This window comes from Ischnura elegans, chromosome 11, assembly GCF_921293095.1.
Source record: "Ischnura elegans chromosome 11, ioIscEleg1.1, whole genome shotgun sequence".
In the NCBI taxonomy this organism is placed as follows: Eukaryota; Metazoa; Arthropoda; class Insecta; order Odonata; family Coenagrionidae; genus Ischnura; species Ischnura elegans.
In genome coordinates, this window is record NC_060256.1 from 58,536,487 (window position 1) to 58,604,664 (window position 68,178).

The window sequence follows — 68,178 nt, forward strand, 5'->3', positions numbered from 1 at the left end:
CCATTTTAGCATACTACTTCGACTTCCTTTTCTAGCTAACAACCTTATATACGGTTGATTCCTCCCCCGATCATAACCAATGTGGACAACAACATGGTATAGAGATAGAGAACTTCATTCAGCAAATGGCTACAAGTAAATTTAACACAAAATGTAATTGCAAGAGATGAAATTATCAGATTCCCATCACTCTTGTCTCACAATCTAAAGCATCAACCCCTTCACATGAAATTACCTACAAAATTCTTCTGGGTCTTCATGCTTCCTCACAATGCTCACCAGGTATACCTGTATATGAACGACTTACCCATAGATATTGTACTGAGCAGCAGAGAGGCAAGGAGTTTGAAGGGATGGAATGGGCCCAGATGGCTAGGATAAAATGAAAAGAACGGATATTAAATTTATTTTTTATTTTCGACATAACTGCGGAACAAATTCAGAAATTCATCCCCCCTCCGCTTCTGATCCTCAACCGCCTCCTCCACAGAGGCTACCAGCCTCTCCAATGCATCCTCCCTTGTGCTGGATGACCTCCTCCTCCTCTTAGGTGGTTGAGGGTTGTCGCTGGATGAGGTGGTGGACGCTGAGGAGCTCAAGGAGCACCCATCGCCTCCATCCTGCAGGTTCCGTGGGGAATGCGACTGGCTCGAAATAAACAGGCAGGGTGGAGAAACTGCATCCCGATCTGAAAGTGCCCAGTGCATCACCCCATACAAAGGCCACGTGTCTGCACACTCTCCTCCTCCTTCCCTCCCACTCCCTGTGGCAGGGTCCTTCCTTATGTCCTTCCTTATGTCCTGCAATAATAGTTAAAATGAAATTACTAGAGAGGATATAAAGAGTAACCAAGCATCCATCTTCCATTCCATTATTCAACTTCCTTCCATATTATCCATTCTTACTTTGAAGAAAGACAGGAAAAAATCAAAGGGGAGAAAGCAAAGGAAAATGTTCTGCAGTAAGATATGAGCATAAAATGCAAGGCACGAAAATCTACGCTGCAACATGTTGATTCTACCAGTGCTGATGCTAGTTTGTCCAATCCTGAACAGCCTGCAACAGCAGACCTCATGAGTGGCACAGTAACTGACACCAACCATGACCCAAACAATCTCTTAAACATCAATGATAACGTGATTACTGTAAATGAAGAAGAACTTTTTCTGGGGGAGACACAAAAGAAACAAGAAACCAAATATGGCCAAGAATTACTCATTTCAGGAATGACTATGAATGGGCCATCAGGTTGGTCTTGGCCAGAGAAAAAGGATGATATTTGGTATGAAATATAAATTTGAAGCTAAGAGTGTCAAAATTTATATATCCTTACATTTGATAGTCTGTGTTAATTAAATATATATGACAGTAACCTAAGTGTAAAGTGAATTACATTGTGTTATAAATAGCTTTCCAGGAAAATAACTAGAGGGTCAGCAACTAAAACATCAGGAATCCGGTTTAAGAGAGAGTGAACAGAATTTTGAGGGTCAGGAATAGGAGCATTTCAAGCCAATTACGAAGAAAATCAAAATGATACATTTTTAAATTTACACGATCAACAAAAACGATGTCTTAAAGAAAAGGTTTCAAAACAGTTACAAATCAAAAAAGAAATTAAATATGCATTTAAATTGTTCCTGAAAAGATATAATTTCATGGCTGAAACCTTAAAGGGTCATGCATTGGTATGTTTTCCTTACTGATTACCAAAATTTCAAGATTCAACAACAAACAACATGTACCAAATCATTTCATCAAAATCATTTAAAACATGGAAAATTATACCCTTAAGAGTTGATTAACTTTACAGGCTAATAAATTCAGGATATTGGATAAGCAGTTACTGTCGTTGCTGGAAAGAACATGCCACATAAAAGTTTTTCGATCAGTTAAATCGAGATTCACTTGAAAGCCCACACTCACCTTGTACTTCCTACACAAGTTGTCCCACTTCTTTCTGCATTGCGAAACTCCCACCTTCCCCTCCAACTCTAACTCTTTAATGATGACACTTGAGGAAAGAAAGGAAAAATGTATCAGATAAAGTACTGAGAAGTGATTTATGATAATTTTAAATTATACCTCAAGAACGGCACTCATATTCATCATTTCAAAAGAGGGGAGCAACTAATTGACCATAGTGAGAGTTCATTAAAATTCCACACATTAAATTCGACACAGATTACAATAGAGGTTTCACTTTTATTAAGGCCAAGTTACACGGTAAATTAACCGGTACTAGTTAATGTACTTTGCAAGCATGATTTTGGCAGAACGGAGCGGAACCTGCACGGATCATATTAAAAGAGGTTATCTGTTCTGTTCACGCATTTAACGACTCATTTTACGGGTAGTTTTAAGGTTAATTTTCTCGTTCATTCATTCATACATTAACTAGTAGGTATTAATTTGCCGTGTAACAAAGCCTTTCCACTATTTCATGCTTCCTCTCGAAGTTGTAGTCTCACTTCTTGAAGTAAAAGGGTTTACGGTAGCATTACATACGTTCGTGCATTACGCGTCTAAGGATTTTCGCCCTCCTGTTCATGGAGACCATCCTCAGGAGGTCATGAAATGCCTCCTCGGAGACGCGGATATGCTTCCGCATATCCCACTGACCCCCCAGCAGAACCCGGATCACTTGCTGCTCCCGGTTTAGAAGGCAATATTGCATCGGCTCCTGGCAAGAAATTTCATAATTTAGTCTTTCCATGTATAGAAGATTGAAATTAGATAAATGCATGAAGTGATAACAAGTGTTTTAATGAATCTTCCAACTGAAATACCAACCAATTCCTCATCAGCAAACAGTTCCCTTACGGCCAACAGCACCCGCTGCAGGAGAAGTAGTAGCCTCTGCTCCTGCTGCAGCCACTCTTGCAATGCCAGGAAAAGCACTTCCTCATCCATTTCTAAAACGCGACCCGTTTATTCCCCGCGATAAGTGAAATGAGAAGTCTGTACCTAAATATGTAACGAATCAAGCCTTATGGGCAAAAATTTAAGTAGATGCTAGTTAAAATTATGGAAATACTAAATGCTAAAAACTTACCAATGTACGTGAAATATAATAATATTAATTGAATCGACTAAATCTAAATGGTTAGGCCTAAAACGAATTAATAATAAACTTTAAGTGGCTAAACCTCAGAATACACCCTGACCTTAAAATACGCAATGGAAACCTACTTGCTAAAATAAATGGGAAATTGAACCTAATTGAACAGTGAACCTAATTTATAAATCGATTGCAATACTAAATTACGAATGGAATATATGCTAAACTACAAAATATGCTACACTTGTACTACCTCCTAATGTTACAAGAACAACAGAAACTAACTTGCTAAAATAAATGGGAAATTGAACCTAATTTATAAATCGATTGCAATACTAAATTGAAAGGAATATATGCTAAACTACAAAATATGCTACACTTGTACTACCTCCTAATGTTACAAGAACTAAATTACACTGACGCAACGAATTTAAAAAATACCCTCTACTACTATATGTAACCTAAAATGTTGCCTAATATACTAATGGAATGAGAAAATGCTTTTCTCCAACACCCAATAACTCAAATTAACTTTGCGAAGCGACACGATTGCACGTAAACGTTGACAATGTGGAATGCGGTGGGTTTTGTTCATCATTTGTTCAAATCATTCCGATTATCTCTTGTTTTGCATTGGCCTAGTGCCCAGTAGATGGCAGCACCTGCGTAAGGATGTCCCAATTCATGCTCCCTTGTGGTTGGCTGCCCAGAATCTGGCTGGCTAAATACATGATGCATAATGGCTAACGAGTTGGGACACGGCTGAGAGCGTAGGAAGGATTCGTTCGCGACCCTGGAGAGGAGACAATTGATGAACGTTTCAAGAGGGTGGTGGGATGGAAGAGGTTTGGGCTGGTGAGAGGAAGGGGAGCGGAATTTCTCCACCCCCACCTCCGCTGCGACCAGCAGCAGCCCCCTTGCGCCCCACCCGGCTTTCCGTTCCCAAGCCAACTGACCCTAATAACCAGGACTCATTGCAATCTACCGACCAGCAGGTGGTAAACCTTTCTTCCTCTGAGCTCAGCCCCGCCGAAATTTCTGTCCTCAACCGCGGGCTTTCTTTCTCTCCAACGTCTAGGATCAACCCTACCACTCTTCTCACGGACATTTTGAAATTTTGCCGTAATCTCCGTTGGAAGGTTTTTTGGAATTACCACACAAGGCATCAGGCGCCGGAGAGTATTCACAATGCTCTCCTAAAATTCCGCTCCCCTTCCTCTCAGCAGCCCAAACTGCTCCCATCCCACCACCCTCTTGAATCTTTCATCAATTGTCTCCTCTCCAGGGTCGCGAACGAATCCTTCCTACGCTCTCTTAACCCACCACCAAACCTCACCCCGTCGGAGTCCACTGCTATCAAGAAACTCCGAAAAAAACCAAATATAGTCATTACCTCGGCTGACAAAGGTTCCACGGTCGTTGTACTTGACACCAACGACTACACCGCAGAGTGCAATAGATTATTAGGAGATTCCTCCTCCTACTCCCCTCTCTCATCAGATCCCAACTCTGAGTTCACCGGAGAATTGAACGAACTTCTAAAAACAAAAGGTCCCCCCGAAGGTTTAAGCCCATCTGACATTTCCCTTCTCTTACCAGCTCACCCCACTTCGCCATCTTTCTACATCCTTCCAAAAATTCATAAAGCTAATAACCCAGGCCGCCCCATAGTTTCCTCTCGAAACTCTCCAACGGAGCGCATCTCGGCCTTCGTTGATTTCTATCTCCAACCCTTCGTTCAGTCCCTTCCATCATACATCAAAGATTCTCATGACTTCCTTTCTAAACTCAATTCCATTTCCCTCCCCCCCAATCAGCCCATTATCATGGCCACTTTTGATGTAACCTCACTTTACACTTCAATCCCTCATTCTGAGGGACTCGCTGCTCTCCGCCACTATCTTTCATTACGACCCACTCCTCAAAACCCTAGCACTGAATTTCTTCTTGATCTTTCCCATTTCATTCTCACCCACAATGCCTTCTCTTTTAATAACAACCACTATCTGCAAATCTCCGGCTGTGCTATGGGAAGTAGGTTTAGCCCTTCCTATGCAAATCTCTTCCTCGGCCTGTTCGAAGAAAATTTCCTATCAAATTACCCTCTAAAACCTCTCCTTTGGCTCAGATACATTGACGACATATTTATTCTCTGGTCGCATGACATCAATTCCCTTAACACCTTTGTCTCTTCACTTAACTCTTCCGCCTCAGTTTATTTCACTTCTTCCATCTCTATCACCAACATCACTTTCCTAGATGTGGACATTCTTCTTTCCGAAAATAACAAATTCAAGACATCTGTCCACATCAAAGCCATCTGTCCACACAGTCGAAGGCCTTGCTAAAGTCAAAGAGTACCAAAATAGTAACTTCCTTATTATCTTTGCCGACACGGATATCTTCTGTTACTCTTATGAGAGCAGTTTGAGTACTGTGGGTGCTGCGAAAACCAGATTGATATTTATCGATAAGATTCCTTTCTGCTAAAAATTCTATTGTTGAGTTGTACACAAACCTTTCTAGTGGCTTAGATAAAGTACACAACAAATATATTGGGCGAAAGTGAGAGAGTTCAGCGGGATTGTGGTTTTTTTTGATAGGTTTGATTACAGCCGTTTTCCAGCTGACGGGAAAGGATGAATAGTTTAGGGAACAATTGTAAATATCTAATATCACTGGGAAAACTACTGGCAGAATATTTTTTAGCGTTTTGTTGTCTAACCTATCTACTCCGGCTGAATTTGATTTGATGCAACAAAAATAATTCAACATGAGTTCAAGAGTAAAATAAGGAAAATAAAAGAGGTTATCACCGAACTCCTGATTATCTCTTGGGTTAGTATAGTTGGAAAAAATGGGGCGTGGACCTGGCCCTGACAGGCTGGAAGGGCTGGTGTTGAGTGAGTTAAGAAAATATGCGTTAAACTCCTCAGCAGAAAAATTCAGTTTTCCATTTTCTTTTCGAGTCTTAACTAGCCCTAGCCGTCGAATCTCATTCCAGATTGGCCCTGAATCCCATTTTCTGGAAAAGCATTGATTTAAATACTCGCTCTTCTTTTTTTTCATAAGACCTAGGGTCGCATTTCTCAGGCTCTTATACTGATGGTAAAGTTCTTCTGTTTTATTTATTTTAAATTTACGCCTCGCTATGTGCCTTCTTTTCATCAAGTCCTTGATATCAGGAGTCACCCACGGAATAAGAATTCTCTTTGGCAGTGTCTTTCTTAAAGGGGCATGCTTTTCTAATAGTTAATGCACATTCGATATGAATATGCTTAATTTGCAATCAACTGTGTGTACAGACAAAAAATTGGCCCAAGAAAGACCATCAAAATCCTCTTGAAACTTCGTCAAATCGAAATTTCTGAAATCACGTGAGAATATAGCATTGGTTTTACTTTTAGGAATATTAAATCTAAATTTAACATGTATCAACTCATGATTTGAAAGAAATGGAATAGAGTATTGACCATAATCAGTAAATTTAGATAAGTCATCGACAATAAATAAATCTAATAAAGTGCTTGTGGAAGGGAGGTGATGGGTAGGTTGTAGCGGTACAATCGACATATTGCAACGGTAACAAATGTCATTAATACATTTGCTATCGTGCGTGGCTTTAAGCAAGTCAGAGTTGAAGTCACCGCACACAATTACATTTTTATAATGAGGTAGTACACTATACAACGTTGACTCAAAATCGTCATTAAGATAACCAACTTTAGGAGGTCTATAGACAACTGCCACTACAGCTTTTCCAAATTTACAAGATAATTCCACAAACAGGAATTCAGGTTTAAAATTTTCACTGCAGCTAGATAGCATTCCATGGGGCATGAGAGGGCCCGAGCCCCCCAAAAAAATTCGTTATGTGGGGGAGGAGAAGAAGTGGCAGGCTTTTCGATTTTCCCCGGGTTTTGAGTTATCGAGGGTCGAGTTTTCAGGGTTCTAATGTTGATCATATGACTTCTAAAATGCATAAAAAATCTTAAAATCTCACTATTTATAAAATTTCCAGGGGAAAATCACCAGTGTAGGCTACCTATTATTTTATTATAATTCGGCAGCCCTGGCTCTTCATGTATGAGCGAAGGATTTTTTTCAAGCATGAAAGAACATTATCAAGAGTAAACTGAGAAGTCGTCTTATTGATGAGAACGTGGAATCATGTCAAAATTAAAATCAACAACATACAAACCTGACGTACTCAAATTTTCTAAGGAGATGAAACTACATTGTTCGCTTTAATAAATATTTATTAAGCATGAAATTTAGTTTTATTTAGTGCACTACTTATTTATTGTAATATAGTTTTAGTAAACAAGCAGATTAGGCTCTCAATTTTGAAAAAATTAGGTAAGGTTCTAATTGGCTCATTGACTAATAAGTTGGCAGACCGCTGGCCTAACTTTTCCTTCACTCATAACTGTAGGTCCGGTGGAAGTGAAGTGCACATTCTGCCATAGGACTCTGAGAAATGGGGTACAATGTAGTGAATGCTGCGCATGGTACCATTTTAATTGTACCGAAAGCAAGCTGGAGGATTGTGTAAGGGATGATTGGAGGTGTAGCAGATGTGAAATTCAGAAAAGTCGGAGAGTTATGGAGGAGAAAGCGGAAGCTCTTGAGCAGTTGCAGGCGGAGCTAGAAAAAGCCCAAAGTAGAATAATTGATTTGACTGCTGAAAACGTTGGACTAAAAGCAGAAATCGCAGAAATGAAGGTGCGGCTGGATGAGCGCCTCGAAGGCGACGCCCGCACTGACCGAGGGTTCGGAGGAAGGAAATCCGAAGAATCCAGGACTACGAGGGAGAAATTTGACGGTGATAATGCAGACAAGAGTGCGCTGAGAGGGGAGACACGGAGGAGCATCCTTAGGCAGGAGAAGAAGAATAATCGAGGAAGAGGGAGGATGGAATGGCGAAGCAGAAGACAGGAGATAGAAGAGTGACCGCAGGTGGAAGATGGTGGGGAGGGATCGACTTCGGTGGAGACAGTGCCGCCCCGCGTGAAAATAATCGGAGATTCCATCATACGGTTTGCTGGTGGCTTTCAGGCAAAGGGTGGGGTGGGTGTGCAGTGTTTCCCAGGGATAAGAACGGAACAGCTGGACAGAAAAATAAGTGACATGACAAGTAATGATGATGAAAGTGAAAGTTTAGTGATAATCCATGTGGGGAAAAATGACTTAAGAAGTGCAAAGTCTGACGACCATTTAATTGGTTTTATTTGGGATTTAGCAACATCGGCCAAAAATAAGTTTAAAAAGGCCTAAGGGATGGAAGAGGCAGGTTTAAGAAGGGATATGTACTATAGGAGAATCGACCGTATCAATGAGAGCATCGAGTGGGTCTGCTCGCAAAAAGGGATGACCTTTGTTGACCCTAATTGTTGGATAGGTGACAGGCATTTAGGCCGTGATGGAGTGCATTTAAACAGAAAAGGATCGCAGATTATGGCCAACTTGTTTAAAAACATTGCACATAAGCTCTGTGATCAGGGAAACTTGTAACGCGTGCGGAAGGTGGAACTCCCGAGCTTGACAGATGTGAAGGGAGTGAATCACGGGAAGTGGCCGAGCTTGGTGAAAATAAAGGTAAGGGCTTAAAAGTTTTTCTGGTTAATTGTCGTAGTATTATAAATAAAGTTAGGGAATTTGAGACGCTGATTGATGCATGTAATCCCGACATTGTGATCGGCACGGAGTCCTGGCTTGGTGATCATATTACGACAAACGAGATTTTTCCACAAAATTTTAGCGTTTACAGGAGGGATAGGGATGGACGAGGAGGAGGTATATTTATTTGTGTTCGTAAAAAAGTAATAAGCTCTCTCGAGTGGGTTAGAAACGATTGCGAGATGATGTGTGTCCGGGTAAAAAATAAGAAAGGAGGGAAATATTTTAAAGTAATTTCGGTGTACAGAAGCCCAAACGAAAGAATGGGATCACTCGACATTTTAGCAGATGTTTGTTCAGAAAACCCAGAGGGGCACATTCTCATAGCAGGAGACTTAAACCTTCCCGGTATTCGGTGGTCCGGTGAAGAGGTCACAGTAGGGGGTGGGTGGGCACAGGAAGTAGCCAACCGTCTCATAAATGAAGAGGGTTTTGTACAGGTCGTAAATAAACCCACTCGCGGAGAAAACACCCTTGACGTCATGCTGTTAAGGCCAGACAATTGGGTGAGGAGAGTCGATGTCCTTCCGGGAATTAGCGACCATTTAGCCGTGTGTGCATATCTCAAATGGGAAGAAGCCCAGAGTGAGGCGGCACAAAAGAAAAAGACAATATGGCAATATAGTCGTGGGGACAGTATTGGATTCCAGTCTTTTTTGAGGAGTAGGTACCCTGAGTGGGTGAGCGGTGGTCAAAACGTAGAAGAAATCTGGGGGGATTTTAAGAAGATAATGGAGGAAGGATTAAACCTATTTGTTCCAAGAAAAGTCATCAAAGCAAGTACTGATCCCGAATATTACAACAAAACTATCAGATCACTAAAGAGAAAAGTTAGGATTAGTCATAGGAAACGGAACGAAAGTTCGGATTCGCTAAAAAAGTACAAAATGCTAATACGCACATTAAATAGTGAAAAGAAAATTGCCAAAGAATGTTTTTTGCAAAACACAATTTCTAAAGATAATGGCAACATGTTTTTTAAATACATGAGGAAGCGGAGAGATAATAAGGGAACAATAGAATTTTTAAAAAACGACAAAGGAACCATAATCACAGATGACAAAGAGAAGGCCAATGCCCTCAATAATTGGTACGCTAGTGTTTTCTCAAGGATGGAAACCAGAACGGACAAAATTACTGATGTAACCCAAACAAAAGGGCAACAGGAAGACAAAGATTTGGATATTTCGAGACTGATTAAAACTTCGAGGTCAGAAATTTTCGGCAACATTAGAAAAATGAGAAAAAATAAGTCAGTGGGTACCGACGGAGTTTCTATCGATTTATTGAAATTGGGTGGCTTGGCCGTTTCAAATTACATATACCATTTATTCAATGTTACAATGAACAACAATGCCTTACCAAGTGACTGGAAGAAGGCCAGAATAATACCAATATTCAAAGGTGGAGATAAAGATCTAGTGGAAAATTATAGACCGGTAAGCCTAACTTCTGTAGTATGCAAATTGTTAGAAAAGATCATAGCAAATTACCTTTGGAATTTATGGGAATGCGAGAATTGGTTGTATAACCGCCAACATGGATATAGAAAAGGCCACTCACCTGAAACCCAACTGTTAGGGTTTTGCCATGAAATTGCCGACTTAATAGATGCGGGAAAAGAATTAGACGCGGTAATAGTAGATTTTTCTAAGGCCTTTGATAAAGTTGATCACGAACGGCTTATGCTTAAGATGAGGCAGTTGCCAATGGAAATAGATGGAAGAGTCATCTTGTGGATCGATGAATTCCTCAAGGGCAGGACGCAAAGAGTTAAGGTAGGGGATGAATGCTCAGAGACAGCGAGGGTAACGTCCGGTGTTCCTCAAGGAAGCGTCTTAGGACCTTTATTGTTTTTAGTATACCTAAATGACCTCCCGGAAAAAATAAATTCTAATATAAGGCTTTTTGCGGATGACTGTATTATTTATAGGAAAATAGAAAATAAAATTGATCAGGAAAGTCTTCAGGATGAATTAAACAAATTAATGGATTGGGTATCTAGTAACGGGATGGAAATAAATCCAAATAAATGCAAATATGTTAACTTCAGCAAAAGAAGGAAATGCGTAAATAGAAATTACGAATTTTCGGGTAGTTTAATTCCAAAATCTAACAGCTTTAAATATTTAGGAGTCCATTTATCAAAGAATTTGGGATGGGGTTTAAACGTCGAGCACACGACCAAAAAATCTTTTAAAGTATTGCACTGGGTGATGAGAAACCTCAGAGGAAGCACCAGAGCCACGAAAGAAATGGCTTATACAACTCTAGTACGACCCACTTTAGAGTACGCATCTCTTGTTTGGGACCCTCATTTCAAAGGAGAGGTCAAGAAATTGGAGAAGGTGCAGAGAAAAGCTGCTAGGTATGTTTTGGGAAAGCATAAAAAAACGGAAAGTGTTTAAGAAATGCTCGGAGTTCTAAGGTGGGAGAGTTTACAAGAGAGGAGGAAAATAAGCAGGCTATGTGGCATGTTTAAAATTATGAGTGGGGAAAAAGCATGGAAAGAATTTGGGAAGGACATATCAAAACCCAGCTTTGTTGGTAAAAACGATCACCAGTTCAAGATAAAGTGCCGATCACAAAGGACAAATGCGAAGCAGTTCTCCTTCTTAAATAGGACCATAAGGGACTGGAACGACCTACCAGCAGAACTATTTGAGTCCTTCCCGAAAAATTTACATAGTTTTAAAAAGCGGCTGAAGAAGTAGGGACCAAGGGCTTTGTATAATGTTTTCTATTGTTCTTTCAAATGTTTTCTATTGTTTTTTCAATTTTTCTATTGTTTTTTTCAGTGTTTTCTATTGTTTTTTTTCATCATATGTACATGTTACCACCAGGCTAAATGCCTACTTGTAACAATTTTAATTATAATAATAATATAATAATAATAATAAACTGGGCATTTCTCCAGCTGAATTTCAGAAGCAGACAAGCAAACGACTTCTGAAACAAAACAAATACGGATAAAGGAGGATAAAGCTTCTCATTACATCGATTGATGGTACCTCAGGGTAGTGTCATTGGCCCACTCCTATTCCTTCTTTATATAAACGACATTGGCGAAGTAGTGCAGAGTAAGTTACGATTATTTGCAGACGACGCTGTAGTTTACAGAGAAATTCGTTCCAGCAAAGATATAGATGAACTAACGAATGACCTTGCTGCTATCCAAGCTTGGTGCGATGCTTGGCAGTTAGAATTAAATTTGGAAAAATGCGTCGTAATGAATTTCTGGAAGAAGAATAACTCCCTACAGCGTAACTATGTCATTCGGGGCGCGCAGTTAAAGGCAGTTGAATCTGTGAAATATCTAGGGGTTAGACTCAATAATGATCTATCGTGGAATAAACATATTCGAGAAATAACCGGTCAAGCTAATCGTAAAATGGGTTTTGTTAAAAGAATATTAGGAAAGTGCGACGACAAAGTGAGAGAAATTAGCTACTTTTCCCTCGTTAGACCACATTTGGAATACGCTGCCAGTGTTTGGGACCCTCATGAAAAAGGCTTAATAACAGAGTTAGAACGCGTGCAAAGAAGAGCTGCCAGGTATGTGAAAGGTCGTTACGATAGTCTTGTTAGTGTAACTGACCTCTTAGATAAACTCGGATGGGAATCTCTGTCGGACCGTAGATTGAAAAATAGACTAAACCTTTTAGATAAATTCAAGAGCAGTGTCTTTTCTGACGAAGTTAACCATATCTTGCGGACGCCAACGTACTACGGAAGATCAGATCATATAAATAAAATAAGAGAGATAGATTGCAGAACAGACAGATTCCGAATGTCATTTTTTCCACGATCAATAAGAGATTATAACGGCAGCAATGGAGCGCGTAAGTAGATTGCATGACTTGTGGTGTGGCCTACTAACCTATGTAAAACTTACTGCATGTTTCTGAATTTCTATTCTATATTCTATTTCTAACAGCATATAGTAGTATAGTTTGTTATTATACGGGACGTTTCTTGGACGGTGTGGTGTGCATGTGGGAGTCCAAATGCATGCTGCATGCTGGTGATTGATCACCCCCTGCCAAACACCCTAGAGGTGGCTCGCAGGGTAATTTGTAGATGTAGATGTAGATGTACCGCAGGAGAGAACGGTCAGAGTCCTCCAGAATGCTCTCTCAACACTACTCTCTCTGAAAACGGTGTACTGAAGCGCCAATATTTAAATATAAGCAAACGGGCATTACTTACTCAAAAATGTTTGTCAGACGCTTCGGTGAGGTGATCCACCATTCTCAATTACACAAACAGTCTCATTGACGTAAAAAATAGTACAAAGAATATTCATCTTATGAACATTTGGTGCACTCAAAAGACTTGTAATAATGCACTCCGCATTTTTATTTCCATGCAACAATAAATCTTTTTATTACAAATATTTTAAATTGTTAAATTTCACAAATTCAAGCCTGAAACCACTATTTTAATAAGCATGTAACAATTATCCGATTATGGTGATGTCAGAAATAACTTTCTCTGAGGGCAGATTTAAAGAAGCTTTTGACAATGAATGGGAGAAGGCAAATGAAGGGACGAGTCTTTGAAAGAAAATAAGTTATTGGAATGCACAAAAATGTAAATGTTCTCAGTAGAACAAAATAATTGTACTGGGCGCTATTTCACTCATTGCTATTTAAGGATAATCTCTTACTAAACTAAAAATCAGGCCAGTTCAACGTCAGAATACGGATTACAACGTTGATGCGATTATTGATATTTAGTAAAATACGGAAAAGTATAACATCCTTGATTCCACAATGTGCAACAAGTGCGACGACTATAATTCCACAGCGACCATCCCCCGTGTATTTTCAAAGGGGAAGTTGAATGCATTTTTTTTTTAATTTCACGGGCGGACAGAAAATTATTTTCTGAATTCAACAAATAAAACCACACGTAAATCTTAGTTTTCCCTCGCGAGATATTCGATAACAAATTTAACGAATTTTAAAGCGTTCCGCAAACGGAAATAACTGTAAAAGTTACTCTCCATATATTTTTACATTCTTGGACACGTTTAAACGTGTCATCATGTGTCTTGGCAGTCGCATTTGCTGATGTTCATCTATGAAATAAACCAGTGGTTCTATTCAGTACGTCACACTCTTTCCTGCGTGTCGGGTTATAATCTTCCAAGTTCTTTCTTCATTTTTCTAGCGTGTTAGCGTGTTATTTTGCGAGCGATAAAGTGTTTTCTCGCAATCATTCAGCGATGCTGCAAAAATAATCCCAATTCATTTTGTAACACCTATGGAGATGGGTTTAAAAAAACAATTCTGAAGTGATTTATCTGAATTTTACATCAGCAATTCACCCAGTGAAGCATTCTTATACTAATCCTATCGCTAAAGCTAAAGGTAGTAGCACCCTCGATGATTCTAATGCCTTAGTGAACGAAGCTACTCCGGTAGTGGAAGCAGGTCCTAGCCATCGAGATGAATATTACAGCCCTGATGTAGAAGAACCCAAGACTAGTCAAAAAGGGCACCTCATCCCATAACACGAGGACCTAAGTGATCTAATACAAGATTTAGACTTACCGAAGGGTAAAGCACAACTTCTTGGCTCGCATTTGCAGCAGTGGAATCTTTTGGCCGATAGGGTGAATGTTTCTTACTACAAAGGCAGACAGTCAACCCTTACTCAATTTGTTTCAACGGATGATGAAAATGATGATCTGGTTTTCTGCACTGATATTGAAGGACTGATGAGGGAATTGGCGATTAAGAATGATCCAAACCAATGGAGGCTATTCATCAACTCGTCGAAGACAAATTTAATGGTTGTTTTACCGAACAACAGCCACGATTTACCTTCGGTTCCTTCTGGATATGCCACTGTTTTAAAGGAAACCCATATTCCAGATGTTTGTGGCAGCTCTTTATACCACCTCCTAAACCCCCTCCTAAACCCCCTCCTATACTACTCGTATACTCCCCCTTCCCCTCTTATATTTTATGTTATATTAATCCTTTACAAAACACTGTGAACAGTGAACAGTGTATTCATCCCTTAAAAACTTTTCCATTAGCTACCATATCATATGTCATAAAAAACGACGAAAAATGGTTAGTTTTTTTTTAATATCACCCCCTAAATCTTTTCAACCCCAGTGAGGTTTGTCTCTCTCTGGACCCTGATAGCCTAAAAACGTCATTTTTTTAATTAGAAGCAGATAACATTAATAAAAGTCCATTGAAAAGCGATAAGTTTAGATAAGGGGTGGTTTTCCCCAATTTAGGGGTTGCGTAAAAATGGAGGGTGATAGAAAAAACGGACGTCATTTTCGGATTTAGCGACCCAAAATTAGCCAGAAACGCCCTAAATTGTAGCCGGGCATTTTTTAAACTATTTTTTTGCAGAACAGTGTTATTAAAAATATCTGGGTTGGCCCTTTATATGACGAGGGAAATGTCCAACAACCGGATTACAGAATTCAATGAAACTTTGTAATTCTAAAGAATACAGTCGATCAGGCGCTGTCCTAGAATCATCCATGGGTTAAATGGTCTTTTGCGCTGATAATATGATAAATTGATCGAAACCATTGCTGTTGTGCATGAGATTAGCATGCACACAAACGAAACCTCTTGAGCAATTTTTAATTAATTGCATGAAAGCATTTTAAAAGGAATATTGACCAAGAAATGGTCTATGGTAGCATTGCCTTCTGGATGATTTTTATGATTATTCAAACGCTTACTAAATGAAATTCATAATATTGTATACTAAATTTTTAATCAAGCGGATAATTCTTACCCTTAAGTGGGCGCACCTCACTTTGTGACGTAAGTGGGCGCGTTGGGGTCTTTTAATACCCCATGCGGAATTGTTTATAACTTCGCCAAATTTGTTTATTTTAAACTGCTATATTTTACGATAGATGCTGAATGTTGGATAATTCGACTTAAGTACCTTTAATTATTTCCTATTAGTTGAGCTAATTAATATGATCTCTTTTCTTCTATTTGCTTATTTCACTATGTGCGGGTACATAACTCATGTATTTTATCATTTACAAACGTTTTAAACGGTACATAACATTTTAATGCAATATATTTTTCTCTAAAGACATTATTTAATAATTTTTGCTGAAAGAAATAATTTTATTGTTATTATATAGCAAATGTTTATGTCGAATTATGTTCACTTTTTTAGCTCTGAATATCATACTTTAACATCTAGGGAGTAGTTCATTATCGACTAAAGATGTATTCAAATCAAAATATCAATTGTTCAGAATTATGTTATATGTAAACAATTTTTTTCTTATTTATTTAATTATTAGAACATATTTTTTCAAATCACAATTTGAAGGGCTTTATATAATTATATACTGCACATAAAACTTTATACTCTGTACTAATATGGAGGGTCACAGCAATAATTTCAAAAACAATGAAAATTTTTAAGTAAGTCATTTATTATTTTCAAATGATCAAAACAATGAGGGCATACAGTTTTCATACGTTTTAAACAAATAGTTTTTGAACAGCGGCTGCAAAATTGGTTTGTTTTTTTTGTCCATATTTCTAGGGAAAAAGGTGCACCTAGCTCTTAATTTCACATCAAACTCACTGTGCCCCGAAGATGTTGACCCTGAAAGTTTCAAAACTTTCTCACGAAGAGATCTAGGTACAGAATTGCATGCTGCTCTTTTCTTAATCTGTGCATGAACGAGTTCTCCACCAACCTCTCTCAGAAATAACCTCTCTATAATAAATCTATCCGTTCGGAAAAACATCTCTCTTAATTTATCGCTTCTGTCGGACCTGAAAACATCGTGGGGTTCTAAGATGACGTTTTCCATGTCGCTCCTAAAGATATATAGCGCGCAGCCTCCAAGGGTGTGGTCCAAAGAACACCACCAATGTTTCGGAGCGCCACGAACGAGATCCCAAGCGGTCCGTTATTCGCGACGGAGCGCTACAGGTTCGCTGTGACGTCACGGAAAACGTCATATACCCGCTTCCCGCCTCGCTCCATACGCTCCTGTGAAAACTTGGGTCACCGGAGGAGCGAGTTATTTAATGGCGGAAATTCGAAGGGAGTGCACTTAAATAATGGAGAGATTGCTTATGTTGCAGTTGTAGGACGCTGAGACTGGACGCCTTTATCAATAAAGGTGACTTCGAAGTAGCGGAGTAGGCGTACATTTAGGTAGGATGTAAATTTAACGGTGATTTAAATAAATATTTAGCAAGCACTATCTCTCCGTAGACATTCTCGTATCTCCCCCGAAATGAACTCAAATGTCTCCGGAAGCAGCCTTTACATTCAAAATGTAACAAGTATTTCGTACACGTTGGTCACTTTCTAGCCCTCCATAGGTGCTGATAGGTCTAACAGTGTAAGTGCAAGTGTTGTGAGTGATTATTGTGTACGGGGAATCTGGTTGCAGCATGTAGAAAAAAAAACAGTAGTGAACGGGTCAATTTGCATGATTCGAATGAAATTCCATAGCCATCGATGAATTAAAGATTTTGGTTGAGGAAAAATCCGCGTTAAGAGGTGGTGGGATTATTCAAACCAGAAAAGAAACAAGTTATCTGATATTTGCAAAGTAATCGTCAAAAAGTCATCACGAATACGGATTGCAATCAGAAATACCTACATCAATTTAACCTACGTAATCACTGCAATGCGGCAGTAAAATCATTTTTCCTGAAGGCATGAGGATAGAATCCAGTCGACAACATTTATGTGTTATTATTAAGTAACCCGATTTCCCGGTCAATGGTTCTTTTAGCTCGATCCTCCGAGAAATCAACAATCGCATGCCTTTCCAATTGACTATAACAAGAGTGATAAAATGAAATAAGTAATTTCAGGGAAAACGACTGATCATTTATCGAGTTCTTCATTTTTCGTATGAAAAACGTATCCCTAGACTTACTCTGTCGGCAAAATATCTCTCAAATTTGATCGAGACTGTCGGACCTAGAGACGTAGCGGAGTTTCAAGAGGCCCTTCTCTTTGTCGCTCTGAAAGTTTGGCTCAAGAAAATATTTACCTATATTTTTTCGCTGGTAGACCTTTTTATCACATGAAATCGATGATCTTTAGACATATTTATAGGGGCTAATATGACGACAGCAATCGTACCGAAGTTAGTTACAAAAATCGCCAAAAATCTATATGAATTAATTGTCGACTTCGAATGTAAAGCTACAATATCGGAATACGTATTGGATTCGTTATCACGGTAAGTTTTAAACGTGCAAATGACGAAAATGACGGAGTGTGGAGTGGCATATGCTATTCCATATCCTTTAATGTGGCAAACAACGCAATCGCCTGCTGCAATATTTCGGGGAAATACGGGACAAAAAAAACTTCAGCTTTTCTGAACGATGAAGGAATTTACGCCTTGATGACAAGTCCCATGTGATCTGGGATCTGAGCTAATGCTGGTTCTAGAACGCACCAGATAAACCAATGAAAATATTGACATTCTAGTGAGAGAGTTCTAGTGAGATCTCCGATCACACATCGGTTTCGACGCCATTTTTAGGAGGATACTCGCTCGTACGAACCCGTTGAGTTGCAACGCACCCTTAACCTCACCAGGAATATTCAGTGACGAAATGACTATGCGTGCGTAGTTTAAGGAATGTGAACTCTCGTTTAATACCGAGAGATATACGCCGCAGGAAGAATAGTAGGTGTCCAGTGAGGCAGGGGCGCAGCTAGGAATTAAGGCCAGGGGCGGTTTTAGGGTAACTAATACTTACGGGTGTGGGGGTATTGCATACCTACCAGGGTAAGCAGGAGTTGCGGGGTCCCTCCTCCAGAAAAATTTTAAGATTAAATGTTTCAAAATGGCGAGTTTTACGGCTTTCTAAGGGATATTCCTAACACCATTCTATAAGTAATACCTACTGATCCAAATAAGTAAAATGGATTAAACTTAAAAATTTCTCTGACAATGAGCTCTGGGGGGTTTTACCCCCCAAAACCCCCCACTCGCTTCGCCACTGCAGTCAAGCATCAGATGTGTGGTCGCACATCAGTTCCGACGCAGTTATCGAGAAAAACAGTTCTCGTCGAAGTAATCGAAGATGCAGACGCTCATAGTTTTCATAGGTAAGTACGCAGTCATGTATTCACATTATCCATCCACGAACCCCACCCCACGGTCTTTTGCTATATTTATGTGCATTTGGACGCTAAGAACTTTCATTCAAGGTTAGCTTAGTGTCCTCTCATCCTCGACTCGATTTAAAAATATTTTAATGTATCGTATTTCATTTTTATGTGTTCCTAATTTTCCCCGGGCTCATTCTGTTTGAAATTCCCTCATCAGGTTAAATATTCGATAGGTACATGTGTTCACTAAAGAGATTTGTAGCTATCCGACCTTTCCTAATTCTTACTCTAAGACGGGAAGGCAGAATACTTGGATACTAGAAGAATGGAGAAAGTAAAGTGTACTTAAAGGGGGAGGAACGACGAAGTGCTGGAAATGATGGGATAGGCGCGTACTCAAGATCAAAAATAAGAGGGGGGGGGAAGCCATGGTCGTTCAAGTTGTAACATTTTAACATCAAGAATGTGTATGAAACCAACATTTTAAGAAAATTATAACAGCGCTTTATTATTTTATGAAAATATTGGCTCGAAAAAAAATATTTTAGTTACTTGTATTACACTAATATCATTTTTCGGTGGTTTAAAGAAAATTTGTTGAAAACTTTCGTTTCAATCCAGTCCAAGCTGGGTACGCCCATAATAGGAGAGAGAGAGCTTCGAGATGAGATACGGAGTAGACAGAGGGTATGAATGAGGGAAGAACTTAGCGAAGTTTGGATGTTGAAATCAAAGTTGTTGGTTAGAATGTTAGGCAAATGAGGGAGAGGAAGGGTTAGAATGGGTTTTTAAAAGATAAAATGCAAAGGAGAGGCCTTATTGTGAATGGAAGAGGGAAGTGCTTGAAGGAAGGGAAGGCTCCCAGAATGCTTTTTAAGTGCTACAAGCAAACCTACCTTAATCGATTGAATACTTTAATAATAATCCACCAATAACAAAACGATGAACAGATAATAAGTATTTGAGTTCGTCTCTACCGACCAAATACAACAGTGCTTCAACCACGAAAACTTCCAATATGTCATTAAAACCTTCCACTACATAGCCCTCAACGACGGGCCTCATGAAGTCACTAATGAACTCAAAAATGTCGGGTGTGGAGAAAATTACTTCATCCATTATTAAACTGAGATATATATCAGTATACGCTTCACAAATTGCTGAAAAACGCCCGTTTCGTTCATTGCCTGGCTGAAGCACTAGTAAACCAACCGGTTGATAACCTCTGTCCATTTCTCACATTGGCCACCAGATGTCAGCTACTTTGATTCCTCTAGCCAAATCTGATAGACCGAATACGCCGCACATGTCCAGTGCAGTCGTGAACAGTGAACTGGATGGTATTAAAATAAGTTACATGCTTTATAATTATTTTTGAAAAGGAGATGGAAATGAAACACATGCAAGCATTTGTCACAATCCTTTATTTTCGGATAAAATTTACTTGATTCAGATTAGTGTGGCTAAGTTTGCCACATTCAAATTGGACTGTATCCGTCTTTTGAGATCCTTTGCCCATTCTTTTCTTGGTTATAAAGTTCAAAAAAACCTTCGAATGGAGGCTATGAGCGTTATATGTCGTGTATGAACATAGTTATTCGTGAAAATGGAGAGAAATGAAATGAAACTGAGAAACGATCACAATATAGGTTTGAGGTATTAATTAAATTAAAATGCGAAATCACATTCCTTTATTAGCGTTTTCCAATTTCTAAATGTATAATGTTCTTCCTTCTCATTCTTGATAGCTTATCTATATGCGTATTTGTTTTTTTCTTGTATATACCAAGTTATAGGATTTATGGTAATTTTGTGCAAAAACTGAAATATAGGGGAATATTTACGAAATAATGCATCGGAAAAAAGATACTTTGTGACGATTATATGTAATAGTGGGCAATATTTTGAATCAGCAGCATTGTGTGTATCTTTGATGCAATGAAACTATGAAGAAATTGAATTATATTACAACTAAAAACTGTTTTATATCAACTATTCCGTTTGTACGAATTTCACAGTGAAAAAGTGATTGTTCCAGAAATGCTAAGGAAATTATTAAAGGAATTGAGAATCTCCATTAGAGTTCAACATGGAATTCGACTCACAACGCCTCTTTCAACCCCGCTCCAATAATGTATTTTATCTAACCGTATCTTAAATATTCTCGTGTAATATGCAATTGAATTGCATCCTTGTCATAAAAATGTATTGCTTTCTACCGAAGCAGAGCAAAATTTGTTTCTATCGATGTTTTTCCAAAAACGCAATTCCATAGGCCTTGGCGGATTATAACCATTTCGCAATTGTTAAAAGTGGTAGCCATGCAATGGTGATGAAATTCACCTGTTTTTTTGTACTTCCATTTCCGTTACTTTCATTTCCATTACTTCCATTTCCGGTACCTTCATTTCCGTCCCTTACATTTTCGTTATTTCCATTTCCGTTCATACCATTTCCGTCACTTCCATTTCCACTACTCTCATATACGCTACTTTCATCCCCGATACTTCCATTTCCGTTCATTCCAATTCCGTTGCTTCCAATTCCGTTACTTCCATTTTCGTTACTTCCATTTCCGTTACTTCCATTTACGTAACTTCCATTCTCGTTACTTCCATTCCCGTTCGTTCCATTTCCGTTCATACCATTTCCGTCACTTCCATTTCCACTACTCTCATATACGCTACTTTCATCCCCGATACTTCCATTTCCGTTCATTCCAATTCCGTTGCTTCCAATTCCGTTACTTCCATTTTCGTTACTTCCATTTCCGTTACTTCCATTTACGTAACTTCCATTCTCGTTACTTCCATTCCCGTTCGTTCCATTTCCTTGGTACGATGAACACAATTCCTTTTTGTATTCCAAATATTCCTGAGTTAATTCTTCCGCTTTATCATTACCCATGTAGTTGAAAATATCTTTGAGGCATAACGAATCCCCAATTAGCATCCTGCATAAAAAAAGTAGGAGTCCTGTTAATCCAGTTACAGTGTATACAATAAGTGAATTTAATTTTTTTTTAATGCCAAAACATCATTTCCTAATCTAGAATTATGGGTCTATGATGAATAGCCATAGTGATATGAGATGTTACTGAATGAGAAACATATTATTTGCATAATGTATGCTCGGAGTTATCCTTTGTTTTTTTTAGATCAGAAATAATTGAAGCAAGTAGTAAGGTAGTTGTTTATGTATCGGTCGACATGTCATACAAGCGTGACCATTCGCGAGCCTTCTTGATTTGATCATCATTCCTCCCACTTTTACTCCAGCATCCAACTCATCCCAACCTTCTCTTACCATCTCCTCGGAGTACACGTTAAAAAGGCTCCGCGGGGTTTCCGCCGCCGCAGCGGTAGAGGACGCGCGGCTGGATTTTCATGCATTTATGTGGCATTAAATAATATAAGCGTTACTTACGCGCAGTAAAGAGACTTGAAGGAATCCGGTGACCCCCCTCTGGCGTGAGCCAATAATCCTTCTGAAATCTCTGCACAGTGCCCGCGGGAATGGCATTCCATTAATGTCTCTTCATTAAACATCAGAGATGCGTATGCATTACTCCTCAAAAAGGCTGAGAACAAGTAACATTGGTCATGATTTAGAGATAGAATGCTGCGCATTCTCATTGGCATGAGCTTACTAATCTTTTTCCCGAGAGATAAGGATATCGAGTGATAAGACATTAACCCTTTCTATTATTCTCAGTATTACGATAGATAGACCTTTAGGGTATCAAATTCCTATCAGAGTTTTTTAGTGGTGTATTTTTGTAGCAAACAACTTATTTTTGGTTTTAGATAAAAATTATATCAGGAGTTAATTATGAGAATTGCAATATTGCTTGTTTGTTTCTTAATATGACTTCTTGTAGTTGATACAGCGAATAAAGTTTTTTGGTGATGCGTAAGCAAACTTTACGTAAAAAATTCTATGTCAGTTAAGGTACTTACATCTTATTTTTCAATACCGTGAAATGTTAATGTGACAGTGTTAACCGTTCAAAAATTTATAGTCACATTGCATAATGCTGCACCTACCCGTCTTCCAGGGATTATTGGATCCGTTGCACTGGAAGTTATTTTGTTTATCGTGAAGTTCAAAGACGAATTGATAGATCTTCTCCATTTCTCCATCTTGTGTGCATGGTTTGACGTCCTCGAAAAAATATTCATAACATATTCGTCTCTTAAACATCGATCTGAAATTATGAAGAGATAATATAGTTTCTCACTGCACAGTACTGCGTTTACTATATTCATTCCTATCTCCTACCTCATCTTTTTCGGAGAGATAAGTGTTTTGGGGGATAAAATAGAAACTTGTACTCTCTTATTTCCATTGTAACGACAGGCTGAACCATATGGTATCAACTTGTTATCAGAATATTTTTATCAATGTACTTTCGCAGAAAATTCCGTATGCTCGTTTCCTACCATTTCTTGCCATTCTGGAAAATGTTCAATTGTTTTTAAAATACTCGAAGAAGAAGACCCCTATCCAAAAAAAATAATCGCCAAAATTTTCTCGGATGAATAATATTCTTAACCGTAATATAAGCCTTCAAAAATTACTCTTAATCGGCTGCTTGAAAACATGACGTCAGATCAGCGCACGCGCGTGAAGTCACGGCACTGTAATCACAGATGATGGAGCGAGGAAGTGAATTGAAAATTGGTCGCATAAGGGGCACAAACAAAAATTTGAGGTAGGTAATGTGTTTTTGAACATCAGACTACAGATTTTGAGTATGTTGCCCAGACATTGTTATTGGGGATTGTTTGGGGAGTGTTGGAATGACTTATGTTAAAATAAGTTGATTGCTTTGACTAACGGTCATATATTGATTTCAAAGGAGAATTCCTCTGATCAACATATTTTCACATTTAATACAACCCCAAGAGTGTACTTATTATTCTACCCATTGTAGGATGAAATATAAAGGAATTTAGCTTATGTGACTATTCATGAGAAAAAATACTGATAACATTGAAAACTCGAAAAAAATTGGATCTTTGCGAAATATTTGACTTTTGGCGGGATTAACTCGGTATATGCTTATTGTGATGCCATATAACGTTCGCTGCATGCCAGCATTTATAGCAATAATTTAATATCAAATAATTTTTTATAATTTTTTAAATGATTTTTTTCTTTTCAACTCTGGTAGATTGGAAAAACTAAATAAGTTCCGCATGAAAGGTTAATAAGTAAATACACAAAGCTGGCAATGTATTTTTTAAATAATATCAGTGTTAATCAATATTTTTTTTAAATGATTTTAATCCAATGATTATTAATCGCATTAATTTTATCTGCTTGCTTCTACTCCACGCATCGCGAGAAAGACGAAGCAATCACTGTATCTCAGGAAATCAGCCCTCAAATTGGAGTCGACCAAAGTAAGCTGTCGTATTGTACTTCTTAAATCCCTATTTAAACAGTTTGTCCTTAGAAGAACAGGTAAAAAGCTCGACGATGATAGTTTACTTTGATCTCTTTCAATCAAGGCTCTAATCTCTTAGCGAGGTGAATGGTGTACCGTGCGATGTCGTCGTTAGTGGTAACGTGACTTTAAGCGATATTTCAGAAATTTTTATTATCATTTAATGACATTTGTTGAGTACTGGGAAAGTTTTGGCTTAAGTGCTTGTACTCGTGAGAACATTGTTCATTCAATGAGACTTTGTAGTATGATGAACGAATTTCATGCATGTTCATGGAAGTTTTTGTCATATTTTTTGATGAAAAAATTGTTGGTACGTTCAACCGAGCTGGTTCAACACACCTTTTAACCAAGCCCTTCCAAAAATACACCCTCTATCTTGCTTCTCTATAAGCTAAGTCTCGAAGCAACGTTAACATCCAGATGACTGTATTTAAAAAAACCATCTCCAGCAATTCACAGAGGTGATATCACAATAAATTTCTAGATTTTATTTACCTGCAAATTGCTTCCACTACAGGTTCCATTGACTCAGTTACTTCATAAGGTTCCACTTGTGCGTATTTATAACATTGATTATATGTCATTGTTGCAGCCTGGAACATATTTTTAGTTGCATGAGAACCGATTTACAGGTTAGCCTTTTGAACCATTAAATGCTATTTTTCTTGTCTAGGAAGTGGTGAACGTAGTTTACAACGCGAATCAGCACTTTTAGTAGGTAATGTGTAGTAAGGTAAAGTTGGTAAAACAATGTAAGTTGAAACTGTAACTATTTTCGGCGCGCATTTAGGCTGCTATTCTGGATGGAATTGCACCATACTATTCGCCGATATCACACCCGAAGGTGTAATAATATTGCGTGTTACACCCTAGCTGCAATACGGTGTTCAGAACGGGTGTAATCCGTTTTTTTTACACCGGAAGGCGTAATTCTCAGAATAGCTATAGCTGCGGTGCAATTCACTATTCTGCACCGTGAATCGCACCCGGTAGGGTTGTAATAATATTACACCGTCACCCAGGCCGTACTATTCGCTATCACACCCCAGAAAACGCCCGCATTGCGATGTTGAATTGTTTTACTGAGGTTTAAGTAACCTAATCACTTATTGGGAAATAGAATAATACCTGTAAATAAAATGACATGTTTTTCATTTTAATTAAATAATCGTACCATAAGTGATGAATTTTTAAGTAGTTAAGTAAATTGGGTAGAAATTAACATTCGAGCTTAATATGTGGAGCACAAGCTTGCTTCATCGACAATACGTAAACAATAACAATTGATGCCAAGAATTACAACGAATAGCAAACATTTTCCGTAACGCATTCATATTTACAATGCATAATTTTATTTCATCAATTGACGTGCACCAAACATCCTCAATGTGGACCATCAGGTACTTCTTGAAACTTTTCAAGCTTATTTTAACCAACTAACTCGCCAAAAAAAAGTTATAGCGTTTAATGAATACCATGTATTACCATAATAACACCATATATTTCGATCCGCCGCACAGTGGGCGGAAATCGGAAAAAGCCGGAAAAAAATTATAAAATGGCTTTTTTTGAGTTATAAACTTGAAAATTCGCAGGTATACTAAAAAATGATTGAAATTTATTGATATGTACTTCATTTGACATAGATCCTACCCGTTATTGAGATATAGAGGCTCAAACGTGAGCAAATTTCCATAAAAACGCCCGTCTTCAATTTTCTCTGAAATCTTCCAAAGTAAGTGAAGTTATGGGTGGATTGTTGCCGAAAAAAACCCACATAATCTGTTAGCATGGTGTTTTTTCTTTAATTTTCCGTAATCTTAAAGAATACAGCCCATAAATTCTTACCGTGCAGTAACAAAATGGCGGATACTGTTTTTCGACGAAGTTTTACATTTAGGTAGAGTTTCAAATAGGTTTTCGGCAAGGTCGCGCAGAGTAAGTTATATGAGAGCATTGTTTGAAGATTTCTTGAGGTCTTCATGCAGTTTTCTTTGAAATAAGTTTGCGTCGCCGGAAATTACATTGATTTTTCGATCGCGCGGCAGGGTTCTTCTCCGCGCGTCGGGAGTTGGATTAGCCGCGCCGCGGTAAGGCTATTGAAGCTGTATGGGTTTTAACGCTCAACATTCACCGTTTTTATGTTTTGCTTCAAGACACCGATTCTCAAATGGTCTATGGTGAAGACAGTGGAGGTTTTTCATGCGATGTACTTGCACGTTTCATCGAAGTTCATTTCGTTATCTTTGGATACGATCGAAGACCATACTTCTATTAAAGGCGTTCAAACCTCGACAAAGTGAGTTGTTTTCCTGGGACTCATACAAAAAGACCTACCAGAAAGATACCAACTGAGACCCTTATACCTTCTTCAATCACCGATCCCTGACCCTCAGGATTCTAATTTCGAAAACGGTCGTTTTATGACACCCTGAAGCGGAGCACTTGGCCGTCTTAACGGAGGTATTTCCATGGGAACATCTAGCTTTTTTAAAATGTGCATCATACCCTCAGCTCTACTTTGACATACAGATTACCATGTCTTTACACGTTTACCATACGTTCCTCCCCATGTACGCATTAGGGCATTGGATAACCATAGGTTCGACAAATTTATTATTTCTAAATTTTACATAGGCTCCATCCGCCATAGAAAATGCCACCTCACATCATTACATGACTTGATATCTACAAAATAATATTGGAATTGGTAAAAAAAATCATTCACTCGGTAAAAAATATTTGCTCCATTATTTATCGCGGAGGCTGAATTTAAGACAAGGCCCTGATGCTCTGAAATTTCTCAATGACTTCCTGACAAAACGCATCCTATGGCCATACCTTAAGAAATGGGTAGATTTCTCGAAATAAGGAATGATTTTTGTGTCGATGCAAAAGTTGGCTCGCTGACTCTATAACATTTCCAGAATTTGTTATGCATCACTTTTCCGATACTTCAACGACAGCCGGTTGAGTATTGTATTTTTGTAAAACTCTATTCCTCTCAAATTGATTGACTAAATAAAATTCCCCCTGTAGCTTCATGCTACAAAATTCATATTATATTTGCCAGGCATCCCAGGGCGGCTAAAAAAATGTCTCACCTAATGTGTTAGATCACGCAGAAGAAAATTCAAACTTTAAAAACTACTGCTACTACTGCTGAGCTTGCTCTCGCGGCTTCTGTGAGTTTGAGAGAGAGGGGAGACACTGCAGCAGTTCACCTAATTGCAGAAATAACAACTACGACCCCTACTCGGGCTAAGAGAGTTCTTTCAAAGTGGAGGACGAGTGAAAAGGTCCACCCTGAGATCACAGTGGAAGAGGCACTGTCATTGATGATTGCCTCTGATTTGACCAAGCGTCAACATCGGTCTTTTCGTAGGACAGCTCTGAGCCATGGACACGAATTGTATCCCAGTTATGATAGAATAGCGATAGCAAAAAAAGGCAGCTTATAACGAAGGAATTAAAATAACTGAGACCATGTGCGAAGTAAACCTTCAAGCACCACTGAACCACACCATATTGGAAACAATAGCCTGCTTAGCCACCACTTCCACCTCTCAAGAATTAAAATGTGTGGTGAACTACAGATTAATCTCTAAGTACGGTTTTGATGGATGTTCGGGCCACTCTCAATATAAGCAAATGTGGCAACAAGTGGATGCTTCAGATAAATTCCTAGTCATGAGTTCCCTTGTATCTCTTAGTTTGATTAAAAAGCAGCAGGTAACGAAGGCACTACAGGTAACGACTGAAGTTTCCACTTTCTCTTGGTTAATTACATTTATCTCTAAACTTTTGATGAAGAATTTAAATTGCATCGGAGGCACTTCTCACATATAGGCTCTACAATTTTGGATGACACTATCTGGGAAAATCCACTGCCGACGTCGACACGATTTTGTCATCCCATCCGCTTTAGGTGAAAAAAAAGAGACAAAAGAAGTTACAAAATCAGAAATACATTACCTATATCTAAAGGCAGGTGGATGGCCTTAATGATTTCAACTCTGGATTTTACACGATCAAGTTCTGTTTACTACTGACCATGATCAACGGAAAAGTAATGCTTACATTGCTTACCTTATTTTCCTAATTTTTTCTTAATCTTAAAACGCATATAATTTATTATCCTACAGGGAAGTATAGTCATTTCAAAATTAAGAAAAACGATAGTTTTTAGTTTGAAACACACTAAAGGACAGCTGAATCATGGGGTTCTAAATCTGCGGTGCAATAGCGTCGGGTATGAATAACTTAGGAGATGTAAAATATCGTTCACCTGATATCGATAAATATTTTGTTGGTTTGTGTACGCTGCACTGCCACATACGATTTTCTGAATGCATATTGGATATGTCGTATCGATTGGAATTTAAACAGTGGCATTTGATAATTTAAATTTTAATTTATTTTAGTTAGGAAAGGAATGCTAAGAAATTTTTCAGCTAAAATTGATAATATAAATTAAAATAACTAATTTGAAAAAGATGTTCGGGGATTTATTCAAAAACGTACTTACAGGCAAGTGGAAGTTTGAAATTTCTACGCTCCACACGCAAATTTCAAAGTAGAACTGAGGGTATGATACACGTTTTAAAAAATCTAGAACTTCCCGTGGAATTGTCTACCTAAACTACTCTGTCTTCATCGTATCTGCTTCAACAACTTTCTAGAGCTTACTGTAGGTACAGAACATGAGATTGTCTCGCGATCCATAATTTTCGTCCATAAAATTTTGATTATTTAGTTGCCATCAGTAATCTATGTTCATGATTAGTAATCTTAAGTCAAGTGCATTATTAGCCATCTTTTTGAACATTATTCTCTTCATCTCAAGAGTAAAACATTAGATTTAATGACGCTTTTTGCAGTTCGTTATTTTTTCAATTTGCCGACTTGGGTGGCGGCGGGGTAAAATGCTCGCCTGTCAAAGAAGTGTCGGGTTCGAGTCCCGCATGGGTAAGTTTCCTTTATCAAGCGCGACGTTGTCGCAGAATAATGTATTCACGCCATTTATGTCAATACTGATCCGTCGGTACGAATGAATAAAGTATGAATTTTGTAACGTAAAACTAAATGTGGAATAGTATTTATTCAACAAATTTGAAAGGAATAGATTTTTACAAAAATACCAACTCCCGTAGAAGTATTGAGAAAGTAATGCAAAGCATATTCCGGAAATGTTATGGATTCAGCGAGCCAATTTTTGAAGCGACACAAAAATCGTTCATTTTTTCGTTCCCATAGAAATACCTCCGTTAAGACGGCCAAGTGCTCCGCTCCAGGGTGTCATAAAACGACCGTTTTCGAAATTAGAATCCTGAGGGTCAGGGATCGGTGATTGAAGAAGGTATAAGGGTCTCAGTTGGTATCTTTCTGGTAGGTCTTTTTGTATGAGTCCCAGGAAAACAACTCACTTTGTCGAGGTTTGAACGCCTTTAATAGAAGCATGGTCTTCGATCGTATCCAAAGATAACGAAATGAACTTCGATGAAACGTGCAAGTACATCGCATGAAAAACCTCCACTGTCTTCACCATAGACCATTTGAGAATCGGTGTCTTGAAGCAAAACATAAAAACGGTGAATGTTGAGCGTTAAAACCCATACAGCTTCAATAGCCTTACCGCGGCGCGGCTAATCCAACTCCCGACGCGCGGAGAAGAACCCTGCCGCGCGATCGAAAAATCAATGTAATTTCCGGCGACGCAAACTTATTTCAAAGAAAACTGCATGAAGACCTCAAGAAATCTTCAAACAATGCTCTCATATAACTTACTCTGCGCGACCTTGCCGAAAACCTATTTGAAACTCTACCTAAATGTAAAACTTCGTCGAAAAACAGTATCCGCCATTTTGTTACTGCACGGTAAGAATTTATGGGCTGTATTCTTTAAGATTACGGAAAATTAAAGAAAAAACACCATGCTAACAGATTATGTGGGTTTTTTTCGGCAACAATCCACCCATAACTTCACTTACTTTGGAAGATTTCAGAGAAAATTGAAGACGGGCGTTTTTATGGAAATTTGCTCACGTTTGAGCCTCTATATCTCAATAACGGGTAGGATCTATGTCAAATGAAGTACATATCAATAAATTTCAATCATTTTTTAGTATACCTGCGAATTTTCAAGTTTATAACTCAAAAAAAGCCATTTTATAATTTTTTTCCTGCTTTTTCCGATTTCCGCCCACTGTGCGCCGTTCATTTTTTCAATTAAACATTACATGCATATCAACAAATACATGCTACAACTCAAATTTATTCTCCCTAATATTCACTACCCTATACATTAATTACTGGAAATTTATTCAATTATAACACAGGCAGTCGACTTGAATTACTTGCTTGAAAAAGAATTTCTCCGAAAACCAATAAAGTTTCCGAACAAACATGATTCACCACTAACGTTTGATGCAATATTCATCATGCGGAATTCAATAAAAATTGTTGCCTCTATAGGCGAGAAAGATTTGCACACAATTAAGAATCAGTTTATCGGCACAGTTCAGGGTCTATCAAAAATTTCAGCGAGCAATAAAAATCAGCTGATACGAAAACAATAATAAGTGACACTACATTAATTTCCACATGATTCACTATTGTTAGATTCACTATTTCACAGCTGTTCCATCCATCCTTAAATTCATCTTCACCTCCCTCTGCTTTTTCCACAACTGCAGCTGAAATATAGAGATTATTCCATCGTAATACATGAAAGCACAGCTGTGGCGTTGTCGCCTACTTCATTTCATAAACAGAAAATGAATACTGAAATTAGGGAGTCATATAATATAAAACAAGAGTTATATAAGAAAGCCTCTGGTTCATCCAGTAAAGCTGTATCGTCGCGATCAACACAATAAAAGTTGATAAATATTTATTTTGACAAGGAAAAACCTTACAGACTTCGAAGCCTAACACAATTACGAAGAAAATCAAACATATTTAGCTTTCAATGATTGCTTCGCATAGTATGTATCTCACATTAAACAACCGATCGAATGTAGCTAATGGATTCAAACATCTATGCTCAATATGTCAACTCTATAATAATGAAATTTTGACCTGACCCACCTGTCTGAAGCCATTGTAAAATCTATCACAGCCACAACAAACAGTGATTTACTAAGTGAGATTTTCAAAGCGTATTATGTACATCCAAGGTTTTAATATCATTTTTAAATGTAAAAAAAGCAATTATTTTTGATTGTATGTCAATATTCCGTAGAATACAGAAAAATATATTAAATCTCTTCTCCCTCATCGGTTGCGTAAAATTTCAGAATGTTTTTCATACTGGAAGAGGTGGAGCTTAGAAATAGCTCGCGCAAGAAATAGCACGGTGCTATTCCGAAGAAAATTATTACACCCCTTCAGTCAGAATATGGGGTATGGTGAAATTTATGACCCGCGGAATAACATCAGCTATTTATTATACCGCTTATCCAAAATAGGAGCCTCAGTATGCTCTCTACATTGGAAGAGTATACCAATTACGCAATGATCATCTCAAAGCGTCACCGAAGGTAGCATTGAACAAATAATTCCGTCACTTAATTTGGCGTTTTTTGATATTGATTTTTAAACACGCTGTAGGTTTTTACCATTTTTATTTTGTAATAAAAACAGCTACTACGAATGTTGTAAAATGAGCCCTCCGGAAATACTTAGAATTCTTTTATTTTGGAAGTAATTAACGAACAGTACGAGCGTTTCTGCGAAATTATCTCCAATATTTAACACTACATAAAATAAATGTAAGACTAAGAATTTTCTGAGAGAACTCACCTCAAGAGTAGCCTCTCCAAAATTTCCAGCCTCAGTCCTGCATTTTTCTTCCCAATATTCATTTTTGGGTTTTGCGACGGATGGTAGAACATCGACGTAGCACAATTCCACTTTAGGTAAAAGGCAGATGAGTCCTATGAATTAGAATTTTGAAGATCATTTGTTGAGATTTTAACGAAGGCAAATAAATAATTGATAAGGCAATGCTATGTGTTAATTGGAGGAATGTGTGCAGGAGGCGCGATAGTTGTTAACCCGGAGGTTGAGCGAAGAGGTTGAGTAAGAGGGTCCGTCTGTGATGATACCTCATGTTGTATTCAATGAAAAATGTTGCATTCAAAGAGTGTTTAATTTTTATCACGGCAAGAAACGGTGACGAAAAGAACGTGTAATCTACATTCTGTCGAGAACGTTGTAGAATTATGATAATAATTCTATAACGTATAATAACTTTTATTTTTTCGTCTAATTCTCCAAAAGGCGTCCAAGACAGCACTAATTATGGGGGAAAAACTATAATATCTGCCTTTAACCTTGGGCCTAGGGAGTTCAGGATCTTAGCTGCCAGATAGTGCTGAAGACATCCCCTGTCACGAAGGATTCTCTTGTTGAGTTATGCCCTTTGGCGATCATTAAGGTGACAGAAAGTGCCCACCTGCACGATATCCCCGCATCAATAAATATTTGTGTAAATGCCACAGTCAGCACGGTAGACATATGAAAACGTTTCCGCACTCTAATATTTAAATTATGGATGTAATGACGTACTAAAAGAAGAAATATGAATATAAGAAGTTGTGGCCACATTCATTAACTTTCGTAAATAACTATAACCATTCGCATCGCATGCATAGGGTGGGATTATTAAGAACAAACCAGGTGTCCTTCCGGAAAAAATAAGAAATTCCAAAATTTTTCCAGTATTTTTCATAGTTCACATTGGTGATGAAAAAAATTGTTAAATGAATAAAGTGGAGAACACTTTGGGAATATATAAATATCGTTTCGTAGTCCGTATCACTAAATTACGTGGAGGGCACAAGAAAAATTTAAAAATTTTCCATTAAATTTGGCATCGGACGGCATTTTTCACAACAATTTATTAAAAAAATTAGTAGTTAGTGATTACCACTATCAATCTTATTTTAGCTTAAGCTCTTAATCGTCGCCAGTTCAAAGAATTTTTATTTGAAATGGAGAGTGAGTAGGCTGATCTTCTGCTTCATGACAAGGTACGTTGGGTATGAAGAGGGAACGTTTTAAAACGTTTCGCGTCCCTTTTTCCGGAAATTAAAGCATTCCTCCTAGGGAAGGGAGTTCACTATCCAGGACTAACACGATCAGTGGAACCAAAACCCTTATTTCATGACAGACGTTACGTCCCATCTATATCAGCTTCATCGCAAACTAAAAGGGAAAGGTAATTCAATTTTTTCGATGTTAGAAGATGTAATAGCATTCGAAAACAAATAATCAATTTTTTATTATTTTACTGATTTGAAAAAGGAATGTTTGTTTCCATTTCCGAGCCTACTGAAGCATCTCCTAGAAAATAATTCCCCTATATAAAACATAATCACAAAAAATAATTTTAATATTATTAAATCATTTCTCAGCAGGTTTCAGGAATTTAAAAACAATAAAGCAATTAGAGCATTTATCAAAAATCCTCTTTATGCTACGATAACCGAGTTGAGGTTTTCTCCTTTTGAAATTGACATTGGTAGCTTTGAAATACAATCACAGAATTAAAAAAAAAGAGATATGGCGCTCTAAATTCGAACTTCGTGGTGTGGAATGGAAATGCATGAATATAAAATATGCGTTCTTAATTCACAAAACATGTGGTCTTCTTTAAATGACCTGAAGTAAGAAGACATGATAATTTTCAGCTGGAAAGCTCGCCTTCGCTGTTTTTTCACTTTTCGGTTCTACATAAAGGCGCCGACTCCATGGGGCCTGAGAGGGCCCGAGCCCCCCAAAAAATTCGTCATGTGGGGGAGGAAAAGAAGTGTCAGAATTGTCGATTTCCCCCGGGTTTTTGAGTTATCGAGAGTCGAGTTTTCAGGGTTCTAACGTTGATCATATGACTTCTGAAATGCATTTAAAAAATCTTAAAATCTCACTATTTATAAAATTTCCCGGGGAAAGTCACCAGTTTGGGCCCAATATTAATTTATGATTCGGCAGCGCCGGTTCTTCATGTATATGCGAACGATATTTTTCAAGCATGAGCATTATCAAGAGTAAACTGAGAAGTCGTCTTGTTTAGAAGAACGTAGAATCATGCATTAAATTAAAAACAACAATGTCCAAACCTGACGTACTCTAATTTTCCGATGAGATGAAATAATATGGTTCGCATTAATAAGTATTTATTAAGCATGAAACTTAGTTTTATATACTGCACTCCTTATTTATTGTAAAAAAAATTTACTAAACAAGCAGATTTGTCTCCCAATATTTAAAAAATTGTTGTTAGGCCTAACTTTTCCTTCACTCATAACTATAGGTCGATAAACTGGGCATTTCTCCCGATGAGTTTCAGAAGCAGACAGGCAAACGACTTCTGAAACAAAACAAATACATCTACAGCTTCTCAATACATCAACTGACGGTGCTGCAGGAGTAGAACGGTCAGAGTCCTCTTGATTGCTTTCTCAACACTACTCTCTCCGAAAACGGTGTACTGAAGCGCCAATATTTAAATATGAGCAAATGGCCATTGCATGCACAAAAATATGTTTGTCAGACGTTTCGGTGGGGTGATCCATCATTCTCAAATACACAAACAGTCTCATTGACGCAGCAAACAGTACAATGAATTTTCATCCCACGAACATTTGGTTCACTCATTTATTTCTGGCACAAATTTAATTGATGTAATCTTTGAGGTCGTAAGAATATGAATATTAAACCACGCGACAGTTTATCTTTTTTATCTTCGGCTAAATTTCACAAATTAAAACTTGACACCACCCATTTAATAAGCATATAATAATAATCCGATTATGGTGCCTACATAAATAACTTTCCCTATTAAGATCGATTTAAAGAAGCTTTGGACATTGATTAGGACAAGGGACACGTCTCTGATAGAGAATAAGTTATTGGAATGCATAAAAATGCAAATGTTCGGAGTAGAACAAAATAATTGTACTCAGCGCTATTTCACTCTTCGCTGTTTACCGATGATCTCCTACTTAACTAAAAATTAGGCCAGTTCACCGACAGAATGCGGATTACAACGTTGATGCAATTATTGATATTTTGTAAAATACGGAAAAGTATAACATCCTTGATTCCACAATTGCGACAACATTAATTCCACAGCGACCATCCCCCTTGAATATTCAATGGGGAAATTGAATGAAATTTTTTTAATTTCACGGGCGGACAGAAAATTATTTTCTGAATTCATCAAATATAACCACATGTAAATCTTAGTTTTCCCTCGCGAGGTATTCGATGACAAATTTAACGAATTTTAAAGCGTTCCGCAAACTCCGTGAAAAAATAAATCCGCGAGTCCTGACAGTAAATACCTCCTTAAGAAAATAAATCCGTGGAGCAAAACAAAGTCGTTATATCATTTGTGAACTTCGACTTCCGCAAAGTTGAGCAGGAAACCATTGAACCGTATCTTTGTGTTGGGATTTTGAAGTGTACACGTTGTCACTATTTATGGAAATTACACGTCAACTTTATAGTAAAATGACCGTGGCGTTGGGTACATCGATAGATCTGAATACATGACTATGTACCTACTTACCTAAGAAAACTATGAGCGTCTGCATCTTCGTTTACTTCCGCGACACTGTTTTGCTCAATAACCGCGGCCGTACTGATGTGCGACTAGAGATATCACGTCTCGCCAGACTACGCACGCATCGTCATTTCGTCACTGAAGATTCCTGGTAAGGGCGCGGCAACGCCACAACTCAACGGGTTCGGACGACGGAGTATCTCTCAAAAACGGAGTCGAAGGTCATGTATTGAAGGCGATGTGGTCTCTCGCTGGGCTGCGAATTTTTTCATGCTTTCAACTTTTTCAACGCATCCTTAATCAAGCGGGTAATTCCTAATGAGCATTTTTTTAAATTAGTGTATTAAATTTCTGGAAAAGGAAATCCGTTTACGGGCGGTGTATCAACTAAGATTGCCTGAGATAGGTAATTGGAAATCCACTTATCGCCGTACGATAACACATAATAAAAATTAGGAAAACTGTATAAACAGAGACTCATCAAAAAGGGACACTCATTAGTAAAAATATCTGGGTCGGACCTTTTTTCAACAAGGGGAATATTCGACAACCGGATTTCAGAATTTAATGAGACTTTGTAATGCTACAGAATACAGTCCCTCAGGCGCTGTCCTAGAATCGACCCCCGTGAGGGCTTACATGGTCTTTTTTCGCTGATAATATGATAAATTGAGCGAAACCAATGCTATTGTGTATGAGATTACTATTCACACAAACAAAACAAAACCTCTTGAGCAATTGTTTATTTATCGTATAAACTTTTAAAGAGAGCAAGGACCGAGAAATGGTCCATGGTAGCGGTGCCTACTGGATGATTATTATGATAATTCAAACGCTTACTTAATGAAATCCATAATATTACGCACTAAATTTGTAATCAAGCGGATAATTCTTATTAGGCATTTTTTAATGCAGCGAATTAAAGTTCGGGAAAAGGAACACTCAACTAACACATAAACTTTTTGCGCAATTCAATAGGTATTAAATGCTTAAAATGCAGTGCCAACGTTTTATAACACTTATTTGAAATATGTGCTACTTGTTCCTTCCAAGTGATTACATTGTTAAGAGTAACTTCTAAGTTTTTAACAGTCTGAGAGTATTGAATTTCAAAGCCGTCGACACAAATTTTAGGTAATGCATCAAAATTAAGTTTATTAATAAATTGTGGGGCGCCAATTATAATCCTTTCGGTTTTAGAGGATTAATTTTCAACAAATTTTCACGGGAACAATTACAAATACGGCTGATATCGTCATTTACTTTTTCAATGCCGTTAAGCAGGTGTATTGGGTGGCAGCGAAGATATGTTTGCATATCATCCGCATGTAATTGATACATAGAATGAATTAAGGAACAAGGCAAATCCTTGATAAAAATTATGAACAGTAGGGGGCCAAGGATTGACCCCTGCGGCACACCACAAGATACATTAGAAAAACTAGAGAGTTGGCCATCACTACCTTTAACTGCTTGTTTTCTCTCTGACAAATAAGATTTAAACCATTTTGGAACAGGTATAGAGAATCCAAGTTTTTTCATTTTGAGTAGGAGGAGGTCATGATTGACACAGTCGAAGGCCTTGCTAAAGTCAAAGAGTACCAAAATAGTAACTTCCTTATTATCTTTGCCGACACGGATATCTTCTGTTACTCTTATGAGAGCAGTTTGAGTACTGTGGGTGCTGCGAAAACCAGATTGATATTTATCGATAAGATTCCTTTCTGCTAAAAATTCAATTGTTGAGTTGTACACAAACCTTTATAGTGGCTTAGATAAAGTACACAACAAAGATATTGGGCGAAAGTTAGAGGGTTCAGTGGGATTGTGGTTTTTTTGATAGGTTTGATTACAGCCGTTTTCCAGCTGACGGGAAAGGATGAATAGTTTAGGGAACAATTGTAAATATCTAATATAACTGGGAAAACTACTGGCAGAATATGTTTTAGCGTTTTGTTGTCTAACCTATCTACTCCGGCTGAATTTGATTTGATGCAACAAAAATAATTCAACATGAGTTCAGGAGTAAAATGAGGAAAATAAAAGAGGTTATCACCGAACTCCTGATTATCTCTTGGGTTAGTATAGTTGGAAACAATGGGGCGTGGACCTGTCCCTGACAGGCTGGAAGGGCTGGTGTTGAGTGAGTCAAGAAAATATGCGTTTAACTCCTCAGCAGAAAAATTCAGTTTTTCATTTTCTTTTCGAGACTTAACTAGCCCTAGCCGTCGAATCTCATTCCAGATTGGCCTTGAATCCCATTTCTGGAAAAGCATTGATTTTAATACTCTCTCTTCTTTTTTTTCATCAGACCTAGGGTCGCATTTTTCAGGCTTTCATACTGATGGTAAAGTTCTTCTGTTTTATTTATTTTAAATTTACGCCTCGCTATGTGCCTTCTTTTCATCAAGTCCTTGATATCAGGAGTCACCCACGGAATAAGAATTCTCTTTGGCAGTGTCTTTCTTAAAGGGGCATGCTTTTCTAATAGTTAATGCACATTCGATATGAATATGCTTAATTTGCAATCAGCTGTGTGGACAGACAAAAAATTGGCCCAAGAAAGACCATCAAAATCCTATTGAAACTTCGTCAAATCGAAATTTCTGAAATCACGTGAGAATGTAGCATTGGTTTTACTTTTAGGAATATTAAATCTAAATTTAACATGTATCAAGTCATGATTTGAAAGAAATGGAATAGAGTATTGACCATAATCAGTAAATTTAGATAAGTCATCGACAATAAATAAATCTAATAAAGTGCTTGTGGAAGGGAGGTGATGGGTAGGATGCAGCGGTACAATCGACATATTGCAACGGTAACAAATGTCATTAATACATTTGCTATCGTGCGTGACTTTAAGCAAGTCAGAGTTGAAGTCACCGCACACAATTACATATTTATAATGAGGTAGGACACTATACAACGTTGACTCAAAATCGTCATGAAGATAACCCACTTTAGGAGGTCTATAGACAACTGCCACTACAGCTTTTCCAAATTTACAAGATAATTCTACAAACAGGAATTCAGGTTTAAAATTTTCACTGCAGCTAGACAGCATTCCATGGGGCATGAGAGGGCCCGAGCCCCCCAAAAAAATTCGTTATGTGGGGGAGGAAAAGAAGTGGCAGGCTTTTCGATTTTTCCCGGGTTTTGAGTTATCGAGGGTCGAGTTTTCAGGGTTCTAATGTTGATCATATGACTTCTAAAATGCATAAAAAATCTTAAAATCTCACTATTTATAAAATTTCCAGGGGAAAATCACCAGTGTAGGCTACCTATTATTTTATTATAATTCGGCAGCCCTGGCTCTTCATGTATGAGCGAAGGATTTTTTTCAAGCATGAAAGAACATTATCAAGAGTAAACTGAGAAGTCGTCTTATTGATGAGAACGAGGAATCATGTCATAATTAAAATCAACAACATACAAACCTGACGTACTCAAATTTTCTAAGGAGATGAAACTACATTGTTCGCTTTAATAAATATTTATTAAGCATGAAATTTAGTTTTATTTAGTGCACTACTTATTTATTGTAATAAAGTTTTAATAAACAAGCAGATTTGGCTCTCAATTTTGAAAAAAATTAGGTAAGGTTCTAATTGGCTCATTGACTAATAAGTTGGCAGACCACTGGCCTAACTTTTCCTTCACTCATAACTGTAGATCCACTCTTTTTTTTCCGCTTCGTGTTCCTTCGCGCACGACGAGATCGAGTGACCTATTTCATTGTTTCACCCCCCGCCTTTTGTTTCTAAACGTTATCTTCAATGAATACAGTTTCTTCTCCTGACCTTCCTTATTATTACAACAATGTAGTGTTTATGATCTTGGAGTATAGGTCATGATTTAAATTAAATACACAATTGGCCAACGTTTCTGAGATTTATTCTCCTTCCTCAGGGCTCTGTGATAGAAAATTTTCGTTAATTTAAATCATGACCTATACTCCAAGATCATAAACACTACATTGTTCTAAACGTTATTTTCTATTCAGACTTCCTTCTTCCATTAACTCATATGCCAAATGTGTTCCAAATTTTGATCCTTTTTTTCATCCCTCACCCAACTTGCACCATCACTATCGTAATTTTCCCCCTATTCCTCGCACCACCTGATGACAATTCTTTGTTATTATTTGTAAATACTGTTGAATATTTTTTGTTTTTGTTGTTTACGTTGCTTAATGTTATGTAATTATTTATCCTGTTATTGTAGTCCTCTTCAATTGGCCTCGTGCTGTTTTTGGACTAAATAAATAAATAAACTGGGCATTTCTCCCGATGAATTTCAGAAGCAGACTAACAAACGACTTCTGAAACAAAACAAATACGGATAAAGGAGGATAAAGCTTCTCATTACATCGATTGATGCTACCGCAGGAGTAGAACGGTCAGAGTCCTCCAGAATGCTCTCTCAACACTACTCTCTCTGAAAACGGTGTACTGAAGCGCCAATATTTAAATATAAGCAAACAGCCGTTACTTACTCAAAAATGTTTGTCAGACGTTTCGGAGAGGTGATCCACCATTCTCAATTACACAAACAGTGTCATTGACGTAGAAAATAGTACAAAGAATTTTCATCTTATGAACATTTGGTGCAAAAGACTTGTAATAATGCACTCCGCATTTTTATTTCCGGAACAAATTTAACTGATCTAACTTGGAGGTCGGAAGATTACGAATTAAACCATGCAACAATAAATCTTTTTATTGCAAATATTTTAAATTGTTAAATTTCACAAATTCAAGCCTGAAACCACTATTTTAATAAGCATATAACAATTATCCGATTATGGTGATGTCAGAAATAACTTTCTCTGAGGGCAGTTTTAAAGAAGCTTTTGACAATGAATGGGAGAAGGCAAATGAAGGGACGAGTCTTTGAAAGAAAATAAGTTATTGGAATGCACAAAAATGTAAATGTTCTCAGTAGAACAAAATAATTGTACTGAGCGCTATTTCACTCATTGCTATTTAAGGATAATCTCTTACTAAACTAAAAATCAGGCCAGTTCAACGTCAGAATACGGATTACAACGTTGATGCGATTATTGATATTTTGTAAAATAGGGAAAAGTATAACATCCTTGATTCCACAATGTGCAACAAGTGCGACGACAATAATTCCACAGCGACCATCCCCCGTGTATTTTCAAAGGTGAAGTTGAATGTATTTTTTTTTTAATTTCACGGGCGGACAGAAAATTATTTTCTGAATTCAACAAATAAAACCACACGTAAATATTAGTTTTCCCTCGCGAGATATCCGATAACAAATTTAACGAATTTTAAAGCGTTCCGCAAACGGAAATAACTGTAAAAGTTACTCTCCATATATTTTGACATTCTTGGACACGTTTAAACGTATCTTCATGTGTCTTGGCAGTCGCGTTTGCTGATGTTCATCTATGAAATAAACCAGTGGTCTATTCAGTACGTCACACTCTTTCCTGCGTGTCGGGTTATAATCTTCCAAGTTCTTTCTTCATTTTTCTAGCGTGTTAGCGTGTTATTTTGCGAGCGATAAAGTGTTTTCTCGCAATCATTCAGCGATGCTGCAAAAATAATCTCAATTCATTTTGTAACACCTATGGAGATGGGTTTAAAAAAACCATTCTGAAGTGATTTATCTGAATTTTACATCAGCAATTCACCCAGTGAAGCATACTTATACTAATCCTATCGCTAAAGCTAAAGGTATTAGCACCCTCGATGATTCTAATGCCTTAGTGAACGAAGCTACTCCGGTAGTGGAAGCAGGTCCTAGCCATCGAGATGAATATTACAGCCCTGATGTAGAAGAACCCAAGACTAGTCAAAAAGGGCACCTCATCCCATAACACGAGGACCTAAGTGATCTAATACAAGATTTAGACTTACCGAAGGGTAAAGCACAACTTCTTGGCTCGCATTTGCAGCAGTGGAATCTTTTGGCCGATAGGGTGAATGTTTCTTACTACAAAGGCAGACAGTCAACCCTTACTCAATTTGTTTCAACGGATGATGAAAATGATGATCTGATTTTCTGCACTGATATTGAAGGACTGATGAGGGAATTGGCGATTAAGAATGATCCAAACCAATGGAGGCTATTCATCAACTCGTCGAAGACAAATTTAATGGTTGTTTTACCGAACAACAGCCACGATTTACCTTCGGTTCCTTCTGGATATGCCACTGTTTTAAAGGAAACCCATATTCCAGATGTTTGTGGCAGCTCTTTATACCACCTCCTAAACCCCCTCCTAAACCCCCTCCTATACTACTCGTATACTCCCCCTTCCCCTCTTATATTTTATGTTATATTAATCCTTTACAAAACACTGTGAACAGTGTATTCATCCCTTAAAAACTTTTCCATTAGCTACCATATCATATGTCATAAAAAACGACGAAAAATGGTTAGTTTTTTTTTAATATCACCCCCTAAATCTTTTCAACCCCAGTGAGGTTTGTCTCTCTCTGGACCCTGATAGCCTAAAAACGTCATTTTTTTAATTAGAAGCAGATAACATTAATAAAAGTCCATTGAAAAGCGATAAGTTTAGATAAGGGGTGGTTTTCCCCAATTTAGGGGTTGCGTAAAAATGGAGGGTGATAGAAAAAACGGACGTCATTTTCGGATTTAGCGACCCAAAATTAGCCAGAAACGCCCTAAATTGTAGCCGGGCATTTTTTAAACTATTTTTTTGCAGAACAGTGTTATTAAAAATATCTGGGTTGGCCCTTTATATGACGAGGGAAATGTCCAACAACCGGATTACAGAATTCAATGAAACTTTGTAATTCTACAGAATACAGTCCTAGAATCATCCATGGGTTAAATGGTCTTTTTCGCTGATAATATGATAAATTGATCGAAACCATTGCTGTTGTGCATGAGATTACTATTCACACAAACGAAACCCCTTGAGCAATTTTTAATTTATTGCATGAAAGCGTTTTAAAAGGAATATTGACCAAGAAATTGTCTATGGTAGCATTGCCTTCTGGATGATTTTTATGATAATTCAAACGCTAACTAAATGAAATTCATAATATTGTATACTAAATTTTTAATCAAGCGGATAATTCTTATTAAGCATTTTTTAATATAGCGAATTAATGTTCTGGAAAAGGAACGCCGTTTACTGACGGTTCATCAACTAACTTCACCGTTAGATGAATCATAGTTCGTTGTAAAGCCCTGTAATGGATAGTATTACCATGGAGTAGGACAGAGGCGGATAGCTATGGGGGGCGTAGGGGGGTTGCGACCTCCCCTTTCTAGCATTGCCGATCATTGCAGAACCACAATTTTAACTTTTTCATATCATAAGATAGCATTATCATGTATATACGTATAGAAATTTAAATAAAACTATGCTAAATTTTACATGTAACTTGATTATTTTTCATTACGAATAAAGTATAAATATCTCAAAATTCATTTGCGCCCCCCTTCACTTTTTTCTGTATCCGTTACTGGAATAGGAGTTCTACCTTTGGTACTACTTTGTGGCTCCATGTACAATGGGGTTGGTAGCAAATCAATCCTCCTTACCTAATAATGGCTTTTATATATAACACGAGGTTGGGGTATTTTTTTAAATTCACTGAGGGCGTATTTCCTGCACTAATTTTTTTAATGGCAAAAATAGATGCAAATAATGAAAAGGTAGAAAAAACTAATAAGATTATATCTCCCAAAATATTTCTACGAATACATTTGGTTTGCTAAAATTTTCTGGAAGCGCCAATGGTTCTACGCTCTGAAGAAGTCTTAAGAAACATCTTCGTATTTTGTGGTATTTCCTTTTTTATACGGTTATAGTTGAGAAAACTGCCACATATCACCATAGTTCTAGTAGGTAAATATTCACCCTTTTATATTTTTCACTTTGTTCCATCAAAATAGCATTCTTCGAAAAGGCTGGTTGCTTGATTTTTATATTCCCCGTCACATGATCCAACTAACGAAGTATTCGTCTTTCGTTGCCCTCAATCAGCTGTTTAGATTTCTATATCTTAATTTATCGGAAATATTTAAAAAAATTAAGTTAATTCTCCAGCTCGGATTTTTTCCTCCCGAATCATAAAACTCACCTAACAAGATCACCTTCTCGCCGAATTTCCAATATTTACAAAGATGTCAATGGGTCACCAAATCAAGACCTAAGCTACTTCTCTCGTGAATAATCAGAATTATTCGATTGAAATTCTAGCGGAAATAACTTTCCTAATAAAGCTCGATTAAAAAAAGGTTTTGGTATTTAGTACAAAAGGGAATTAAATTGGAACGCAGTTGAAAGGCGAAAAGTTACTAATTAAAATCGTAAATAATGGCACTATAATCAAAGACTTTTTATTTTCTACGTTTTTAACTCTTTTTATTTGAAACAATGTTTTCACGCAGAAAATAAGATCCGGCCAAGGTCAACGCCGGATTACTCCGTTGAAGCAGGATATGATATTTTTTTTAATTAAGCACGGTAAGGAGTAAAATGTTTGATCTCCCCATGTGCAACAATTGCCACAAATTTTACTTTCCGATGACCATCCTCCTTCGATATTTTATTAGGTCTGCTTGCGTTGGGGACTCATCTTTTCTTAATCGGATATTGAAGTGTTGATGTTTTCACTACTTTTATAACTTCAACATCATATTTACAGCAAAACAAACTTAGGGTGAAGCACTAAGATCTTAAATATGATTACTTAACTGCATTCTTACCTATGAATACCATGAGCCTTTGCATACTCGATTACTTCGGCGGCACTGATCTGCTCAAAAATGTCGTTTGAACTTATGTGCGATCGGAGATTTGGTCTCTCACCAGATCGATGCCTCTCTTCCCCGAGCGTATTCCTTTGCGTTACTGATAGCAGAGAGGATTTGAGATGCCTGATAGTGAAAGAAATGTTTTTTCCGCATTACTGTTGAGATAGTGCACTGACGTGCTCCGGCCTGTGTAGCTTCTGCGACGGGACCCTCCTTTCGTTTTTTCCAGGATCTGTTTGACGTGGGGGAGGGCAAGACGATAGGGACAGTCAACTCGGGCAGATGCGAGTGAAAGAAATTTCCCTCTCCCACGAGCCAGTGGTATCAGGAAAAGGGTAGGAATTATCAGTCTAAACGAATAGGATAACAAATAGATAGCGTCAAGGAAGTATTCACTCAATCACCACGGATTTCGATGAAATTGGGGGAGGATATGTGCTCGAATATCGAATGGACGTTGGAGGTGTTTTATATTTAGCAATAGAATACCACAGTCAGCACAATTGTATTAATACATTTGTATTACAATCGTATCACAAAAGTTTTTCAATACCGAGTGTGTTGTATTACAATTGTATTACAATAGTAATACAACGTCAAATGTCCTCGAAAACTATTGTTACATTACGTATGTAGTACAATGCTGTATTGCGAATGTATTTCAATATGCACTTCCTTCTTTTGTAATAAAACTGTATTATTGTTGTAAATGTAAGACTCATCAGTGTTACCTCCAGCGAGCCACAGTTAACAGTCACCCATTAATGGGCAACTGGTAACTATGGACCTGGACTTAAGATCGTTAATATTAATTTATCAATTTAGGGCTGCGAGCTAATTCGCAGGGTAAATTCCTCGTGATTTGTATCTTGGCTTCGCATAAAAAAGTGCACGCATTGGTATAAACGATAATTACGTTAGGTTACTCTTCCCGATTTCATTTTGGTGGAGAGAGACTGGATAGCCGCCAATGGCACTTCTTATTCGCAACGAGTCAGATCTACAAAGCACTAAAAAGGTTAAGGTGCGTTTGGTGGGGTCATGGACCAGGTAGTCCCAAGTTGGGCGTGGCACACCCTCCGTAAGGTCCCTAATCCCGACGCGTTCACCCTCGCTGGCCCATCTCTTGGACTCTCCCAGCGGGGGGCCTCCCTCCCGAAAAGTGACTGTATGACTGCAATTTGGAAATCAATCAATCAATCAATCCAATAGCCAAAAAATTATTGTTTGCATCGTACTCCTGTAAAGCGTGCGATCAAGTACGTCTTTGATCCGTGTTTCTGCGATGAAAAATAACGATTTTGTTAACTTTGCTTAACACGTGGCTGCAGACCACCGGAAAATGGCAACAGCGCTTTGGAATGGGCAAGGTAGCGGGCTGTTTGAATGAGTTACGAGCATTTATTGGCCATATGGTACCGCTCATTTGCACGCCAAGGCTTCAGTTAATTTACCTACACCTCCACATAGTCTCCGATAGATAACCTGCGTCGAGGTAAAGGGTCTATTTATTCCATAAGGCGATTATTGAAGGGATGAAGCAGTCGAACTAATTCGAAAAGTCGAAAAACACCCTAGAGGTAGCTATGCTGTGTGAGTTTTAGAAGGTGACTTCGAGTCCCTTTACGTTTTATATTATTACGTACAATACACCTACCAGGGGTAACAACAACCTTGACCCCTTGGCAGCGAATATTTCAGAGTGCGTAATCAGAACTGAGGCTGTTATTGTTGACCACAAGGCACATATTTCATACCTCAGTCTTGTTAGTGTTAATACCTCATCGATAAACTCGAAAGGAAATCTCTACCCACTAGTCGGTGGCCGTTTTTCTGTCGGTACGGCTACCGACGATCTCCCGTCCTCACGTCGGTGCCGCACCGATCGGGTTCGTAAAGAATCGCATCACTGCTTGCCGAGAGTCAGTGTGACGTCCCTCCCGACGAATCAGTGCCGCACCGATCGGTTTGGAGATACAGAATACGGCCCCATAACGACGTCACACGGAGTTTTCCCAGCATTCATACTTAGCCGACGCGGTTTTTAAGCGCGCTTGAAAATTTTCACTTTTCATTTAATGGCGAAAAATAGATATCGTCATTTGAAAATCTAAAAGCGTGAAATTCGTGCTCCAGGAATAATAATCTTTCGATTTAGGCAGTAAAAAAATTATAGGAAACCACCCCATTACAAATAAAAATTCCGAACGTATTTCAAATGCATATTTTAAAATATTTACATTTGAAATACTGTCCAGCCTTGATAACGTCTTGATAATGTGAATACTTGACTGAGTACTTACCTATGGAAAATATGAGCCAATTCATCTTCGATTACTTCGGGACACGGCTGTGCTCAAAATGGGCGTCGGAGCTGTTGCGAGATCCGAGATTAAGTGTCTCACTAAACTGGCGTAACTGTTGGATGAGAACCAGCTTATACATATGCTGCACTATATATCCTCGCGAGCGGACATTGAAGTGTTGATGTTTTCATTATTTATTTTCGCATCCAACTTCGATCTAAAGACGAAAGCAGGATGACTTCCGAAGCTCGACACAGGCGACCGCGGCTGGAATACGCGGAAAACTGCGTTCATCATGAACGTCGTCGCGGAAACATTCGCAACGTTTACGTACAGTCACGTACAAAAGTTTTTTATGGCGCCACTTCTGCTTCTCGTGGAAATTTAGCTTCCTCGTTGGTAGCTAAAGACTGGTCCCTTTTCCCATGGCGAGAGATATTCGCTTCTGATGCTTGAGTTGCTATTTAACGATGTGAACGATAGGCGGATTTAGGAGGTGGGAATGTGAGCACGCCCCCCCCCCCCCCCCCCCCAAAGACGATTAAAAAAATAAACAAAATTTTTACCATTACGTTCGTTTTCTTGTGTGTATTACGGAGTCTCAACCATTCATTTTAATATTGATAACTTTCTCATCAAAATTTAGAGAATATACTCTACAGTAATTGTTGTATTTTTTTAACCTCAAATATGAAAACTGCCTGACGCTTGTGCCCCCCCCCCAGAAAAAAATCCCGGATACGCCGCTGATATGAACCTCTGTTATTAGGCGTCAGGATTTTATCTTTCACGTGGTTTCTCCATAGCGTAAATTGCATAAACGTTCAATATCGCCCACCGAATAAAATGCACTCATCTACTTCCACTAGGGCTACCAGATGAGAGGATTTGATTCGGTGGGCGATTTTTGAGCGTTTATGCAGTGGAGGTATCGATAGATTACAATGATGAAAAAATACAGATTCTATACATATTTACGTGTAATTCAAGGCTTTACAATTCGCAATCTAAACTAAAATGAGCATCGACAAAAATATACGAAGAGGAGTAGAAAGAGTAATTCATTATTTATATCACAAAATATATACCGAGGAGTCTAAATTTTTTAGTATAAATGCCATTCACATGCCGTTTTTATTAAAAATAGTTATGAAGAACAGCTGTGTATGAAAGTCTAAATTGCTCATAAGAGAAGCATTTTAAAAACCTTTTCTGGTGCTAAATAACGAATGACCGGGAAATACGCTGGGTTGATACATATTAATTCTGGCTTATTCTACAATTGGACAGCAGATATTGACCTGCACACGGGTAACCAAGTTGAGGCCGGGACAGATTTTGCTTGAAATAGGGTAGTTTTCTTCATCAAAGAAAACGAAAGGCATTGATTGCGATTCGTTACCCACCATTAGTGTATTCATAATACTTAAATTATTTGGTTTTTGAAATACCGGTTTAGACGAATGGCAAGGGTCAAATTTTATCCTCATTTGAAAAAGGCCAGATTGGCGCCCATGCGATTCCACTCCGCATGACGTCACAGGGACCTAGTTTCTACACGAGAGGATAGGAGTTATACATCGTCTGAGGTTACCAATGCATGCATGAGCCGCAGAGCTCAGGGAAACATGTCTTAATAATCACTTATTAAAACTGGCTAAGGTCGGAAAGTTTTCCTGGTTTGATAAGGTATTAATAATCCTTATTTAAGCCAAGCGCTACCAGCCAGCAGGGTACTCAGCTACCCGCTAGCAGCCTGCGTCGTATCAGCGCTAAGCCTCGCTTCAAGGTCACCTCATAGGGCGGCAGCGGGAGCCAGACGGAGAGATTTCCCGGCATTCATACTTACGCGTCGCGTTTTCGCGCGCTTGAAATTTTTCACTTTTCATTTAATCGCGAAAAATAGATATCTTCATTTAAAAATCTAAAAGTGTAAAATACGTACTCCAGGAGTAATAATCTTTCGATTTAGGCAATAAAAAAATAATAGGAAACCACCCTATTACTATGACAAGCTGCACAAACCATATGATACCACTCTAAGCTTCCATTTACTCTAAACGTCCGATTAACAGCATTTTCTACCTGAATGACCGTGAATGTTAGCCATGGACAGATAATTTGAACTGTTCTGTTTACTGAACAGGTTAAAGTGAACGAACCATCAAAATCAACAGTTTCACCCACCTCCTCGTCTTATACCTGGCATAGTATATTGTGCACAAAGGTTAAGAAAAGACTTCGCTGTGCATCATGAAGGAGTTTCACCATGTTACGCCAACCACCATCGCATTTATCATAGTATATTGTGTTCCACATTTTTTTGACCTTAGAAAGAACAGTGATGCAAAACTGCTTCTCCACTGGGAGGCATCCTGCCAACGTACACAAACACTCATAACAGAGCGCCAAAATGGTGTATTCGAAAAAAGAATTTGACCTCGAAAATTTGTGATTTAAAACATAACAGTGAAGTGAAGGATAGCAGAATTAATCTTCACTTCCGAACGTGAAAAAAATTCTGTTCTTTTCCTTGAGTGCAATACTCTACGGCTCTGGCTTTTATCTCCTGAAAAACGATATTGAATATGGCGACGACGATGAAGTCAGAGGGATAATATGCTTTTCAATGTTATCATGAAAGTTTACTGTAAGCCAAACGTCTATTTCCACTGTCTTGAACGTTGAAAAGTATTAGGTGGTGATTTAAATTCATTTTTCGCTTCAAGTTAAGGTCACAGTAGATATAAAATTTGTCCACATATCCTCAGTTAAACTATAATCTCTTTGTCCAAATATGATATCGTTAGCTGCCTTTAAGTAATGTCAATTACTATTATTCAATTAGTATGCCCGCCTAAACTGGATGAAATTCGAACAACTTTATCATCTCACCTGCCTCACATTCAAAATACTTTCTTCTGGTAACCCGCCTTATCTGTACGAAAGACTTACTTGGAAAAGACATATTCATATATCACCCACCAGGTATCACAATTTTTACATCCAAAACCCCCACCATAGAACATCTCTCCTCAATAAATCATTAATGCTCACAGCTGCCAGAATATGGAACTCACTACCGGCAGAAATTAGAAATTTGTCATCAATAAATGTATTTAAGACTAATGTTTGTAAGTTGTTTCATCACAGTTCATGGCAATTCTTAGTGTAACTAGCCACTGACTTGATTGAATAATTTTCTATTGGTGCTACGTTTTTATGTTACGCCTGAACATTTTCCTTCGAATAAACAGTGATATTGTTTCCAATGTGCCTAAAATGTCTGGAAATTATGTGTGGCTAGATACCCGGGTATCCGCATTCGGGATGCAATTGTATGTATATGCTTGTATATGTTTATATTTTGCCCTTTTCCTTTGTTTTTTTTTTTGCTTTATTTTTTTGCATTTACCTAGCCTTGCGGTCTTGTTTTTTCTTATCTTTGTACCTCTGTCAAATCGGAGTTTCGTTTGTGAATACTATGATCCTGTGTCCGCGACGATATTTCTAAAGCTGCCTTAAATAATTATGCCGCCAACGAATAATCACATCCCTTACAATAAGGAGGGGTCTTTTCCCCACTACGTTCGTTCACGAAAACCTTGTCCACAAGAAGACTATATTGTGTAGTCCTTTTGAATTCAGGAAGAACAAAGTCCAGAAAAGTAAAGCAAGAAACTTTGGACCGAAGGTATTTCTCACACCTACCCTCGCCTACCCCCTCTAATTGAAACTCATTACCCTAGTAAAGGAAAAAGTAGGTACTCTACCGTTTTCTCACTTGAAGCATTAACTTATTATGGATAACAACTATTATAAAACATTAATCCATTCCATTTTTATCCTATTTCTCTTCAGATTTTAATTTATGGCATGAGTTGATGTGTCGATATATGTTCTTACAATTGTTTCTTATAGTACATGTCCCTTTTAATAATTTTATTTTGCCTTTTGAATATAAAGGTTGCTTCTAGATACATTTGAGTTCATTTTGGGGGAGATACCAGAATGTCTACGGAGATACAGTGCTTGGTATATATTTATTTAAATCACTATTAAATTTACATCTATTTACTATGAGAGCCTACTCCGTTACTTCGTAGTCACCTTTACAGAAAGAAGGCGTCCACATTCAGCGTCCAACAGCTGCAACGTTAGTATGCTCTCCATTGCCTCAGTGAATTCCCTTCGAATTTCCGCCAAAAAATGACTCGCTCCTCCGCGACCCAAGTTTTCAGGGGAGCGTCTGGAGCGAGGCGGGAAACGGGTGTGTGACGTTTTCCGTGACGTCACACCTTAACCTGTAGCGCTCCGTAGCGAATAACGGACCGCCTGGGAGCTCGTCTGTGGCGCTACGAAGCATTGGTAGCGTTCAACGGACCGCACCCCACATCGCCTATTACACAGGAGTTTCGACGCCGTTTTTGAGAGGATTCTCGTTCGTGCGAAGCCGTTGAATTGCAGCGTTGCCGCACCCTTACCAGGAATATTCAGTGACGAAATGACAATGCGTGCGTAGTTCAAGGTTGGTTACTCTCGTTGAAACTCACAAGACATACGCCGCAGGAAGATTAATAGAGAGTCTGGCGAGACGCCAGATCTCTGATCGAGTAGGTGAGAAATGGGCATTCTGGGGGAGTCATTGACCCCACTCATCCCACTCCCCCGTGACCTTGAACGTCTAGACTCTCCGCCCAACCCACCCCCACAAAATCGACGAACTCGTCAAGGTTAAAGTGGGACGGAAGGTTCCGCCCAACCCACCCCCACGAAGTCGACGAACCAATCAAGGTTCAAGTGGTGTGGGGAACCTACCATATATAAGCGAGTACAGGAGGATGCGAGCTCATTCGTCGTCACCATGAACATCAGAACAGCCGCTCTGCATAGACATCCCGAGGCTTACCTTGAGGGTACTGAGCTCGTGGTGGAGAGGCAGTCAGATTCGGATACTTACATCATCTACATCCCTCATCGGGGCACAGATTTTGTGCTCACGGTACTTTTTAACGCGGAGTACTGTTGTGTATTCCGACATCAGAACAAGAAAATTGAAGTGGTTGGACAGAAGGTGACTTTCTCCGGCTTCCGAAATGAAGCAGGGGCGATCGTGGAGAGATTTAATGTAACCAGTCAGGATAACATTACCGATCCGGGGAAGCGACGCCTGGCGGAAGAGCAGCGCCCGATCATCTGGTTGGATGTGCACGAGTGCTACCAACCTCAATTCCATTCAAAGGCAAAGGGAGGAGGAGGAGGAATGATTCAAAGTGATTGTGTTGATGGTGCAAAACCTGTGTGTTACACGGACCATATACAATCAAAAGTGAGATACGGTACCACGGACGCTATTATAGGTACTCGTCTGCATGTAATGAAGTTTATACTTAAACTTGAGAAAGATGTGGATATTTATTGAATAAAAAAAACTTACTATTTAAATTGTTGTTGTGATTTATCCTTCAAAAAAAAAAAGACCAAGGTAAAAATAAATAGATATTTATTACAATAAATTTTACATAATCATCCACACACGGATTAGTTGGTTATATTATTCACCATATTCACAGTTTCATAGTTCATATCACCACCTCCACTAATGTTATATTGTTCTTGAAATAGTTGAACAGCATGTCTGAGCGCTGACAATCCTCCAGCACTCTCATTTAAGTAATCATACTCTAGTAAATATCCCACAATGCAATCGTACCTTCTCATTTGCACAAAATTGTAAATGATTAAAGAAAACGTAACCAAGAAAAGAAACGGAACAATACAATTTACTATAAAATCTAACATACTTTATTGTTTTCACACCAATCAGCCAGCTTAAAACAATTCTTTCTAGCACACTGCTGATTTCCATCCATATGCATTTCAATTAAACATCCCTCATTTGTAGTTAATCTTTTTAACGAGGGACAACCATAAAGTTCCAGATTGACCACACAAATTCCCTTGGGAAGAAAACGGGTTAAGTAAGACGCCTTTTGCGCACCCTTGGTGAATAGTATTTTGTACTGCTTTGTATAGTTGTACAGTATGCTCTCCAAATCCTGATAATCTACGTCTCCAGAATATTCAGTCAAGCCGTGATAGTTATTTCTCAGCCAGTATGTCTCTTTTGTAGAAAGCAGTCTCGGTGGTAATTTAAATAACCACGTATTACAACATTTATTCTGTACAGCAATGATTGCCAACTCCTTAACGATAAAATCTCCTTTGCTGTCCGAGAATCCTTGAAATTCGATAATGGCGCTCATCGCGATGTATGTTCAACTTACAAGGTTTTTTACACCCAATGCCAGGGGTTGAACTTACATCAAGACTCTCTAACTTACAGAACTCTCATTCGTGCCAGAGGTTTTTTAAAAAGCCTTTCACTCACACACAGGCTATTCATCAGCCAAACCATATGTTATGAGTGCCATCTCTAATTCAAGTCGTTCAAAATCACAATCTGTGATGTTCTTTGCTAGTTTGGTGGCGAGAAAATGTCTCACTTTGTCACGACCAACCGACAGTTTCTGGAGGAAAAGATCTATCAGCTTGAAGAGTTTCACAAATGCAAACCACTCATCTTCCTTTAAGTTAAAAGTCTTTTTAATAACCAAATGCGTCTTCCCAAAGTAATTTGCATACGTCAAACAGGAAGTTAAAAAATGCTTTTCTCCTTTGTAAAAGAACAAAGCAACATCCTTTTCACAGTTCAAGATACTTTTCCACTCGCTTTGTGAAACAATCACACTTTTCTTTCCAACTTGATTAAATTGCACGACTGATTCAAAGTCACTGCTGGGATCGTATCCAATACACACACTTTTTGTCTTTCCACTGTTCAAGTAATACACAGTTTGAAGCACTAAATTCTTAAAGTCGTGGAATGAAGCAGAAATGGGTTGTTCAACGGGCCTCTTTCTTTTCACCGGTGAAGGTCCTGATGTCTCCGACGTCTGCATGACGACTGATGTATGACAAGCAATGAAACTGCTTAAGAGGAGGAGGATGACGATGGAGGAGGGGTGGGGGAACAGTCATCAGAGCATGGATCAACTTCCGCCTTGAGACGGTTGTACTGAAACCATTGCGCTAATGAATGTGCATCTCTCAATGCGCAGGTACTATTGCGCAACTTGTGACAAGGATTGAGGCAGGAATAGGCAGGAAAGGAGCATTTTTCGGGAGGACAGTGTAATTCTTTCTCGAGAGAGATGAAAGTACGTCCCGTGAGATCGGTCAGGAACTCACACTCTGCTTCGGTGTATGCATAGAGCGCCATTGCACCCTCAGTCAAAGCTTCCAAGGTGGATGAAAGTTCCACGTGAGATATGAATCCCTCGTTAAAGGAAGTCTCATCACGTTGTAGGGGGTCTGCAAAACGAAGTTTCATTCCTCCAGCCACGAGCTTTCCATGTTTCTTGAAACTGCCCCAAAATAGACGGTTTGAATCTACATCAACTGCTGCAAGCTCCGTCACTCCTCCTTGGTTGAAAGTTATAGATACTACGATCTGCATTCTGCGACTGCTTCTTCTCAAATAATCACCTACTCCTTCTGCTCATCGTATTTATTCGGGAACAGCACCGCTGAGCCCTGGGATGACATTTGGTCCACCTCAGCTGGTTGAAGGTTTGTCGAAACAGCTTCAGGACTCGACAGTCGTTGAGATGAGGGGTGGTGTGATGAAAGTGTCTAAGGAATTTGTGTAGTGTTTGACCTAAAGATTTACTAGCAGTATAGAGACAACAATATTCACCGCAAATATCCGAACGAAAGCTTTGGATTTGAATGTGATTGCAAGTGACTGAGAATGGTTTTAAAAATTTTAAAATGTTTGGGATAAAAGGAGGTAGACCGTACGAATCAAAATATTCGGCCAAATGACTGTGTAAACAGACTGCAACCCAGTGTGAACCCGGCAATGTAGATGGATCTAAATTTATTATGTAAACTCCATTTCGTGGTGATTTCGGTAACCTATCGGATGCGTAAACTCCACGGAATATATTGAGTGGTCTTAGTAACCTGTTGATTTGAATTCCATCCATGACTAAAAGTTTGTGATAATGTTTCTGTTTTTATCAATTTCCAATGTTGCATCATACTCTGAGAAAAGTAAACACGTGACCGTTCTCGATAATTCATTCTCAAACCTCGCTTCTATTCTCACAACTCCTCTATCTCCAAGACTTATATAATTCTCGTTTCCAGAATCATCAGGTGTTAAATCAAAAATTAGCATAAAATAACCGTGTCCAAACATGTCGTAAGTGATTTGATTACCTCTATTGTAATGCTTAATACCACTGCCTGAGAATATCGTATCATACGCACGTGCCCAATACTTTTTACTTGAAAAATTGCATTGTAATCCCTCGGAAGGAATTTGCACACCGTTCACAAAGAGGGAAAAATTCTCGAGCGAATAGTGAGAGAGAGCAAATGGATTCTTATTCAAACCTCCAGCGTAAGCTTCATTATCCACCATTGCAAAAATAATTGTATTAGGTATTCGACCCACGATTGCATTGTCGAGGCTCAAAGTTCGCCCACCGGAAGGAACGGTAAAAGTTTTCAACTCGGTACGTTTGTAGTGATATTTCGCATTATTACTGGCTAAAATTTTATTGTGTGCAACTAAAATGGATGGGTTGATATCGAAATGTTGAACGTATAAAGTTGCGTCTAAAATCTTCAATAGCCCATCTCCGCCCATAAGATAGAAAGCATGATTAGATAACAATAGTCTTATACCGATATCCACTCGATCCAGCATCAGTTCGGATTGATTGAATACATCAACATGCAATTTACCATACAACTCTACCTCGGCACTATTATTGAACCACTCCTTACGCTTGCTAAAACCTGCATTTGAGGCATCTGTCTTATTGATGTCATCCCCCGTATCCAGTTCCCAACCCACATTTCGCAAATGTGTTCTGCTCGCATCAGTACCATAATTCAAAGAATTTTCCAAGTAGCTCCTATAATGGTAATTATCCTCCGACGGAGTGACCAACGTCCCATTGAAATAAACGTTACACTGTTCGAAGAGAGAGTGCAAAATATTGTTAACTACTCCTGGCTGATTCGTGTCAGAACTAGCGTAATCATTCCCGTCTTTTTTACAAAGTTTCACTTTAAGTCTTAGATATATGCTATTCAAATCCTTGTACGCATCCCCAGAGTCTTTGATAAGGAATTCCATGACAGACCGATTATCTAGCGAAGAAATGGGCTTATAGGATACGAGTCTTTTTGCTAAGATGTTATTTTGGACGGGAGGATTGGGTTGAAATAAATCCAACGAAGACAGCATGTGCTCAGCCATTATCGTGAAAAGATATCTCCTCCTCCAGCGACCTTCTTTCCTCCTCGCCTTCTCGATGACTGTTGCTTTTTACGTCCACCGCTATGTTTTATTTTATTAAGCCTTGGACGTTTCGCGATTCTCAACCCGCCTCCAGACATGCCTTTTATCTTTTCCTCAGCCTTTCGTTTCAAGTTCTGACCCGCCTCGTTTATTCTACTGCGCAGAATCTCCTTTACCGGTCTCGTTCCGAGGTCTCCCAGAGCTGCTGCCCCAGCGCTCGCGGCTTCGTTACCAACAGTCTTAAGCCCACTAAAAAGCAAAGGTTTCGCGAATCGCCAGAGACCAGCGAGGAAACTCCCGATACCCCTCCCCTTTTGCACCCTAAAAGAGGCTCTATACAAAGGCCCAATCTCTCCCCCCACCTGCTTGGAATAATAGCTGTAATATCGATCCATCGTCGGTGCCATCTCGTCGTAAAATGATGCACTAATGTAAATCAATTCTTTTTTATAAAGTGTAACACCACTATAGAGCTTTGCTCCCCACTATGAAAAGAAATCGCTTCTCCGAGTTTATCACTCAATAGAATTTCCACACTCTCGATATTGTTTTTCTCGACGGGGTAATAGTAAATAGGGTTGAATGTTTGATATTCTCCAATTTTCGAATTCAAGATGCGGATGCAACGACTCACAGTGTCTCCAACTAGTTGAGGTTTCACTATATCTGTGTAAACGTAAAGATTTTTTGAGGAGTTTGTAATACCTCTTTTTTCTCTTTTTCCTATATTATCCTTAGCGCTAATCTCTGCTCTTGCCCCATCAACGATTTCAGCTAGCTCATCATCTGTCAACGTTGAATCTTTAAAAGATAATCTAATAAGAACAGCTGATAATAACAATAGGTCATTTTTTATCTTTTCCTTGCCTTTTCCACTAAAGCCCGACAAAGTTTTATTGAATAAGCTGGTAAACGATTCATACGTTCCTGGAGGCAAAGAGTATTTTACTCCGCTCGCTGAAATTAGCACAGACCGTGGTAATATGCGTTCATCAACTCCAACCTGATTAATCCTTACACTCAATCTATCAATATAGCGCATTACTTCATTTGAAATGTAAGTTTGTTTTCGTGCGCTGGAGGTAATATATGGTCTTGCAAATGCCACCGCAATGCTGTCATAAGAACCAATGGGAATTGTAAAGTATGAACCATTTTGAAGTTTCACATTTATAACTTCATTATCCCCTCGAACTAATCCCTCTTCAGTCCGGGTCCTATTATCCTTAGGAGTCAATTCGTCTGCTCCGCGAGAAGCTGGGGTAAAGTTATCGATAACGGTAGGTGTGTCTTCGGGAGCTTTTTTTACCTCAATAGGAGGAATAGAAATTTCAGCAGGTGTATCTTCGGGGGCTTTATTTACCTCAATAGATGGAATGGAAATCTCAGCAAGACCGACATACCACTCGTTATTGTCTAAATCGATGCGATGACTCAACTTTGTACGATAATGAGCTATCGTATTTCTCGGGAAAAAATCCCTCGAGCTGTCGCTGGGGAGTGTGAGATAAAATTCATTCATACCTTATGAACGGAAGAAGCATGAATCCACGAGTTAAAAGACGATGGGTATCCGTCCCACTTGATAAAGTACTCTAAATTAGAACCACTCCCCCGACGTCTCAAAATTTTCTCAATCCTGTACTCCGTGTCGGGAGACACGTTGACTTTTACTAATTCCTCTGCATAGAAACCTCCTTTTATATCCTCCCCGTTCAAATCTTTCAATTCATACGTCGGTATTGGTTTTGCTCGATCAATGTTTGAAACTTGAAATATCTCCTTAGTATAATTTGGTGTGTATCCTTTGGCGAACGGAAGCCTCTCTTTGCTGATTCTCACGTAATCATCCTTATTGAATGTTACATTCACCTTTCTTAAGCTTTTTCTCCGACTGACAATGACAAATGCATTTTTTGCATTCACTTGAGATGGAGCTACCCCGATACGTGAATGGCTGCTATCGTTATATGATCTAATGAGTTTCTGAAGCACATCGATATATTTATAAGTTGCGTATTTTGTAAAATATTTACACATTTTTGTCTTGAGAGTTCTATTAAAGCGTTCCACGAGGCTAGCCTTAATTTCGGGATTATTAGTAGTGTAAAACTTTACTCCTTGATTCGAGAGAAAACTTTTAAACTTGCTATTAACAAATTCCCCTCCCTTATCGCTCTGAATTTTCAATGGTTTGCGTTCGCGAAATATGACCTTAAATGCTTCTATAATTTCCTCTGGTCTTTTTGACTTGAGAGGACTTGCCCACGCATAGCGGGAAAATATGTCTATTACGGTTAAAATGTAACAGAACCCATTGTTGTATTTTTTCAAACTTCTCAAATCATTTAAATCACATTGCCAACACTCATCTATGTAGTTTACTTCGTAACGGTTTCTAACAAACTTTTTTCTCGCCGGCTTGTGACGCGTGTACGCTTCTTGAGATTCCAACCACTCGCGAATTGTTTTTATCGGGATCCCAGTCGCTTTATTTAATTTGCGTTCTGTGGAAAAACCAGCAGGATGTGCGGGATTGTTGTACACGCTAGCTATTACGTCGTGTCCCACTCTTCCCCGAACATTTTTGGTACCCTTTTTCGCTTGCTTCGCCTTGGAATTGATCTCGGAGATGTCCATCGCTCCTATGGAGATATTCTTTGCGCCCTTGGAGGTGTGCTTGGCTCCCTTGGAGGTGTGCTTGGCTCTCTTGGAGTTGCTATTATCCGCTTCATTTTTTTCGGTGGAGAATCGCTTTCGATTTGTTCCTTTATTCGTGCCCATGTCGAATCTAACTCTGAATTTGTCCTCTTAATTTCGTCTAACCGCCTTCTCATTGCATTGCTACCCTCAACTACTTGTGTTGGTGGTGTGTGTTTCACTATTGGAACGTGTACGGGGGATTTAAAGTCTGACACTGAGTCGAGATATTTATCGAGTATCCTTTTATACAAATGCCACTTGTCAATATCCTTGAGCCTTTTACTCGCTAACACAAGTTTCATTTCCTTATCCAATTTACTCAGCCTAGCCTTTGCACGACTTCGATCAAAGACTTCGGGACTCACTACGAGCATTTTATGCAAACTCATTTTCCCAGCAGGCTACCGATCACACCGCTTAAAATCGAACCCAGTAGTAATGGCAAAAAGCCTCCTTTTTGTACGAGAAGCGCTCGTTTTCTTTTTACACTCGTCCCCCGTTCAACCAACTTTCTCAGTGTGTTACGATGCTTGGATAATTTTCGTTTCAATCGCTTATCGATCTTATGATTTCCGTTTAGAGTATTGAGGCAACAATCGCAAATTGTTTTAATCAACTCCTCGTCCGAGCTATTCAATATGGCAGTACGTAATTTAGGCTTTGCAGACTTTAGGACGTGGAGCAAGTGTTTATTGTTCTTCAATCTTTTCATCGCGTTGGGGCATGTAAATGACAGTCTTGGGGAAAAATTTTGGTTCTAAAGCGGAATCTGTCGTCCGTGTCCTGACCAAGATCTAGAACCAAATAACCGAATGGTTCTTGCGTAACTTGCTTTTATACCCTCTCCAATTCCCCCGATTTTTCCGGATAGACCTGCCTAGCTAAATGACCAAATTGTAACTTATCTCTGGGGTTTTTGAACGCGACAATATACTTTGTATTCAATGATATATTTCTCGATTGTGGGCTCTGATAGAAAATATTCTGCGTGATCAAAAACACTGAAATGTTAAAGTGATGTGAACCTCTGGTGAATAATTTACACACATCTTTGCTGTAGGCTCCCTCGCTCATCAAGTCATCGATTATGTATAATGTTGGATTGCCACCAAATTCTTCAAAAGGTGGTATTTCGGAGAAAAAGTGAACAGGTAATCGAATTTTAGGCTCACTTCCTGGAGCACAGCACCAAATTATCTTACGTATGGGACTATCTAACATATAGTTCAAGTTCTCTGAAAACCTTGTTACGAATGTGGTCTTCCCACATCCTGACGGACCTGCACAAATGCATGTAAAAGGATGTTTCCATGTTAACGTCATGATTAACACTGGAAATTTTTTATTACTTTTTTATCATTTATAAAACTTTTACGAAGAAAAAAAAACTCAAAATATTGATTAATATCGAAAATTTCTTAGAGCGACGTCCTCTAAATCGAAATATACCTCGTTTGGTAAACTCTGATATACGTCATCGCACATTACCGTTTCAATTTGACATTGAACATTCGGTTTAATGCGATGACGCACGATAGGTTCGTCACTCTCCATTATCCTTTTATATGCTACATCGAATATATTATTACAAATATATTCGATGCAGAGGTGATACAAGGTTTTTGGATTATTGCTATTCATTGTGTGCGTGTGTGTTAATACTGAAAATAAAAAGTAAAAAAATTACACATGATGATGTTATAAGTAACACAAAAATGTTTTTATCATATTTAAACTAGTTCTATCAATTTCAAGTGTTACCAAACGCCTCATCATGTGTACGTTTTTGAGGAATTCTATAATGCCCCCAAGCAAGAGTATTGATACCATCCTCACAGATGTATCTTTTATCATCAAATGGGTTTAAAGCGACTTTATTCATTTCTAATGTAAATATCTTATGTTTCCTACTTCTAATTACGTTCATTTTTCGAAATTCTGTCAAATTTTCGTATAAACATTTTGAATAATCATTAAAAGATAAGCATTTATTTATTACACATTTTGTTATACCTTTAGCTTTCTTTTTCTCCTTACTCCCGTCAACCTTGAAAGAATAAAGTTTACTTCTGAGACCAATAAAATGAGTCATAATATTTCCATCACATTCATCTTTAAATTTCCCCAACACCTTTTTATTTATTATTGAGTAACAAGGATGATCTTTGGAATAGTTTGACGTATCGAAAGATTCTAAATTTTCTAGTATATTTTTATATACATCATCTGTTTTTATTTCGTAAATAAAGCTGTCAGTATCCATGTAAGATAACTTGATGTTTTTATCATATTTGGGTAGCATTTCATGATAATGAAAATTATACATCAACGTCTTACTTAATTCTAATACACTAAATCCAGTAGAAATTGGTTTGTTCATTTTAATGCTTGTCCTTCTGAGGTGAACTGCTGCCAGTGACTTACTAAAGATTGTTCGATCCAAAAATTCAGATTTTGATATTAGTTTATCTAATCTTTTTTCGCTTGTTACTAATTCTAATCGAATTCTTTTTCTAACATCTTCCATCATTTTCCCGTATATTGCATTAGAAAGCAATTTGTAAAAATCTCTGTCAAAATCGTTGGATGCTGATTTTCTTTTTTCAGTATTTAGATCAATATATGACTTTAACCACGGTGATTGATTGAATTCAATTACTCGATGTACTTTAAGGAGTTTTATGCCTAGGGAAAGAGCCTGCTTAAGGTTTACATAATGAATTATATATTTAGTTTTATTTTCTAGTGTTGTTAAAAGTTTTTTATGCTTTCCACCGGGAGGAATTTTGTTTTCCGGACAAAGAGGTAGATCATTATGATTATCATGAAGAGAATCTGGATATGACAAATCAACCTCTAAAATGTATCCCACTTGACTATCATCTGGAATGTTTTTAACGATCAGATTATTTATTTCCTTGTCAGTTAACCACCTAAACTTTGAGTGAGGAAGTGGTCTTGACAATGCCCATCCATACAAGTTATTAGCATCTAGGTATATTAAATAATTAGATTCACAATCAGATTTAAAATTAGTCATATACCTATTGTTAGCCTCGCAGTATCTTTTAGAACACTGTGATATTCCACCTCGAATACCTTTCTCAATCATTAACAACATATCATAATCAGTTAAAAGTTCCAATTCGATGTCTGTATACTTTAGCATTGCGTCGAAACTTAAGCCTGGAGTAGTATAGTACCATGATGGATCAAGTTTATATGTGTCAATACATATGTTTCTAAAGTTTTCAAAGACATCTGCAAGAAGAGTTACGTCACTTTTTAGGTATACATCACTATAATCACCTAGCGTTTTACACTTAAAGGAAGACCATACATTCAATGCATGTGTGTAATCATCGTCTGATATACATTCATCAGTTAATCTGTTATAAAATTTTTCTTTACTCGGTAGAAAACAATCATCAAGTCTCTCAACACAATTGGTGTAATCATATGGATATACACCTTTTCGCGTAATTATATGAGCTAAATCACCAAATATTTCATTTGTGAATTTAAATTTTCTCAAGTTAGATACAAGTGTAGCTAATGATGCAGACATAAATCGAAACGTATCAACGAATCGAATTTTAAATTTTTTTTCTATTTTTTTTGCAAAAGAAATGTATTTTTCCTCAGTGCTTGGTATTACAAATATTTCTCTCTCATCATAGGCTAGCTCACGTACAATGAAATGACCATCGTAGGCTGACAAATTGTGTATAAATATGGGTAAAAAGTCTGGCATTTTATACTTTAAGTTACATAGTTTATGTGCTGGACCGCGATACCTTCCTGTCAAATGGTCATGATCTTTGACCCTATCTTTACCTAACTCTTTCTCACAAATGTGACAATTCACTGAGGTAAGAAATATACTTTCTTCTTCCTCAGTCAGCGGATTTATTGGGATAGTGTTCTTATATATTTCATAAATTTTCACTGCTTCGTCTTTTATTCTGTTAATGAATACTCGTGCTGCATTTGGTCCTCGATATAAAATCGGTTTTTGACAACCATCTGGTGTAACTAACATATAACAGAAACTAAATGGTTCATGCGTTTGAATAACATTCGTAAAGGATTCCTTTGGTGAAGGATTACAAGTGCTAACATCCTTTAAAAGACATTCAAAGTCTGCATAGATTACATAGGGTATGCGAAAAAAACGATTCAAATTTGTAAATTTTAAAATTTTGTTTTCTTCATCTGGCATTATAACTTTACTAGGCACACCTGTTCCCTTACAGAGAGCTTTATGTTCCATAAATTTTGTCATATCCCTAAAATGTATAAAGCAACGTTTGCAAATACTTATACTGTGGTGATGTTTTGTAATTTGCGATTTAATCAATTTATTGAAATTTTTAACCCAGCAATAATGTCCTTTCTTATCGTTTGTGATGTATAGCAAACCACGATGATCATCTAATTCTTCATCAACTATTTTCATTGGATACACATTGTTCTTTTCATCTAAACCAAAGAGATTAATTGAAATATTATTCATCCTCTCAAACTTGATGATGTCCTTTGGATCAACCGGATACTTGATACAATCCCAATTATATGCGTTTCGAAATTCATTATTATTATTGTAATTCCAAACAAGATTTGGATGATCTATAATGTTTTTGGACCAAATAGCATACTTAAAACAATAACGATCATTATTCTTTACATTTACAACTGATTTAGTATTTTTTATTTTAGCCGGTAATTCAATATATGTAGATCCGCGAAGTGGATTATATTTATTAATGCGTAATTCCAAACCAATCACTTCAGAAAGTGACCAACCAGAGCCTTTGGCTTGGAATTCAGATTTTTCCTTTAGTATTTTGGAAAACGCTTCATCTATTATTTCATCAATCATATCGATAAGTAAAACACGTGTATTAGGTGTTTTAAATGCCGTGTCAAGTTCTTCCTTTTCATTCTTACGAAATTTACAGATTAACACCAAATTAAATTTAATTGAATTGTTTTCAATAACTCCTTCGTTAAGTTTTTCAAATAATTTTTGTTTAATATCGTTTAGAAATGAAATAACATCTATACTGCTATTTTGCTCTGGTGTTATCCAAAACGTTTTAAGTCTGGACCGAATTGCGGATTGTATTTGATTAAAACCTCTACCAAGTTGAACTGTAACATAATCTCTATGCTCATTGGTGTTCTCATGAGGCATAGCCTCATCAATGCTGTAGAAGGTTTCACAATAAGTACAATATCGTCGACCTTTCAAAATGTCTAATCTAGCTTTTAAATTTCTGAAAGTTTCCAAATCATTAATTACATCGTTTTCAAAAATTATTCTTTCATTTATGCGTGTTAAGGCAAACTCAATTTCTTCTTCCGTATTATAGACCCCAGCTTGAAAATAATTAAGAATTTCCTCATTGTTTAACGATTGAGTAAGATTGTGTATATGGTTGGTTGTGTTATCGTGCGGTAATTCATCACTTAAGCAATAATACTCTTCGCAAGTTCTACAATATTGTCTGTTTTTAAAATTATCTATTAAGTTTTTCATATTTTGATAAGTTATTTTATCATCTATAGAATCATTATTAAATATTTCATTATTATGAATATCATTATGCGCTTGAATTAATTCCTCAATTGAATGGAAGAAACCAGAATTAAATTGATTAAAAATTTCTTAATTGGTTGACATTTTTTGTTTGCGTTTAGGTATGTTTGAATGTGAAACAGCCTGAAATAAGAATATTGCTATATATTATAACTGATGAGTATAACTTTCTAAATATATGGAAATTGATGGTTGTGTTCATAACGATCATCGTCACAATCAAAACCCATTTCGAATAAATATGCTTCTTCCTCCAAAATAACATGATATGTCACTAGATTGAATATATGTCTTGGTAAAGACTGGCAAAAAATCATAATGATATTATCTGTATTGTTCTGTACTACTCTATGAAAAACATATCCTTGTGTATCTTCATTGTTTGTGATACTATATGATTGTCTAACAATAACTTTCGATATTTTTTCCAAGCATAAATGAAACAATGTATTCATTGTAAATGTGATCTTTTTTAAGTTTACTGCAAAGGAAAAGTAAAACATATCAAAATGTGTTTACTATTTCTTTCTCAATTAATATATATATCTGAATGGGAAGAATATTTAAGTAATATTTCAAGATCAATTTAATGTTATTCATCAAGAGAATATTATGTGAAATTTGGCTACAGCTTAAAGGAAGTGCAAAATTCGTTTTCATTTCTGCAAAATATATTATACTGTCTGTAATTTGTTGAATACATAATAAACGTAACGACTTCATAATTGCTTACCTCTAGTAGTGCGAAGAGACTGATGAATAGGTACTGGACCAATAAGCAAAATGGTGCACTCTGCTACAAAATGCGGTACTGATGTGTGACACAAGTAGCGTGAACATAGAGAACAACGTTTCTCTTGAGAAGCAAGGAGATGAAGAACTATGATCTGCACGCTAATCGTTAAAAATCAGAACTGCACTTTCCTTTGGAAACGCTGCTGTATTTATAAACGCATCCGATGTTAAAAAATAAGAATTTCTGGAGAGATGGAGTGTGGGTACATCATCCAGTTAAGACTTGATTCGCTCTCCAAGGAGACTGGTGTATGCAACGTGATGTGGGAAAAGTTCAAGGCTAATGGGTGGAGGCGCTTTGCTCGGAGCGAAGACATGCTTGAAGGTGAACTTGAGGTGAACAAACTATGAACGCTGGAGCAGGTGGCTGACGTGAGAAAATGATAATAAATTTAAAGAAGGAATTTTCAAAGCTAAAGTGAATGCATGCTCCAAGGAGAAATTGAGGACGAGTATAATTCAAGGAGAGTCGAGCAGGTGTACATGATGTGAAAAAGCTCAAGGCTAACTGGCTGAGGACGCTTTGCTTGAAAGGTTAACACACGGTCCAAGGAGAAAATGAGGACGAGTATAATTCAAGGAGAGTCGAGCAGGTGTACGTGATGTGAAAAAGCTCAAGGCTAACTGGCTGCAGACGCTTCGCTTGAAAGGTTAACACATCTCCAAGGAGAAATTGAGGACGAGTATAATTCAAGGAGAGTCGAGCAGGTGTACATGATGTGAAAAAGCTCAAGGCTAACTGGCTGAGGACGCTTTGCTTGAAAGGTTAACACACGGTCCAAGGAGAAAATGAGGACGAGTATAATTCAAGGAGAGTCGAGCAGGTGTACGTGATGTGAAAAAGCTCAAGGTTAACTGGCTGCAGACGCTTCGCTTGAAAGGTTAACACATCTCCAAGGAGAAATTGAGGACGAGTATAATTCAAGGAGAGTCGAGCAGGTGTACGTGATGTGAAAAAGCTCAAGGCTAACTGGCTGAGGACGCTTCGCTTTAAAGGTTAACACACGCTCCAAGGAGAATCGGACTTGAGATAAAAAATGAAATAGCACTTACCTTACCGCGAACAGGGGAGTGGGATGAGGGTGAAGTGTGGTGTGAGTTGCCCGAAGATTTTGTATATAAGACGATCCTTTTCGAGGTTGCATCACAGCGTCTTACCGTCGTCCTCACCGTCGTGGTACACCTTGCAGTTTGCCTTAGACCGTCGTCACCGCAACTCCAAGCCTGCTTTCGCCGCACTTCCAGCCTGCAATTGTTCTCATCATCGTCGTACACCTTGCAGTTTGCCTTAGACCGTCGTCACCGCAACTCCACGCCTGCTTTCGCCGCACTTCCAGCCTGCAATTGTTCTCATCATCGTCGTACACCTTGCAGTTGACTTCTACCATTGCCGCAGTTGATTCCTGCAATCCAATCCATAGTTCCAGCCTTCTAAATTGTAAGTAAGAAAATATTATTAATATCATTCATATGAGAATCATACAGATGTAATAGATTGACAATACATCAAGTTTCAAGTAAAAATGATAATATGATAATTCTTAAAAATACTTACTGAGATACAATATTACATTCAAACTTATGCTTTATTTTATAGACCATGAATACTAAACCGACGACTACCACCACTGCTGCTGGTACCTCACATGAACTGACTTACGCGACCGTGACGTCCCGTAAGGGTAGCAGCAGAGAAGCAGCAGCATCCGCCTCCACTGCCGGATCATCATCCTCCGTCATCTCGCCAGTGTTTGCATCGCTGATGAGATGTCAGGAGGAAAATTTGTGTGTGAAGAAGGAGAAGCTGGTAAAACAAATGAGATATCCGGTGGAAAGTTTAGAGAGCATAAACACGCAATACGGTGATGCACTAGTGGCACATTTTCTGTTCGATGGGAGGAAGAGGAAGCTCTTCCTCCCAAAATACTTTAAACTATCAAAAAAGGAGATAAGTGAATACAACTACTTTGAAGAGAAATTTTCAATTTACCTAGATGTGGATAATATCATTAAAATTGAAAATTGAAAAATAAAGATAACTTAAGTGATTGATTCTTGTGTCTTATTCATCAACAATGTAACCCTCAAATTTTCTCCTCGGATTTGGAAAAATATAAAAAATGCAAAAAAAAATAAAAAAAATTAAAAAAAATTTAAAAAAAATTTTCAAAAAAAAAAATTTCAAAAAAAAATTAAAAAAAAAAATTATATTATTCCTAGACCTAGACCTAGACCTAGACCTAGGCTAGACCATGGCTACACCATGGCTAGATACGAGTTATTCTATGGTTGATATTATCGGTCAACGTTAAGGGGAGGTCAAGGAATCATTTCTGCTATCCCTACACAGTCTGGGATTGAACTATCCAAGCTGTATATATTTTGTCAACCTTTATGAGTATAGGTTAAGTATTTTATAGCATTCACTTAGCTAGCATAGCATATAGATCCGTTCATTATTCTCAACCTATTAAGCTATAGGTTGCTATGTAACATGCTTGATGAGCATAGCTTTAAGAGCATAGCTTTAAGAGCATAGCTTTAAGAGCATAGCTTTAAGAGCATAGCTATGAGAGCTTAGCTCTAGATAGGCGGATAAGTTCCACCAGTACTTCATTAGGAAGAGTAGGTACTTACCCGAGCTGCAACTGGTGATTCCAACGAAGTCCTCAGTCCTCCCCCTTTGGGGAGGGTGGTGGGCCCGAAGGCCCAGGTGAAGTGATTCCAGCGTATGCTGCACGGCTATT

The 68,178-nt window shown here is 38.0% G+C and overlaps 2 protein-coding genes across 6 annotated transcripts; both read right to left on the reverse strand.

Moving 5' to 3' along the window:
• Positions 1-398: 398 nt before the first annotated feature.
• LOC124167897 lies at positions 399-3,715 on the reverse strand. Its single transcript, XM_046545962.1, has 4 exons — positions 2,794-3,715; positions 2,509-2,683; positions 1,927-2,014; positions 399-800 (listed from the first exon to the last, which is right to left on the reverse strand). Exons 1-3 carry the CDS (start codon positions 2,911-2,913, stop codon positions 1,995-1,997), a joined length of 315 nt encoding a protein of 104 aa, XP_046401918.1. The 5' UTR covers positions 2,914-3,715; the 3' UTR covers positions 399-800; positions 1,927-1,994.
• Positions 3,716-20,254: 16,539 nt separating this feature from the next.
• Positions 20,255-47,136, reverse strand: LOC124168192 (myb-like protein I). Of its 5 annotated transcripts, XM_046546326.1 has the most exons (7): positions 35,878-35,991; positions 32,106-32,239; positions 24,798-24,895; positions 22,894-23,054; positions 22,274-22,427; positions 21,676-21,800; positions 20,255-21,480 (listed from the first exon to the last, which is right to left on the reverse strand). In XM_046546326.1, the coding sequence occupies exons 1-7, from the start codon at positions 35,900-35,902 to the stop codon at positions 21,134-21,136; spliced, it is 1,044 nt and encodes a 347-aa protein (XP_046402282.1). In that variant the 5' UTR covers positions 35,903-35,991; the 3' UTR covers positions 20,255-21,133. The 5 variants fall into 5 exon arrangements, with proteins under 5 accessions (XP_046402282.1, XP_046402279.1, XP_046402277.1 ...); XM_046546323.1 differs by lacking the exon at positions 35,878-35,991 and adding an exon at positions 46,950-47,136 and having other exon boundaries at positions 20,255-21,800; XM_046546321.1 differs by having other exon boundaries at positions 20,255-21,800; positions 35,878-35,987.
• Between the last annotated feature and the right edge of the window lie 21,042 nt (positions 47,137-68,178).

Bases quoted from the DNA above. Each gene is read 5' to 3' on its own strand.
- LOC124167897 (XM_046545962.1), bottom strand. From the start codon at position 2,913: ATGGATGAGGAAGTGCTTTTCCTGGCATTGCAAGAGTGGCTGCAGCAG. The intron at 2,684-2,793 runs GTTGGTATTTCA...ATTTCTTGCCAG, and splicing joins TGTTTGCTGATGAGGAATTG to GAGCCGATGCAATATTGCCT. The intron at 2,015-2,508 runs GTATGTAATGCT...TCTTTCCTCAAG, and splicing joins TAGACGCGTAATGCACGAAC to TGTCATCATTAAAGAGTTAG.
- LOC124168192 (XM_046546323.1), bottom strand. From the start codon at position 46,974: ATGAATTGGCTCATATTTTCCATAG. The intron at 32,240-46,949 runs GTAAGTACTCAG...TCTAATTCATAG, and splicing joins TTGGCTCATATTTTCCATAG to GACTCATCTGCCTTTTACCT. The intron at 24,896-32,105 runs GTGAGTTCTCTC...AATATGTTCCAG, and splicing joins TTGGAGAGGCTACTCTTGAG to GCTGCAACAATGACATATAA.